General features: G+C 42.7%; 1 protein-coding gene across 1 annotated transcript; it reads left to right on the top strand.

Annotated features, from left to right (window-relative positions):
• The first annotated feature begins 43376 nt into the window (after positions 1 to 43376).
• Positions 43377 to 68614, top strand: OVOL2 (ovo like zinc finger 2). Its single transcript, XM_033094392.1, has 4 exons — positions 43377 to 44487; positions 45136 to 45359; positions 55393 to 55582; positions 67845 to 68614. Exons 1-4 carry the CDS (start codon positions 44388 to 44390, stop codon positions 68156 to 68158), a joined length of 828 nt encoding a protein of 275 aa, XP_032950283.1. The 5' UTR covers positions 43377 to 44387; the 3' UTR covers positions 68159 to 68614.
• The last annotated feature ends 3475 nt before the right edge of the window (positions 68615 to 72089 follow it).

The following is a 72089-nucleotide window of genomic DNA, read 5'->3' as shown; positions in this document are numbered from 1 at the left end:
TGAGTTGTTTTTTTCTTCCTTGGACATTGTGCCCATTTATTTTGTATATTCATACTTATTTTATTTCTGGAATATTTCATAAATTATATCTGTAAATATATTTTCTGTTCTATTACCTTAGTTTTCTTTTTCAGGGACACCAATTATGTGTATATAGGATTTTCTCTGCCTGCTTTTCACCGCTATCATTTTCTTTCTAATCCTTTTAGATTCTGGGTATTTCAATTACATTTTGCCTACTTTTCTTAACTCTATTCCTTAGTTCTCCCACTTTATTATCAGCAATGTCTATTTTACTCTGAGAGTAGTACTCAGAGTGCCTACTCTGGCAAATTTCATTTGGCATTGACTTCAAGGAGGCTCTTATGAAATTCCATTTCTTTTCTGAACCCTACTAGGTCATATTTCATCATTTTATTGTGGTAAACAATAATGACATTAAGTACATTCACGATGTTTTGCAACCATTGTCCCTATCTATTTCTAGGACTTTTTTATCATCTCAAACAGAAACTCTGTACCTATTAAATAATAATTCCCCATTTCCCACCAAAGCCCGTGCTAAATTCTATTATACTTTCTGTCTCTATAAGTTTGCCTATTCTAGGAACCTCATATAAATAGAGTCATACAATATTTAACCTTTTACACCTGGCTTTTTTCATGTACTATAATGTTTACACATTCATCCATATCGTAGCATGTATCAGAATATCACACCTGTTTAATACTGAATAATATTCCATTGTATGTATATATCACATTTTGTTTATTCATTCATCTGTCAATGAACTTTGGGTTGTTTCCACCTTCTGGCTATTGTAAAAAATGTTGCTAAAAACATTGATGTACAAGTATCTGTTTGACTCCCTGCTTTCAATTCTTTTGGGTATGTATCTAGAAGTGGTATTGCTGGATTATACAGTAATTCTATATTTAACTTTTTTTTTTTTTCACTCTTATCAATTTATTTTTTTGAAACATATGAATAGTTATTTTTTCTAAAAAGTATGTTATGCATGTTGACATGTAATAGGTTTAGTGTTTTTTTTTTTTTTTTAATTTATTGGGGTGACAATTGTTAGTAGAATTACATAGATTTCAGTTGTGCAATTCTGAATCACATCATCCATAAATCACACTGTGTGTTCACCACCCAGAGTCAGCTCCCCTTCCATCACCGTACATTTGATCCCCCTCACCCTCATCCCCCACCCCCCAACCCCCTTACGCTCTGGTAACCACCAAATTACGTTCCCCAGATTAATTTTCAAACCCCGTGGCCATCCTGTGGTCACCGACTGCCCTCCAATCCCCTCACCCTCCCCCCCACCCCCCACACCCCCCGCCCATCTAGCAACCCTCAGTTTTTCCTCATTGTCTCCCAAACAGTTTCTGATTAGTTCATTCACTTATTCTTTTCTTTAGAATCCGCAAATAAGTGAGATCATATGGAACTTATCTTTCTCTGTCTGACTTATTTCACTTAACATAATGTTCTCTAGATCCATCCATGTTGTTGCAAATGGTAAGATTTCTTTCTTCCTTATGGCTGCATAATACTCCATTGTATAAATGTACCACAGTTTCTTAATCCAGTCATCTACCGATGGGCATTTTGGTTGTTTCCATGTCTTAGCTATTGTGTATAGTGCTGCAATAAACATAGGAGTGCATAGAGATTTTGAATTGAAGTTCTGGATTTCTCCGGATAGATACCTAGGAGTGGAATTACTGGATCATAAGGTAGTTCCATTTTCAGAATTTTGAGATACCTCCATACTGTTTTCCATAGCGGCTGCACCAGTCTGCAATCCCACCAACAGTGCACAAGCGTTCCCTTTTCTCCACATCCGCGCCAGCACTTGTTGTTTGTTGATTTATTGATGATAGCCATTCTGACTGGGGTGAGGTGGTATCTCATTGTGGTTTTTATTTGCATTTCTCTGATGGTTAGTGAGGTTGAGCATTTCTTCATATGTCTGTTTGCCATCTGTATGTCCTTTTCAGAAAAATGTCTCTTCAAGTCCTCTGCCTATTTTTTAATTGGATCGTTTGTTTTTTTGGAGTTGGGTTGAGTAAGTTTTCCATAGATTTGTGATATTAATCCCTTATCAGATATATCACTGGCAAATATCTTTTCCCATTCAGTAGGATCCCTTCTTGTTTTATTGATGGTTTCCTTTGCTGTGAAAAAACTTTTTAGTTTGATATAATCCCACATGTTTATTCTTTCTCTTAGTTCCCTCGCGCGAGGGTGTATATCAGTAAAAATCTTACTCCGGGTAATGTCTGAGAAGTTTCTTCCTATATTTTCTTCTAGGTATTTTATGGTTTCAGACCTTACATTTAAGTCTTTAAGCCATTTTGAATTTATTTTTGTATATGGTGTAAGGAGGTGGTCCAACTTCATTTTTTTGCATGTGTCTGTCCAGGTTTCCCAGCACCATTTATTGAATAGACTGTCATTACTCCATCGTACATTCTTGCTTCCATTGTCGTAGATTAAATGGCCATATAGGCATGGATGTATTTCTGGACTCTCTATTCTGTTCCATTGATCTATGTGTCTGTTTTTATGCCAGTACCGTGCTGTTTTGATTACTGTAGCCTTGTAGTATAATTTGAAGTCAGGTATTGTTATACCTCCCACTTTGTTCTTATTTCTCAAGATTGCCTTTGCTATTCGGGGTCTTTTATGGTCCCATATAAATTTTAGGATTATATGTTCTATTTCTGTGAAAAACGATGTTGGCAGTTTGATAGGAATTGCATTGAATATGTATATTGCCTTAGGCAGTATGGACATTTTAACTATATTAATTCTTCCTATCCATGAACATGATATGTGTTTCCATCTATTTATATCTTCCTTCATTCCTTTCATCAGTGTCTTATAATTTTCTGAGTATAGATCTTTTACTTCTTTGGTTAAATTTATTCCCAGGTATTTTATAGTCTTTGGAGCGATTGTAAATGGGATTGTTTTTTTAATTTCTCCTTCTGATGTTTTATTATTGGTATATACAAATGCAACTGATTTCTGAATATTAATTTTGTATCCTGCCACTTTACTAAATTCATCTATCAGCTCTAATAGCTTCTTGGTGGAGTCTTTAGGGTTCTCTATATATAGTATCATATCATCTGCATACAATGATAACTTTACTTCCTCCTTACCAATCTGGATGCCTTTTATTTCTTTTTCTTGTCTGATTGCTGTGGCAAGAACTTCCAGAACTATGTTGAATAGAAGCGGAGATAATGGGCATCCTTGCCTTGTTCCTGATCTTAGGGGGAATGGTTTTAGCTTTTCCCCATTGAGTATGATGTTAGCTGTGGGTTTGTCATATATGGCCTTTATTATGTTGAGATAAGATCCCTCTATTCCCACTTTCTTAAGGGTTTTTATCATAAATGGCTGTTGGATTTTATCAAATGCTTTTTCTGCATCTATTGATATGATCATGTGATTTTTATTTTTCATTTTGTTAATGTGGTGTATCACATTAATAGATTTGCGGATGTTGAACCACCCCTGCATACCAGGAATGAATCCCACTTGATCGTGGTGAATGATCTTTTTAATGTATTGCTGAATTCTGTTTGCTAATATTTTGTTGAGGATTTTTGCATCTATGTTCATTAAAGATATCGGCCTGTAGTTTTCTTTTTTTGTGGTGTCTTTGTCTAATTTTGGGATCAGGGTGATAGTGGCTTCGTAAAAAGTGTTTGGGAGTCTTCCCTCCTTCTGGATTTTTTGGAAGAGCTTGAGGAGAATTGGTGATAATTCTTTTTTGAACGCTTTGTAAAATTCACCTGTAAAGCCATCTGGTCCAGGGCTTTTGTTTGTTGGGAGACTGTTGATTACTGATTCAATTTCCGTGGTGGTAATCAGTCTATTCAGGTTTTCTGTTTCTTCTTGAGTTAGCCTTGGAAGGTTGTACGCCTCTAGAAAATTGTCCATTTCTTCCAAATTGTCAAATTTGTTGGCATATAGTTGCTCATAGTAACTTCTTAAAACTCTTTGTATTTCTGCAGTGTCCGTTGTCACTTCTCCTCTTTCGTTTCTGATTTTATTAATTTGGGTCCTCTCTCTCTTTTTTTTAATGAGTCTGGCTAATGGTTTGTCGATTTTGTTTATCTTCTCTAAGAACCAACTCTTGGATTCATTGATCTTTTGTATTGTTTTTCTGGTTTCTATTTCATTTAATTCTGCTCTGATCTTTATTATCTCCTTCCTTGTGTTCCCTTTGGGCTTATTTTGCTGTTCTTTTTCCAGATCCCTTAAATGTGAAGATAAACTGTTGATTAGTGATGTTTCTTGTTTCTTTAGGTAGGCCTGCAAAGCTATGAATTTCCCTCTTAGGACTGCTTTCGCGGCATCCCAAAGATTTTGGGTCGTCGTGTTTTCATTTTCATTTATCTCAAAATATCTTTTGATTTCTTCCTTGATCTCCTGCTTGACCCATTCATTATTTAGTAATAAGTTATTCAGCCTCCATGAATTGGTGTGTCTTCCCGTTTTTTTTCCTGTAGTTCATTTCTAATTTCATAGCATTGTGATCAGAGAAGACAATTGGTATGATTTCAATTTTCTTAAATTTATCAAGACTTGTTTTGTGGCCTAACATATGGTCTATCTTGGAAAATGTTCCATGTGCGCTTGAGAAGAAGGTGTATTTTGCAGCATTGGGGTGAAATGTTCTGAAAATATCGATTAAATCCAAGTGGTCCAATGTATCATTTAAGGCTGTTGTTTCCATATTGATTTTCTGTCTGGAAGACCTGTCCCTTGTGGTCAGAGGTGTGTTGAAGTCCCCGACTATAATAGTGTTACTGTTGATCTCTGCCTTTATGTCAGTCAGTACCTGTTTTATATATTTAGGTGCTCCTATGTTGGGTGCATAGATGTTTACTAGGGTTATGTCCTCTTGTCGGATCGATCCCTTTATTATTATATAGTGCCCATCTTTATCTTTTAGTATGTTCTTCATTTTAAAGTCTATTTTGTCAGAAATAAGTATTGCAACTCCAGCTTTTTTCTCGTTTCCATTTGCATGAAATATCTTACTCCAACCCTTCACTTTCAGCCTGTGTGTGTCTTTTGTTCTGAGGTGAGTCTCTTGTATACAGCATATACAAGGGTCTTGCTGTCTTATCCAGTCAGCCACCCTATGTCTTTTGATTGGAGCATTTAATCCATTTACATTTAAAGTGATTATTGATAGGTACATAGATATTGCCATTTTTAAATTTGTAGTTAGGTTGTTTTGATCTTTCTTCTATTTACAGAAGACCTTTTAGTATTTCTTGCAATGCTGGCTTGGTGGTAATAAATTCCTTTAGCTTATTTTTTTCTGGAAAGCTCTTTATCTCTCCATCAACTTTAAATGATAGCCTTGCTGGATAAAGCAATCTAGGTTGTAGGCCTTTGTTTTCCATCACTTTAAGTATCTCCTGCCACTCCCTCCTGGCCTTCAATGTTTCTGTAGAAAAATCATTTGATAGTCTTATGGGAGTTCCCTTGTATGTAACCCTCCGTCTTTCTCTTGCTGCTTTTAGGATTCTCTCTTTGTCTTTAAGCTTTGCCATTTTAACTATAATGTGTCTTGGTGTGGACCTGTTTGGGTTAATCCTGGTTGGAACTCTCTGCACTTCCTGGACTTGTATGTTGGTTTCCTTCATCAGGTTGGGGAAGTTTTCAGACATTATTACTTCAAATATGTTCTCAATCCCTTGCTTGCTCTCTTCACCTTCTGGTATTCCTATGATGCGCATGTTGTTGCGCTTGATGTTATCCCAGAGGTCTCTTAGGCCATCTTCATTGTTTTTTATTCTTTTTTCTTTTTGTTGTTCCGTTTGGGTGATCTCTGCTACCTTGTCTTCTAAGTCGCTGATTCGATCCTCTGCTTCATCTAGCCTGCTGGTAATTCCTTCAAGTGAGTTCTTAATTTCGGTAATTGTGTTCTTTAGTTCCAACTGGTTTTTCGTTATGATTTCTACATCCTTCTTTATGTTTTCTCTAAGCTCGTTTGTTATGATTTCTACATCCTTCTTTATGTCTTCTCTAAGCTCCTTAAACATTCTTATCACCAGTGTTCTGAACTCTGTCTCTGAGAGGTTGGTTACGTCTGCTTCATTTGGTTCCAGTTGTGGAAGCTTCTTCTGTTCTTTTATTTGGGACGTGTATCTTTGTTTCCCCATTCTGGCTGACTGTGTTTATTTTGATATATTAGGTAGATCCCCTAGAGTTCTTAGTTCTTGCTAGGTTATCTTGTGTAGTATGTGTCCTTTATATTTGACTCGCACCACGTCGTCCTCCTCTGCGTGTGCTCCAAAGGTGAGTCTTGTGTTGTGTACACTGTCCCGTTCAAGAAGATCTTTAATTGCTTCCCGCTAATGAGCAGGTGGGGTCAACTCCTGGGCTGACCTGCCGTGAGACTTGGCTCTGCCCCCCGCAGGGCACTCTGCTGCGTGAGGGTTGACCACCACAATGTGATTTGGCCTCTATGGGCTCCAGAGCCTGCCGAGAACCCCCTCTAGGTATGTGACCTACAGGGCAACCCTGGCTGCACTCCGATTTGGTCTGGAGTTGGCCCCCAGATATGCCGAGTCCCGTGCCACCCAAGCTGGGCCCCGGCAGGGAAGTCCCAGAACAAGGCAAATCACCAAGCACAGCAGCAACGACAACAGCAAAGAGGAAAAAAAAAAAAAAAACAAAAAACAAAAAAAACAGCCGATAACCCCCGCTCTACACAGGCAAAGATATCAAAGATACAAGATAAAGCAAAACAAAACCAAGCAAAGCAAAACAAAGCAAAACAAAAAGCAGCGACCGTCTCGGCCTGAGCCCATCAAGCAATGACCAGGTTGTCCTCTGCTGTACCAAAGAGCCCCCTGCTTATTGCGCAGGCAGAGCCGGTCACCTGGTGCTCAGAGAGACTTTGGGACTGCAGACTTAAAAACGTGGGCCTGAGGGGTCTGGATGATAGTCTCCACAAAGTCAGTGCAGCTTCTGCCCTTGTCCGCACGTATGCACACCGAGAGGAGCACCACCAGTCCTTTGTCCAGAGCTCGTGAGTCCTAGGGCACTCCTTCAGTGTGTGTGTATGGGTGCGGGCGGGAGATTTCTGATCTGCTGACCGTGCCTCACAAGCTGGGCCCCGGCAGGGCAGTTTCAGAACAAAGCAAATCACCAAGCACAACAACAACAACAACAACAAAGAAAAATATCAAATACGTTCACATGCAAAAACCACCTGCTAACCCCACTCGACAGAGGCAAAGATATCAAAGATATAAAGACAAAGCAAAACAAGACAAAACAAAGCAATACAAAAAGCAGCGACAGTCTCGGCCTAAGCCCACCAAGCAATGTCCAGGTTGTTCTCTGCTGTACCAAGGAGCCCCCAGCTTATTGCGCAGGCAGAGCCGGTCACCTGGTGCCCAGAGAGACTTTGGGACTGCAGACTTAAAAGCGTGGGCCTGAGGGGTCTGGATGATAGTTTTTACAATATCAGTGCAGTTTCTGCCCTTGCCTGCACAAATGCACACTGAGAGTGGCACCACCAGATATGTGACCAAAACTCTTGAGTCTTAAGGCACCTCTTCAGTGTGTGTGTGTGAGTGCGGGCAGGAGATTTCTGATCTGCTGAAAGCCCAGAGCTGCGCCTGCCTCACTGCTGATCTCCGGGTGTGTCTCGGCCGCTGCACCCACCCCACCCTAGGCACGCCAGGAAGGGTGGGGGCTGGAGATGGAGGGGTCTTCACTCTCCCAGCCCAGCCGTGCGTCGCCCTCTTCCCGCAGGCCAGAAAAGGTGGTGGCTGGGGGTGGAGGCGTCTCTTCTCTCCTAGCGCAGCCAAAATCACGCACACTGCCCAGACTGCCTGGGTCAGGGCTGCCCGTCAGGCTTCCCAAAGCGTGAGCGTTAGATACCACTTCTCGGTTCAGGGGCCGGTTTAAGTCTCTGGAAGGGCGGGGTAAGATTGGAAGAGCGAGGCGGGGGAGGGGCCTAGGTATGGAGACTGCGCCCCCCGTCCGCCGCAGGGCGCGCCGCCTTCCCGGCTGGAGAAATCAGCCGCGGGACGCAGGGAAAGAGCCGCCTCCGGGTCTCTGCGCTCTCCGCTCCGCCTGGGCCTCTGTGCGCGCCCGGCACAGCGGGGCTGCACCGCGGTTTCCAGTCCCAGTCTCTGGAAGGGCGGGGTAGGATTGGGAGAGCAGGGGGGGGAGGGGCCCAGGTATGGAGACTGCGCCCCCGTCCGCCGCAGGGCGTGCAGCCTTCCCGGCGGGAGAAATCAGCCGTGGGAGCAGGGAAAGGGCCTACCCCCGGTCTCTGCGCTCTCCGCTCCGCCTGGGATCCCGCGCCTGCCCAGCTCCGTGGTTTTCGGTCCTCGCCCCCGCCAGCTGAGCTATATTTAACTTTTTGAGGAACCACCATATTGTTTTCCATAGTGGCTGCACCATTTCACATACCCACCATCAATGCACTAAGACTATATGAAGGTTCCAATTTCTATGAGGTGTAATAAAAAATTATGATGAATGTTTAAACAAAAAAAAATTATTACAGTAAAAGACACATTGCCATTAATCCCCTTCAAAATTCTCCCCCTCACTTCAAACACTCTTACCTCATCGTTCTTGCCACTTTGTGAAGCAGTTCTGGAAGTCCTCTTTCATGAGTGTCTTTAGTTGCCCTGTCATGGCTGCCTCAATATCCTGAATTGATTTAAAACGTTTACCTTTCATGGTCATTTTGACTTTGAAGAAGAGCCAGAAGTCCCACGGTGCCAGATCCAGTGAATAAGGTGAATGAGGACACACTGTAATGTTGTTATTGGATAGAAATTGCCATACCAGAAGCCATGTGTGACTCAGAGCCTTTCTGTTGTGATCACAAAATACAGTGAATGCTGTTGCATTCAATGGAAAGGCAAGGATCTTCAATAAAGGAAGTGGTGCGTCAAACCTTAGTAATTGTGTGACAAGTTTCAACTTGTTCAGTGCAGTCAGTCGTGTGTGAGCTATGGTTGAGAGAAGGTGTGTTTTAAAGTTTCCTTAAATCATCCTCCATCATGACAATACTCTGTGTCACACATCACCTCTGGTACGGCCATATCTGTCCAATAAAAATATTACGGTGTGTCCTCATCCACCTTATTCACCAGATCTGGCACCATGCAACTTCTGGTTCTTCCCCAAAGTCAAAATGACCATGAAAGGTAAATGTTTTGAATCGATTCAGGACATAGAAGCAGCCATGACAGTGCAACTAAAGACTCATGAAAGATAACTGCTTCAGAAAGTGGCAAGAATGATAGGATAAGTGTGTTCAAAGCGAGGGGGAGTATTTTGAGAGAGATCAATGGCAATGTGTCTTTTATTGTAATAAATTTTTTTATTTAAACATTCACCATATCCTTTGATGACACCTCGTACACATCCTCACCAACACTTCTTTTCTTTCTTTCTTTTTTTCCCCCCAAAGTAGCCACGCTAATAAGTTTGAAGTGGTAGCTCACTGTGGTTGTGATTTACGTTTTCCTAATAACTAGTGATGTTGGACATCATTTTATGGTGCATAAAAATTTTAATTTTGGTGACATCTAATTTATCTATTTTTCACTTTGTCGTCTGTGTTTTTGATATCATATCCAAGAGATCACTGACAAATCCAAAGTCAAGAAGATTTTCCCCTATATTTTTTCTAAGAATTTTTATAGTTTTAGTTCTTATACCTAGGTCTTTAATTCATTTTGGTTTAATTTTTGTATATGATATAAGATAATATTAAAACTTCATTTTTTTTGCATGCGTATATCCAATTTTCTCCGCAGCATTTTTTGAAAATATTGTCCTTTCCTCCAGTTTTCCCAACATCATTTGTTGTAAATTTGACACCTTGTCGAAAATCATTGACCCTATATGTGAGAGATTACTTCTGGGCTTTCTATTCTAGTCCACTGGTCTATATGTCTGTCCTTATGCCAGAAAGAACTGTACTGTTTTGATTACTGTAGGTTTATAGTAAGTTTTGAAATCAGAACATCTGAGTCCTCCAACTTTGTTCTTTTTCAAGATTGTTCTGGCTATTCTGGGTCCCTTGAGATTGCATGTGAATGTTAGGATTGTTCTTTCTATTTCTGCAAAGAATGCCGTTTAGATTTTGATAGGGATTACAGACTCTGTAGATCACTTAGGGTAATATTGTCAATTTAACAATAGTAAAGCTTTCAATTCATGAACAGGAGATGTTTTTCCCTTTATTTATGTCTTTTTTGGCAATGTTTTGAGTTTCCAGTGTACAAGTCAATCTCCTTCTTTGTTAAATTTATTCCTAAGTATTTTATTATTTTTGATGCTATTGTAAGTGGAATTTTTTTTCTTAATTCCTTTCTTGGATTGTTCATTGTTCATGTATAGAAATGCAACTGACTTTTGTACATTGATTTTGTATCCTGCAACTTTGCTAAATTTATTAGCTCTGCTTTATTGTGTGTAATCTTTAGAGATTTCTACATATAAAATCATGTTATTTGTGAATAGTGATAATTTTAATTCTTCCATTTCAATTTAGATGCCTTTTCTTTTTCCTGCCTAATTACTCTGGCTAAGACTATGTTGAATAGAAATGGAAAGGTGAGCATCCTTATCTTGTTCTGAATCTTATGAGAAATGCTTTCAGTCTTTCACCATCGAGTACAGGTTTTTCATATATGGCCTTCATCTGTTGAGGAAATTTCCTTCTACTCTTAGTTTCCGAAGCATTTTTTTTTAATTAATAAAGGGTGTTGAATTTTGTCAAATGCTTTTTCTGTATCAATTGAAGTAATCATGTAGGTTTTCCCTTCATTCTATTAGTGTGGTGTATTACATTGATTGATTTTCATATGTTGAACCAAACTTACATTCCAGGAACAAATCCAATTTGGTCAAAGTGTATAATCTTTTGTAATATGCCGCTGAATTCAGTTTGCTAGCATTTTATTGCAGATTTTCACATCAATATTCATTAGGGATATTGGTTTGTAAATTTTTCTTATAGTGTCTATCTGGTTTTTGGTAGTTTGGTAGTTCTGCCTCATAGAATAAGTTAAGAAGTACCAAATTTTGGCAGAGTTTGGGAAGGATTAGTGTTCATCCTTCTTTAAATATTTGGTAGAGTTCACTGGTGAATTCATCTAGTCCAGGGCATTTCTTTGTTGGGAGATTTTTTTTTTTTTAATTTATTAGGGTGACAATTGTTAGTAAAATTACATAGATTTCAGGTGTACAATTCTGTATTACATCATCTGTAAATCCCATTGTGTGTTCACCACCCAGAGTCAGTTCTCCTTCCATCACCATATATTTGATCCCCCTTACTCTCGTCTCCCACCCCCCACCCCCCTTACCCTCTGGTTACCACTAAACTATTGTCTGTGTCTATGAGTTTTTGTTTCTCATTTGTTTGTCTTGTTCTTTTGTTGTTTTTGGTTTATATACCACATATCAGTGAAATCATATGGTTCTCTGCTTTCTGTCTGACTTATTTCGCTTAGCATCATACTCTCAAGAGCCATCCATGTTGTCACAATGTTGGGAGATGTTTGATTACTGATTCAATCTCCTTAATTTATTCAAAATTTCTATTTCTTCATTATTTAGTTTTGTTACATTGTGTGTTGCTAGGAATTTGTCCATTTCATGTAGTTATCCAATCTATTGGCGTTTATAGTATTGTTTATTTTTAAAAATTTTTTTATATATTTAAGTGTGTTTTTCCAGGACCCATCAGCTCCAAGTCACGTAGTTGTTTCAATCTAGTTGTGGAAGGCGCAGCTCACAGTGGCCCATGTGGGGATCGAACCGGCAACCTTGTTGTTAAGAGCACTGTGCTCTAACCAACCGAGGTAACCGGCTGCCCCGATAGTGTTTTCCTATAATCATTTTTATTTCTGCAAAATTTGTAGTAATGTCATCACTTTCATTTCTGATTTTAATGATTTGAGTCTTCTGTCTTTTTTTTTCCTTAGTCAATTTAACTAAAGTTTTGCCTATTTTGTTGACTTTTATGAAAAAAAAACCCAACTTTTGGCTTTGTTGATTTTTTTCTCGTTTTTCTATTCTTCATTTGATTTATCTCTGCCCAAATCTTTATTATTTCCTTCTTTCTGTTAGGTTTAAGTTTATTTGCTCTTCTTTTCAGTGTAAGGTTAGGTTATTAATTTTAGATCTTTCTTCTTTTTTAACGTGTGCATTTACAGCTATAAATTTCCCTCTACTACTGCTCTCACTGAATTCCATGTTTTGGTATGTTGTATTTTTGTTTTCAATAGTCTCAAGGTATTTTTTAATTTCCCTTGTGACTTCTTCTTTTTTTTTTTTTTTAAGATTTTATTGGGGAGGGGAACAGGACTTTATTGGGGAACAGTGTGTACTTCCAGGCCTTTTTTTCCAAGTCAACTTGTTGTCCTTTCAGTCTTAGTTGTGGAGGGCGCTGTTCAGCTTCAAGTTGTTGTCCTTTCAGTCTTAGTTGTGCGTAGCTCAGCTCCAGGTCCAGTTGCCGTTGCTAGTTGCAGGGGGCGCAGCCCACCATCCCTTGTGGGAGTCGAACTGGCAACCTTGTGGTTGAGAGCCCACTGGCCCATGTGGGAATTGAACCGGCAGCCTTCGGAGTTAGGAGCATGGAGTTAGGTGGCTCAGGTGGAGCTCCAACCACCTGAGCCACCGAGCCAACCCATGATTTCTTTTTTTGTTTAATTTACATATATTTGAGGATTTTCTAGTTACCTTTTTGTTATTGATTTCTTGCTTCATTCCATTGTGATCATACAAATTCTGACAATTAAGTTCACGAACTTGTTGCTATGATGTTGCTAACTTTTTTTGATATCAGAGGGATTATTCATTATGAATTTATACCAACTGGACAAACAGTTAACCAAGCTTACTATTTGGAAGTGCTGAGAAGGTTGCCTGAAAAAGTTAGATGGCTTGAACTTTTCGCCAACAATTCATGGCTCTTGCAGCATGACAATGCACCAGCTTACACGGTACTGCCCGTGAGGGAGTTTTTAGCCAGTAAACAAATAACTGTATCGGAATACCCTCCTACTCACTTGATTTGGCCCCCAATGACTTCTTTCTTTACCTGAAGATAAAGGAAATATTGAAAGGAAGACATTTTGATGATATTCAGGACATCAAGGGTAATACAACAGCAGCTCTAATGGCCATTCCAGAAAGAGTTCCAAAATTGCTTTGAAGGGTGGACTAGGCACTGGTGTCGGTGCACAGCTTCCCAAGGGGAGTACTTCGAAGGTGACCATAGTGATATTCAGCAATGAGGTACGTAGCACTTTTTCTAGGATGAGTTCGCTAACTTAATTGTCAGAACTTTCATAAAAGATACTTTGTGTGATTTCAATCTTTTAAAATTTCTTATGACTTGTTTTGTAATCTAACATGTGATCTTCTAAGATAATGTTCAGGAAGTCACTTGAAAAAAATGTATATTATGCTGTTGTTGGGTGGAGTGTTCTGTATACGTCTATTAGGTCTGAGTAGTTTATAGTGTTGTTAATAGTGTTGTTAAAGTCCTCTATTTCCTGATTGATCTATCATTGTTGAAAGTGGTATGTTGAAGTCTCCTACTATGACATAAGGTTCATGGTTAATGAGTTATTTTAGTCTTTACCTCTCCTCACCCAACCAAGACTGCCACTGATCACAGTTGGGAGTCTCTCTTCATTTCCTCATCCCCCCAGTCTCACTGATAATAATTCTCTGATGATCTCTCATTCAGCCCTGCCTTCATTCTTCATTTGTTCATTCATTCGTTCAACAAATATTTACTTGGTGCCTACCATGTGTCAAAAGTACTATTTGGGTGCTTGGGATATATGTATTTGAGCAAAACAGACAAAAATCTTGCCTTAGGCAATTCTTAGGGAGAAAACAGATAATGCAAATAAACATAAACTGATAGCTTATATTGTGTGATAAGAAAAGCAGAGCAGGGTAGGAGGATTAAGAGTGTCAGTGGGAGAGGAAGTCAGATTATAATTACGAATATGATGGTCAGGGTAGGACTCTTGACCATGATATTTGAGCAAAGATGTGAAGGACCTGAGGGAGGAGCCTTGTGGGCTCTGGGAGAAGAATGTTCCAGACAGAAGGAACAGCAGGTGTAAAGGCTATGAGGGTCGTGCTTGATATAAAGGGTTGTGCCTGATATATTTGGAGCATAACAAGGGGGACAGTGAGGCTAGGATGGAGTGGTCAGGGTAGAGAATGGTAAGAGAGGAAATCAGAGTGGTAATTGTGGGGCCAAATTATTTAGTGCCCTGTAGAATGCAGGAAGGATTTTGGCTTTTACTCTAAGTGGAATGGGGACCATTTCAGGGCTTTCAGAAGAGAGCTGGCATGATCCTATTTACCATTTAAAATATCACTCTGCAAGGCTGGGTAGAACGTAGATTGTAGGGGGTCAGAAGGCTGTTTTAGTAATCCAGACAAGAAAAGGTGGTGGCTTGCTCCTGGATGGCAGCAGTGGAGATGATGAGAAGTGGGTGAATTCTAGATAAGTTTTAAAGATGCAAATAATAAGATTTGTGCATGGGTTGAGTGTAGTGTATAAGAGAAGGAAACCATTACGGATGAGTACAAGTCTTTTTTTGACTTGAGCAATTGGGAGAATGAAGTCACCATCCACTCAAATGGGAAAGGCTGTGGAAACAGGAACCTGTGGGCAAAGATCAATGGCTCAATGTAGACATAGTAAGTGTGAGTTGTGCACTAGATATCAAAAATGGCGATGCTGAGTAAGCATTTAGATACACAAGTCTGAAATTTGAGATTGAGGTCTGTTTGAATATATAAATTAGCGAGTTATTATATATGGTATTTGAAGTCATGCGATTGGGTGACATCACCAATGAAATAAGTATAAATAGAAGAGACCAAAGACAGAGTCCTGGAATACTCCAGCATGAAGTGGTGAAGATGAAGAACCAGCAAAGGCACCTGAGCAAGAATGACCAGTGAGGTAGAAAGAAAACCAAGAGATCCAGTTCCCAAGATTTGGTGAAGGAGAAGGGAGTGATCAACTATGTCAAATGCTAGTAGTTCAAGGAAGAGGATGACTAAGATTTTTTCCTAAAAATCCAGGAGGACTGGATTTCTCCATGTGGAGGTTATTGGTGATCATGAAAAGAACTGCTTCAGGATGTTTTTCCTGTGGGCATGAAAACCAGGTTGGAGTGGATTTCAGAGAGAATGTAGAAAGAAAGTAGAGATAGGAACACAGATAACCTTCATAGGATTTTGTCTGCAAAGTAAAAACAGGGTGATTGTTATGGTTATAGTGAAATTCAGAGAATTTTTTTTGTTTTATTTTGTTTTTTTAAGGTGTGAGCAACAACAGCATTCTTATGTCCAGGTGAGAATAACGCAGTAAAGAAGGAAACACTGAAGTGATTTCTTTGAATCAGCAAAAGAGGATAGGATCTGATGTACAAGGAGAAGACTTGACTTCATTTAGATAAGAGCATGAATAGTAATTGCAGTATCTATGGTAACAGAGTATGTGAGTGCAAATGGTAAAGGCACATTAGATATGACAGTGGGAGTGTTTAGAATCTATAAGCTATGATGCTAAGACACCTGAAGTAGGAAGTAAGTGAGAGTGAAGACAGAGAAGGAGGTATATCAGCCGTGTGAGAAGAAAGAAGAAGTTGTGAAATAGCTGTCTTGGAAAACAGGGAGTGAATGGACAAGGGAAGTAGAATGTGAATCCTGGGCAGCAACAGGGATGGATCCAACTAAAGCTCTTGACAGGTATTTAAAGTTTTTCTCCAGCTTGTTCAGTTCCATGGGCACAAATCCAGAACAGGTGGAGAGGTGAATTTAATCAGTTTTGAGGTTTGGCCCAGTGAGTATGATGAAGTGAAAGAGAAATAAGGAAGAGGAGGGTGTGATGATAATTACTGGTCATGGAAAGTAAGTTGGATGAGGATGAGACAAAGGGCAAGAAAGAGTGCAAAAGTGACAAAATTAATGGATTGGAGGTCCTGGTGGGTCAAACGACTGTTGGAGGTGCAATAAGGGACGGTCGTCAGAAGTGGATCTGGTGAAAGCAGAGATTATGTCACAGAAGCAGATACTGTTACTGACAATCTATGCAGGGCCTCTCAAGCCAGCTGTACTAATCGCCCAAGTCTTTTTCTTTCTTCCCCTCACCCAATCTGTCACAAACATTCACTCACCCCTACACAGACACTACTGAAACAAATGGAAAAAAAATTTAAAAGACATGTAAACACACTGATCAAAAAAGCACCGATCAAATGGTTGTATGTCACAGCAATGTCAACTTGCTATAAAAGTTTTTAAATATTTACTGCAGAATTTCTGTGCTTATCTCATGTGGACCACTAACAAGAATTTGCCCACTAACTGTAGCCCATGGTCCACACCAAATAGCGCTGGTCCTGGGTGTGACCATAGACGTGAATGGCTGAGGTGGGATAAAGACCAAACTCATTGGAAAATTTCAAGAAAATGAAAGGCTAGAGGTTGAAAAGATCGCCTACATGTCTATTGAAATCACTCAATATTATGATAGGAACAGTGTTAAAGAGTGTGATTTTTGAGCAAAGAGCTAAAATTGTCAAGAATAAGGGAGGGAGTGCATGGGGGGAGCAGATGACAGCAATAGTGGGGTAGTAGGTGATACAAACTCATAGATGATATTTCAAACTGAGGTTTGGAGAGGATAGAGGGAGAATGATCCGGAAGTAGCAATGCAGAGTAAGGAGGATGCCTACTACCTTACCTCCAGCCCAGGGTGGGAGAAAAAAAAAACAGCCACCCTTGGAGGATTGCAGGGGATGTTCTCAGAAGAAGGTCAGATTTCCACTGGAGCAGGAAGGGAGGGATTGTGCAGAGAAGTTGGGGGTACAGGGGACTTTGCTGTTGCACAGTAGAAGAAAGGTTTCATGAGTTGGCATTGGGAGGACAGAACAAGGAATGTGCAGGGCCTTTCTGGGATTGGAGTGCAGGAGGTGAGGGCTGAACTGGGCCTCCAGGGCTTCTTAAACATGAGTAAAGTGCATAATGATAAAAGTCCTGGATTCCAGGTAGGTAGTGAAAGCAGCGCTGAGAGTTGGGTATAGACAGATGGGGGCCTGGGGATCTCTCCTGCCCTCATCCATGGAGGTAAGGAGGTCTGAGTGAGGCAGGATAGGTAGGCCAGGAAATTGACAATCCCTGCCAGGGTACAGTGTGCCTCACTGGTTACATAAGTAACATGTGACTATACCCAGGACCTGCAGCTGGAGAAAAACAAGAACCAGTTTCATCCAGCAAGGCCCTTATGACCTGGGACCTGACCTGTAGCTAATTTTAATGTGACTGTAATGTCATTTGCATTGTGGTTACTACAACTCCCATCATGCATCTGACGCCATGACAGAATCAATTAAGGAAGAAAAAGTGGGAAATGGAGGGTCTGGCCTAGAAGGAGGAGATGAATGAACCACGTCAATGGGAGGTCACCAATTCCCCCGCTGGGAGGGATAAAAACACCTACATGACTTCCTCTGTGTGACTAGTTCTCTGAGTTCACTCGCATTTTCCTCTCTTGTGTGTACTTTCGTTTTCAAGAAATCCCTTTTGCTTTCTGCATCTGTCTCATTTTTGAATTCTTTCTTGTGCAGAGACAAGAACCCAGTCATCGCTGCTCGGGTTGAGTCCTCTCTTGGACATCCCTGTGAACCTCTAGCAACATGAGGAAGCTAGGTCCCATCTTGATCCCAATGATGGGAATAAATGACCTGAGGAAGAGTGTATCTCAAGACTTCTAGTGAAAGGGTTTAGCAGTCTATATAACCCTTTCCTGCTTTTGCCAAGAGGAAGATATTGGTTTTGGTATCTCAGGATGCAACACTTATCTTGGGCAAGTGTTCTATACTGTTTATTTTCTGATCTCTGCAATTGCAAGTATCCTCTATCCATACTTTTTCTGTAGTTGGGATTGGCCTCTGGCTGTTCTAAACCCAGATTCTGGTTTAAGGTTTCAGGGCAGTCTTAGCTTTCCTAATGATGAGTTTGCATTTCTGTTTCTTGATCTTGTTGATTTTGGATATTTCATATCAGAAAGAAGAAATGTTGACTCTGCTTCATTACTTTAGAATTTCCCTTTTTCATCTATGAACAACGTGTTTTTTTAAACTTTTTTTTATTATTAGTTTCAGGTGCACAAAACAATGTAATAATTAGACATTTATCATTTATATCCCTCACACAGTGACAACTCCCCTTCCCCCATCCACTACCCCTCTGACATCGCACAGAGCCATTACATTTCCACTGTTTCTATTCCTAATGCTGTACTCCACTTCTTGTAACTACATGTATATATATATAAAATTGTAGTTGACATTCATTATTGTTCAGCTTCAGCTTCAGGTGTACAGTGCAGTGATCAGGCATCTACATCATCCCTGAGGTGGTCTCCCTAATAAGATGAGTGTCCATCGGATACCCTACAAAATCTATAAAACATTATTGATTACATTCCCCAAATTGACTTTTGTATCTCCGTGGCATCTTGTGGTTACCGACTGTGCTTTCTAATCCCCTCACCTTCCCCCTTATCCCCCTGCCATCTAGCAACCCTCAGTTTTTCCTCTATGTCTCTGAGACTGTTACTGATTGGTTCATTCATTTATTCTTTCTTTAGATTTCACAAATAAGTGAGATTATATGGTATTTGTCTTTCTCTGTCTGACTTATTTATGAACAACCCCTTTTTAAATAATACCTCATTCTTGGGGAACTCTGAATATTTATACCTACAGGTCTTTTCTCATGTGTTGATAATTTCTCTAGAAAAGAATCATCTAATGTCCTGCCTTTGAGATAATAGTTCTGGCTGTCAATATCCTAGGAGCCCAGCAACCAAAGAACACCAGGAATCCTCCTCCCCCCCAATTAGTAGGCCAACTTTTGTTCAATCTCTCTTTGTAGTAAGGTCTCATCTATTCCTGGTGTTCCTGAGCAGAAAGATTCTCTGGTTCAGATTCTTCATTCCTGGGACTGGGCAGGAGTTGATGGACAGCAGGGCACAGGGGAGAGGCCTCGGGGTTTTAACTGCTCCTTTCGTATTTGGATATCCCTGTAATATGCCCCATCTCTTACCCCTGTGGCAAATATATTTTCCCAAATCACCACATCAATATATATCCCACCTCATAAACACTTTTTATAAACTGGTGTTGACACACCTTAATTGAGAGGTGGAGGTATATGTTCCCTCTTCTCGAATCTGGGGGGAACTTGATAACGGCTGCCATGGCCAACAGAAGGCAGCAAAAGTGGTGCTCTGTGGCTTCCGAGTTAGGTCATAGAAGTTGATATGACTTCACCGTACTCCTTTCTTCTCTTTTGGGATACTCATCACTGAACCTAGTTGTGAGGAAACCCAGGCCACATGGAGAAGCCACATGTGAGAGTTCTGTCCAATGGCCCCAGCTAAGGTCCCAGCCAAGAGTCCGCTTGTAAGTGAACTGCCAAACATGTAAGTGAACCCTCAGGTGACTCCAGCACTCACCTTTGAGTCTTCCGGGTGAACCCCAGACACAGTGGAGCAGAGACTAGGTGTCCTCACGGTGCCCTTTGTGATTTCCTGACCCACAGAAACAATGACAAATAATAAATAATTGTGTTTGTATTAAGCCATTAAACTTTTGGAGTAATTTTTTTACTCAACAGTAGATAACTAATACACCCCTGTCTTCAGCAGTCTTCTTATACCTCTAATTTGTGAGCTTTGCCAGTGTTCTGACGCAAAACTCATCTTCCTTCATTTTTATCCCCTTGCCTTCCCCCACAACCCTGCCCCCCACTGCAGCAATTGATTATACCTTTCTCTGGGTCCATTCTCACTGTCCGTCTACTTTTTATCTTTCAAAACTGTGTCGATATGTCTTGTCTGCATGTTGTCATTTCTCTTGTTCTCTGTGCCCTAATAAAATTTGCTTTTTAAATAAAAATCCTTATATGGTTATTTTAGTGGACTCAAGGATGAGTGGGGATAAATATGTGTTTAATCCCCATGTCTCCCCTCTCTGACCAGGTTGAACCCGAGATGATTCAATCCCTTTATGAATCCTCACAACATCCTATGATTTAATTTTGTGGCAAAAAGTAGAAATGAACTCCAGCTAGTTTAAACACCTCATCTATGAAGCATTATGAGGTTTTCAATAATTGACGGGAGAGTTCAGTGGCCAAGACATGAGGAGGGAAGAAGGGATGTGTGACGTTTGGCCGAGATGTGATAATGTTGGACTCAGCTCCCATATAAAGATGAGGCATCTGCCAAAACACAGCAGACAGGTTTCCACAGTCTCTTCATGTCCAAAGAGAAATGTGGTGTGGCCAGCTTCCTAGAGGATGCTTCTGTCCTGCTCTGAAAAATTCTAGGTGTACAGGCCACTGGACATGAGGTGTGAGCAGATGGCCTCTGAAGACCAGTCTTACTCCCGCTGTAGAAGAGCTCTGAGTGCCATGGATTGGGAAGAATTTGTGGTGCTACTTGACTCTGATTGAAATTGTAATTTCAAAAGTGAGTCACAGAGTATTTGGCACCAATACAATGGGTTATATGTATAAGGATGGTTTTTGATGTCCTGTATGTAGTGGCCAAAAATTGGTAACTGCCAGGATATCCATAAATAGGGGGATAGTTGAAGAAATTGTGATACTTGTACACCTATGGAATATTATGCAGCTCTGTTTAAAAGTAAATTAAACCTACGTCTTTTGACCTGGTGGGAGCTCTATGATGTGTTAAGAGAAAAAAATCAAGCTGCACCATTAATATACAGAGAATGATCCTATTTTTACAAAACAACAAAATCCCACCTAAGTGTATAAATATTAGTACATGTCCGTGTGGATAAGGAAAATGTATGGAACGATACACACCTGGAGAAGTGGAGCAGGAGCAGACTATTACCTTTTCCTTTTTATTTTATTTTTTATTCTGAAATAATTTCAAACTTACACAAAAGTGGAAAACTAAAAATAGAACACCTGCATACCCTTTACTCAGATTCACATAACTGCTAACATTTTACCCCTTTTAGGTTTAAGATTTGTGCATGCTTCACCCCCTCACTTATCCTTTCCCTTTCTTTCTCTCACTTGCTCCTAATCTCTACACACACACACACACACACACACACACACACACACACACTTTGTTTTCCTGATCCACTTGAGGATAACTTACATACATCCTGGGAATTTACCCCCTAAATACTTCTTCAGCCTGCATTTCCTAAGAATGGAGTTGTTCTGTTTGTTACACAACCAGAGCACAGTCACTGGCTTCAGAAATATATAACACTGATCTGAAGTAAGTTCTCTGATCACAAGAGAATTAAACTAGAAATCAGTAACAGAAAGATATACAAGTTCTGACAATTAAGTTTGCAAACTTTGTTGCAACAATGTTGCTAACCTTTTTTGATATCAGAGGGATTATTCATTATGAATTTGTACCAACTGGACAAACAGTTAACCAAGTTTACTATTTGGAAGTGCTGAAAAGGCTGCATGAAAAAGTTAGATGGCTTGAACTTTTCGCCAACAATTCATGGCTCTTGCATCACAACAATGCACCAGCTCACAGGGCAATGTCTGTGAGGGAGTTTTTAGCCAGTAAACAAATAACTGTAGTGGAACACCCTCCCTACTCACCTGATCTGGCCCCCAATGACTTCTTTCTTTACCCGAAGATAAAGGAAATATTGAAAGGAAGACATTTTGATGATATTCAGGACATCAAGGTTAAAAACAACAGCTCTGATGGCCATTCCAGAAAAAGAGTTCCCAAATTGCTTTGAAGGATGGATTAGGTGCTGGCTTTGGTGCATAGCTTCCCAAGGGGAGTACTTCGAAGGTGGCCGTAGTGATATTCAGCAATGAGGTATGTAGCACTTTTTCTAGGATGAGTTCGCAAACTTAATTGTCTGACCTCGTATAAGATGGGACTCGGTGAAAATTCTTCTTCCCATTTGCCCAGTTCTCCTCACTGCCCCAGGATAACTCCTGTCTTAGTTTTTCATGAACCTTTCTGGAGTTTAAGTATATATAAGCAAATACAAATATTTTCCCTCTCCCTCTTTTTTACCAAAAAGAGGGAGTGGTTTTTAATCGGCTCACGTCTACTGGTGTCACTTCTCCTATTCTTCATGTCCTTGTAGGAATTTTTAAAAATTCTTATATAATCATGTATAGTTTACTTAATTCTTGTATTGTTATTATTATTATTATCATTTAATTTGCCACACCCATAGATCTCTTCACTCCTATCATATTTTAAATTCCTAAAGGTGAAAGCAATGTCTTATTTATCTTTGACAGTGCTTCATCTATTAAGTGCTTCCCACATGGTCAGTAAAGGTGAACTAAATTGAAAGAGATGATGAATAGACCTTTGTGAAACAAGTGAGTTAATATAGGAAAATGTATTTACCACCTATCCTTTTCTAATAGTAACTGATTTCATAAACACTATGTTTTTAAAATAATTTAGAATGTATAATCTGTTTCTTTCTGTTTGAAATTATTATTTTTTTTTGTATTTTAAGGATAGGCTGATAGTATTTGTGATCTTGGAAAAAGATAAGTGTAAAAATCATATCAGAATATCATTCAAAACTAACATATGTAAATAATCTCCTCAAATAAATGAGTCAAGGTTTAATATTTTTCTTACAAGGAATTGACTTACATTTTTATTTGGAAACTTTCTGTGAAAAACATGAAGGCATAGGACAAAGCAAGCATAAATCAAACTAACATGGGGACAAGAAGAAAGAAAAATATTTTCCCAGGAAGCTTTATTAGAAGCTAAATGACACAAAGAAACCCTGCTCCTCTGATCATTCTTATATGAATTCTGATCCGTGCTTTTTCACAGTCCACGGCAAGTTTTTCCTTTAGAAGTGGTCTGTAATAAATAAGGGCTAATCCTTTCCCAATCTCACAGTGGTATTACAGGTCTTTTTAAAAACCTTTTTCCTCTTGTGGAAAACGGTCATTTGTTCTTACGCAGCTGCATTTTCACCACGCAGGACAAAACGTAATTAGGAATTTGGTGCATTCCAAATCTCATCATCCCCTTTAGCAAATATTTATCAAGGGCAGGGGCAGCGTCTTTTCTCCCATATGTTCCTAGAGCCTAGCACAGTGCCCTGTCTGTGTTTGTCAAGTGGAGATAAGAAACCCGCTCTCAAGGAACCAACAGTTGACAATGAAGTTTAACCTTTTGTACAACTCCACCTAGACAAACATAAAGCAGATTAAAATAATTTCTAAAAAATTTTAAGCATTTTAAAACCCTGGAGTAACAATACTTACACAGGTTGATGTGCAAATCTGAAGTATACATCTTAATGAACTTTTACAAATGCATATGTTCATGAAACCACACCCAGATAAAGATAGAGCACATTTCTAGCACCGCAAAATGCGCCCTTATGTACCTTTCCAGTCACGATCCTGCTTGTATTGTCTTAGATTCATCTTGCCAGTTTTTGAACATTATGAAAATAGAATCATACAATGTGGTCTCTTTTGTATCTGGCCTCTTCACTTAATATTCTGTGAGATTCATCTATGCTATTGCACATACCACTAGTTTGTTCTTTTTTAGCACTGAGCAGTGTTTCTGAGTATGAGTATATCTCAGTTTGCATACCCATTCCCCTGAATGGACATTTGGGAAGCTTCCAGTTTAGGCGGTCATAAATAAAGTGCTATGAACATTTGTATACATATCTTTTTAAAAAATTATTTTTGTTTATTTATTGACTTTTTTGGTGTACCATTTTATGAATCTTTATGTGTGTGTCATGTAGATTTATACAAGCACCAATTAAGATACAGTCCCATCATCCCAAAGAACTCCTGCTATTCCTCACCTCTAATCCCTGACAACACCAATCTAGTCTCTATCACTACAGCTTTGTCTTTTTAAGAATGTCATGTAGATGGACTTGTATAGTACGTAACCATTGGAGGCTGGCTTCTTCCACTCAGACAATTCCTTTGATATCCATCACTAGTACATTCCTTTTTCTTGCTGACATTATTACATGAACTTTGATAGACACAAGCACTCTCTTCTATTGGGTATATCTTCAGGAGGGGAATTGCTTGGTCATTGTTTCATCATATGTTTAAGTTTAGTAGATACGAATAAATATTTTTCCAAAGTGGTTGAGCCAGCAATGTAAGAGAACTCTAATTGCTCTGCTTTCACCAGCATTTTGGGAAACATACTGTGTGATTATACATTTTAGTCGTTCTTATAGGTGTGTACGTAAATTAGATTTTAAGGTTTGTCATTAATCATGGAAAGAATTAGTCATCTTCTGTAGCAGATGCTGTTGGTGCCCTGCCCAGATCCCCTGGGATCCCTTTTACTGTCCCACAGCTGCTGCAGGTGCTGTTGCTAATGGCTCACACCTGCAACTTTATCCAGCGAGGGCTCTCGGGCCATTAGAGCTGCCACACAGTTTTCATCCCCCACCCCCAAACACACTGGGGTGGTCGCAGGCAATGGCTGACTGTTGTGGGGTACAAAAGCCCAGTTCCTTTGCCTCAAGGCAGACAGACTCACAATGTTGCAATTTATACTTCCCAGCTCCCCGTGGGATCAGGCAGACAGTGACTTTACCTGAAACCCCGTTTGTGTTTGGTTTTTCCTCTTGCCTGCTTCTGCTCCCCTCACTCCCTCAGAAGGTTTTCCTGTGAGCACCTTCCCAATAAAAAAATTGGACAAGCACCCTCATTTTCTTCTGCTTCTGAGGAAACTGACCCCAGACAACTTTGCAGCATCCATTTCTCCATCCTTTGCTCCCTAAATCTCGCTTCCTATGTATGTATACAGTTAGAAAAATTGCAGAAAGACTGCAACTCACAAAAAACCTGATCAGCAGCGGCTTAAACAAACAAGTGTTTGTGTGTTTCCTCCAAGCGACTTTTGCCTCAATATGACAAGTGCCAGGTAAGTGGCAGGTTTCCAGGCAGAACTATGAGATGAATGAAATTACCTCTGACCATCCCAGTGGCTCTTCGAGACCTCTCCGCCTGTATCGGTTGCTCCTCCTACTTCCTTTCCCCGCCATGTATCCCAGTGACCTTGGTATGCTCACTCCAATCATTTTCAATAAAAAGCTGGAAATTTTCAGTTTCCTGGGTTTTCTGCACACATAAATTAATATTTTATGCCAAACAATAGAAAATTTTAATTCCTGAGATTTTTGTCATTAGGCAAATTAATAACTAGGCAGTTAATTTCATTCAACTTGTAAAGACATCCCTCTAGTTATTTATCTCCATAGGAAGTGATCATATAAACTCATCTGTGCTCAGGTGTTAATGACAGTCATCAATTCTTTGGTTTAATTAGTGATGCTAGAAGGCCTGACCCAGGCTCTAAATTAGGTGTAGGGATTACAAATATGAATAATATATTGACCTTTCTTTTAAAGACCCTGCATGTACACATTTGATTTTACCTTTCACTCTACTGTAATTGTCAGTTTGCTAATTTATCTTGTCCATTTAGATTGTAAAGTTCTTGAGGTCAGTACTATGTTTTAGCTCTTTGCTCCTATAATTAGCATAGTGATTGGAACATCCCATACGTGTTTGTGGAAAGCAGAGTGGCAGAGAGGGATGAAGGAAGATAAAGAGAGACAGGAAGGGAGGAAGGTGAAGTAGATTAAAGAGGCCACCAGTTCTTTGTGTTTTCCCCACTGAGAGGCAGAGTCTATTTCCACTCCCCTTGAATTGAGGCTTACCTTGTGACTTGCTTTGACTAGCAGAATGCAGCAGACGTAACATAGTTCCAGGCCTAAGCTTTAAGAAGGTCTGGCGGCTTCTGCTTTTGCTCTCTAGGGGAAGCCAGCCCCTTATAAGAAGTCTAACTATCCTGAGACTGCTGTGCTATGAGGAAGTCCAAGAGAACCTTGTGGAGAGGCCATGCAGGGGAGAACTGAGGAACCCAGCCAATAGCAAGGACTGAAGCCAGGAGGTATGACCCCAGTTGTTCCAACCAGACCTTAGTTATATGAGCCATTTCAACTGAGGCCCCAGAACCACAGAACAGAGATGAGCTATTACCTGTGCTCTGCTCAAGTTACTGACCCACAAAATCAGGTTCAAATGAAATGTTTTTTAAGCCCCTAAGTTTGGGGATGGTTTGTTACATAGCAAAAGATATCTGAGGTAATTATAACAGCTTAGAGGATGGCAGAGCCACAAAATGGAAAGAAAGCAGGTCTCTGAATGACCATGTGACTGAGAATCACCCTATCGTCCTAGATAAGCTAGAATGTTGACATGAGAGAAACAAACCTTTTTCTTATTTAAGTTGCTATATTTGGGGGTTTATTTGTTGCAACAGCTAAGCCTCTGCCCTTCCCCAAATGTTTCATAGTATGCTGTCATCATACAGCCACAAGCAGTGGGACTTGGGGCTCATGGACTGCAGCTGTGGAATTACCTAATGGGCTAAAGTCGGTCAGAATTATCATGTAGTCTGGGGCCTTCACAGCTGTAGCTGTCAAATAGAGCGTTGAAAGAAATGGCTTTATGTTAGGTATTATTAACCTAGTGAGGTTAGAACAGCGGTTCTCGAAGTGTGGCCTCCCAAACATCAGCATCAGCATTACTGGGAGTTCGTTAGGAGTGCAAATTTATTCTCAGATGGAATAAATCAGAGACTCTGCGGATGGGGCTCAACAATGTGTGTTCACCAGGCCTCCAGGGATTCTAACGCGCACTCACACTTGACCCCCGAAGCCTAACCACTGGCTTAGGGGGTCAGCAAACTTTTTCTGCAAAGGGCCAAATAGCATATTACATTTAGTCTTCATGTCTCCTTAAGCTCCTCTTGACTGTGACAGTTTCTCAGACTTTCCTTATTTTTGATGACATTGTCCTTTATGAGGAGTACAGGCAGGTGTTTTGTAGACTATCCCTCATTTGGAATTTATCTGAGGTTTTTCCTATGACTAGTTTGCTGTCATGGGTTTTGCGGAGGAAGACCACAGAGGTAAAGTGCCATTCTCATCGCATCTTATCAACAGTGTATATTATCCATGACTTGTCACTGTTGATGTTAATCTTGATCACCTGGCTGAGGTAGTATTTGTCAGGTTTCTCCACTGAAGTCACTCTTAGGTTTCCCCTTTCCATACTGTCCTATTTGGAAGGAAGTCACTATGCAACCCACACGCAAGGAGTGGGGAGTTATATTTCATCTTCTAGAAGATGGTGCAGTATGCAAAATAATACCCTCCCTAATGATGTCCCCGTCCTAATCCTCAGAACCCGTCAATATGTTACACAGCAAAGAGCAATTAGGAATGTGAATGGGGTGATGAGAGAAAGGAAGAATCAAAGATGACTTTCAAGGTTCTTGGTGGGGCTGCTGAGTAAGTGCCATTTATTGAGACGGGGGAGCCTGGAACAAGGACATGGGGAAGGAGAGATTTAGAGGGGAACATCAAGACTTTTTCAGACTTACTGGGATGTTCAGAAGACATTCAGATGGAGATACCATATAAACACCTGGATCCAGGGGAATCTGGAACTCTAAGGAAGGTATAGGTTGCACATATGACTTTGAAGGTCATGGAATTTAACACTAGGAATGAGTGAGACCTCTGTGGGAAAGAATGCAGATAGAGAAGGGTGAAAGGAGCCAGGACCAAGGGCTGAGGAAGAGTTGAAATCAAAAGCCAGACTGCTGGGAGTTCCATGGGAGGGATAGTGAACAGAAAGTAAAAGTGTAAGTACACATATTGTCATTCTCAAACCCAAATGATTATCAGAATCACCTGGAGGGCTTGTAAAACCTAGATTTCTGGGCCCAGAGTTTCTGACACTGTATCTAGGTCTAAGATGGTTCCTGGGAATTTGCATTTCTAACAACTTCCTGGGTGATGCTGATGCGTCTAGCCTGAGGACCTCACTTTGAGAACCACTGCCAGAAGGAACACTTTTGATATGCTTGGCTTTGAGTGGGCATCAGATAAGTGGAGGGGAGTGAGGATAAAGGATTTCTAAAGGTGAAAGATAACAGTTTATTTGCTTGCTGATGGGAGTGATCCAGTAGAGGGAGAGATGGATGATGCAGAAGGAAGGGGGATAAATGAAGAGACAAAGTCCTTGATAACTCAAAAGGGGGCTGGATTTGGAGCATCTTGGGGGCTTTGGCCTCTGATAGGAGAATGGACATTTACCCCATGGTAGCAAGTGTGCATAGGTTTAGAGGATTAGAGGTAGGATATTGCACAAGCTTGTATCAGGGAGTTTCATATTCTCAAAAAAGAATGGAGAGTTTATTTGGAAGCTTCTGTATTCTGTATTCTCAAGGAAAAATGAAGGAAGAATAGAGACAATGATGGAGGAGGTTTGAGGTGAGGGGAGAAGGTATGAACTAGTTATTTTGGAGAACAGGAAGCCAAGTTTACTAGACCAGAACAATTGGGAAAATGTTCTATATATAATCTGTGCTGTCCAATCTGGTAGCAACTAGCCACATGAGACAATGTATATTAATGTTAATTAAAATTAAATAGAAATAGAATTTACTTCCTTAGACCCACTAGTCACATCTCAAGTATCAATGGTATATTCTTAGAGAAACAGAGTTGGGCTGTGGAGCTGTGTTGAGGGTGTGCGAGACGTTAGTGAAACCAGCCAGCATGGCTTGTAATTTTTCTCCAGCAACGCTCACCAGCTCAGCAACAGGCCCAGAGAAAGGGAATGATGCAGGACTTGCAGGATGGGATTTTTTCCGAATGAGTCGTACAGAGAGCAGGCCAAAGCATCAAAGATATTGCGGATGGAGTGATTAGAATGTCCAGTGCAGGACACAGGACAAGAAAAGTAATGAAGCCAAGAGGACTCACAAATGTGTCCCCACTGTTAAAATGACCCTTTCAGAATAAAGCATTTATCTTACTTTTTCTATATAGTGCATCTCAAGAATAAATTGTTGACAAGGGGAAATTTCTCTTTATAAATATTCCACCTAATAAAGGAGTGATAGGATTAGAGCATCAATAATCTGTAAGTCCCTAATGAAATAATGGATATAGCCAATGCCCATAAATGGCTACTAAAACTACAAAAATAGAAGGACAAAATGTTTTGTGCCTCTTGATGGAAGAACTCAGCACTACCTGGTGTGTCTTTGCCAAAAAAATCACCCCTAAGTCTCATCAAGTTTCTAGATCCAACAACCAATTCACAGAGCATGTTATTGCCTAGGAGATAGAATCAGTAAAATCTACACTGTGAAAAATTCTACCAGATAAACAACTTGGTTTCTTCAACAAATTAATTGGAAGGGAAAAAAGAGATAGAGAGGGAATCTGAAAGAGATTTATGAGACACATCAATAATAATGATATTGTGGTTACGTATTTTAGGTGTCCTTATATTTTAGGAATACATATTGAAATATTAACAGGTGAAATTATATGTCTGGGATGTATTTCAAAATACTCTCAGTGGTGGGGGCATAAATGAAAGAAGAAAAGGCCGTTTGATGATTACTGTAGCTGGTGATACATATCTGGGTCTTGATTATACTATTCTTTCTTCTTTATGTATATTTGAAATTTTCCATAGTAAAAAGGTTAAATAAAAATAATCCTTCCTACTCTGGATGCTTTTCACAGATACAAACCTGCCTCTCTTCTTCCTTTCATAGCAAGTATCTTGAAGGAATTATCCCTTGTTGTTTCCCATCCCTACTTTCCATTCATGCCTTTAAACATACAGTCCTCCATCTATCCAGGTTCCTTCCCCAGTGCTTCTCAGGCTAAGTTCCCTAGGACCTCCACAGTCAGGGAATACCCTTCTGCCCTCAGCTCCCTTGACACTGTTGGCACATCCATCTTCTCACACTCTCTTCAAAACAGGACAACTAGAGTCAGGCAACAGGGACTCCCATCCAAGCTGGCCACAATTTGGCTTCATCTTACTGGAAAACAGCTCTCATGCTCCATCTCTCCGTCTCTAAAATGACGATAATGATAGCGTCTAACTTGTTCTGGGTACTTATTGCTGTGTAACAACTCACCCCAAAATTGAGGAGCTTGAAACACTATTTATTATTTTCTATGATTCTGAGAGGTTGATGGTCTCAGCTAGGCAGTTTTCCTTGAGGTCCCTTGAGTGGTTGCCGTCAGATGGTGTCCAAGGCTTAGGTTGCCTTCACTTACATGATGGGCCCTAGATTGGGGTTTCTGGAGCGTCTGGAGCTGGTCAGGCATATCTCTCTCTCTCTCTCTCTCTCTCTCTCTCTCTCTCTCTCTCTCTCTCTCTCTCTCTCTCTCTCTCTCTCTCTGTTTCCATGTGGCCTCTCCCCATCTTCCTCTCAGGATACATGGACTTTTTACATAACAGCTGGCTTCCCCCAGAGTGCGTATTCAATGAGACAGGAAGTGAAAATTTCTGATCTCTATAGCCTGGAACCTGGCACATCACTTCTACCATATTCTATTGGTCAACACTGTCACAGAGCCTGTCAGGATTCTAAAGGAGGGAACTTAGTGAAGTACCAGGGAGTTAAGTCTCAAAGTCATTCAGTTGTGAATAAACCCTATTCTTTATTATAAAAGTGATCTCTCTCTCTCCCTTTCTCTCCCTTCCTCTCTCCTTCCCCCCAATGCCAACATCTTCTAAGTCAGAATTCCTCAAAATATTAATGTGTTAGGTCCTATTTGTCTGCAAGAAACAGCAGTGGCTTAAACAATAGAAGGTAGTTTTCTCTCGTTATAAAGAATATGAAAATGGACACCTGCAGACATTGGTTCAACTGCTCAAGGATGCCTTCAAAGTCCCATGCTCTTGCTTTCTGCTCTGCCCACATTGGCATCTGGGCTTTCATCATGATGCTGGCATCCTCATGGTCACAGATGGCTGCCACACCTCCAGACCTCCGCAGAGCAGAGTTCTGTTTAGGACTCATTGGATGAAACTATGTCACATGGCTATAACTAGCTGAAAGGGAGGCTGGGAAGAGAGAATGGAACTTATTACATTACAATGCCATATAAAATTGGAAGTCTGTTATCAAGGAAAGAGTGGGAAATGGATATGTAGTAGGCAAAAATCTGTTTGCCACATGATGTCAGCACATTTATGTGTGCAGTACTTGGTAGGTAGTAGATACGCAACAGTGTTTGATGGATGGTGGTCATCGTGAATTGGGAAGTAGGACTCCATGCCACCTCCTCTAAGGAAGATTCCTTAGCACTCACCCTCTGATAGGATTAACAACTACTATATTCTCTGCACAACAATACCGAGGACAGACCTTTATTAAAGCATTTGAAAGATAGTAGGACTCTTAACTTGGCATTTCTGTCTCCTTCTTCTTAGTTGTGTCCCTTTGAGGTCAGTAACCAAGTTGTGCCCCTTTGAGGTCACCTTTGGGTCCCTATCACCTATCACTTTAGGGAAATGAATGTGATATAGGTTTGGGGAAAGCTTTGATCGTAGAAGGTCTACTTAGGAAAAATGAGGAGAGTTAGAAAAAGAGAAGACAAAATGACAGAAACATTCAGGAACAGTCACATAATTTTCTTGAAAAATAGAAATATAAGGGACGTTCATTAGCAAGTAAAGTTATTTTTGCTGATTCGTAAAAAGGAGAGTAAGAAAAAAATACAGACGGTAGTGAAATAGATTTGAAACAAAGAGGTTGGAGCAAAAAAGGAAGGGGGAAAAAAAAGAAGAGAGAGAAAAGAAGGAAGGTAAGGTGGATATGTTAGTTTCCTGTGGCTGCTGCAAGAAATTGCCACAAACATACTGGTTTACACAACAGAAATTTATTCTCTCACAGTTCTGAAGGCAAGAGCCAGAAATCAATGTCCCTGGGCTGAAATCAAGGTGTCAGCAGGGCCGTGCTCCTCTTGGGCACTCCAGAGGAGAATCTTTTCCTGCCTGTTGCAAGTTCTGGTGGCTTCTGGCATTCCTTGCCATGTGGCCACATCACTCTAGTCTCTACCTTCATGGCCACATGCCTCCTCTTCTGTCCATGTGATCTCCCTCTGTCCCACACTTGTCATGGCATTTAGCCCTCCTCCCCAGATAGTCTAGAATAATCTCCTCAATTTAATCACATCTGCAAAGACCCTTTGTCCAAATAATATCTCATTCCCAGTTCCCAGCAGTTAGGGCATACATATCTTCAGTGAAGGGGACATTTTTAAGCCTACCCCAATGGGGAAGAGGAAGGAGAAGAGAGGACATCAATGTGTCAGCCTTTCCCACTTGAAAGGCCACCTTCCTTTAGAACAGTATTGCCTCCAAATCATTCTTTCTGCCATCATCTGAAGGATTTTAGCTTTACTTATGCTCCACTTATTCCATCATATAGTGGCCATGAGAAAGTGACTCACATCTCTTGGCTACAGGGAGTGTGACTGACCCTGGGCCTCAGCCACTACACTCTGAAGTCCACCCCTGAGTTGGGGAGGAAACCACACTTCCCATGGGCTGCTCCAGCCAGTGACTGAGCACAGCAGGGATACTGAAGCAGGCCCACCCCAGGAAAAATTGGACTCCTCTGACAGGTGACTTTGGCTGAGGACTCCCAGAAAGCCTTGCTGAATATTCCTTAGAACTGCCAAGCAGTCTAAGATGTTAACAACAAACCTACTACCTCCCTTCCCAATCTCCTTCAGAAATTGGATCAGACATCTATCCAGGTCTGACAGCTCTCCAAACTCCTCCCAGTTCCCTCTCCATTTTCTCTCAGGCATATCCCCTAATAAATGTCCTGCGTGTTTAATCCCTTCCTGGTGTCTGCTTCTCAGACAGTCTAAAGTAGCACATATTACCTACTTAATACTCATCTTTAAATAAGTCATCATTAAATAAATGTATTTTAAAAGGAAATTTTGCATCACTACTAAAAATAGAAAGCCAGCGTCACTTGATATCAACAGAAGGCAAGTTGAAACTATATAGAGACATAGACCAGCAAAATGACGTTCTTACATTTCAGCCAGGTACCCATTGCTTGCCCGCCAGAAGATGAAAGTCTGGGGTTGGCTTGCTCATTAAAGGAAGTTTAGCAAGTGTTGGAAAGGTGTTAAAGACCTATTAGCACCAAGCTAGGACTTCCTCCTAGACCTAATCAGAAGGACCAAAAGAGAATTAAAAAGAGAATAACTTTCTCACTTGGGGCTTTCATGTTAATATTTACCATAGACCAATAAATATGCCTCAGTCACAGAGCCTTGCACATGATTGGCAGGCAACAATGATGGGTTCTTTGTTAGGAAGTCTTGTGGTAGGGAAATTATTGAGATATTAATTTGCGTTTTGTTCTAGCAGTAATTTTTCCTCTACCGGTACCAATCAGGTAGATGTTCCTTTAGGCTTTCTTGTCTTTGGGAAGGTCTGTGTTGAAAAATCAAAGTCTTTTGAAGACACCTCTCTTGCAGTCATTAAAGAAAACCTAAATTCATGAGTGTGGAAGAGAGAGATGTGGACGCAGCAGCATTGAGAATGAGCAGGGAGGTTACTTAAGCTGGGGAGTGGGACAGAGGCCCAGGATCCAGAGAGCAGGGAAGACCCTCATGCCCCTTGCTGGGGGAAGGATCTAAAGGGGACGGGGGTGAAGAAGGTGGTTGCATGACACATCCACCACATTGGGATGGGACCTTAGTGCCAGGTTAACAAAAATAAAATTATATTATGTCTACACACCTGAGTTTGTGGATCTGTATTCACATGTACCTACAATGCAAGCATCTCAAGAAGATTGGATCAGTAATTCAGAATGGTAATCAACTTATTCCCAATTTACATTGATTTTTTTACATTGATATTTATCTATTTATATCTATATTTACATCGATATTTTTATGGTTTCCCAGATTATGGAGATTTATTGTTCACATGTGTGTCCTTAATTTATGGAGCCATACCTTCTATCTCTTAGGAGTAAACTAACAAGTAATTGTGCCCTGGTGGCCCTTGGAGAACCAGCCTGTAGTTCACTGGGAAAGGACACAATGTCTTTTCCATGAGTCACAGGAGAGCAGAGAAGTGAGCAAGTGCCATTTTAATAGCTATTTAGTTAAAACTATTGGTAGCAAGTGAGACAGCACAACTTTAACAGAGAGAGAGAGGGAGAGAGAGAGAGACAGAGAGACAGAGAGAAAGAGAGAGAGAGATTTGACCACTTCAGGGCTAAACTTGCTTTGGGTAGTGCTAGATCCAGTACTGTCATGAGAACTCTGTTTTGTTCTTTTCATCTCCTGGTTTTCCTTCTTGTGCGTTGGCACTATTCTCAGGCAGCTGCCTGCCCCAGGCTTGTATCCCATCCTCTCTCAACCTAGGGGAAAATGGAAGTCTTAGCAACAGCTCCTCTCCAGTGCTGATTCAGTTTGGATCTCACATCCGCCCTTGGAGCAATCCTATGGCCAAGCTGAAAGCTCTAATCAGCTGGGTTAAATGCCCACCTCCCCCAGGAGGGGTGGAGTCAGCCTGTCCCGAACTGCATGTTCAGTTACTGGAAGATGGGGGAATGGATGCTAGAGGGCAGGTGAAACACCAGGTGTCTTCTACAGGTAGTCTTTTCACTTCCCCAGACACAGGTGCACCCAGGAGCAGGGAGAGCTCATTAATGTAGGGGAGACACTAATATCTTGTTCTTGGAAAATTCTGAGTGTGTTTACAGATTGAGTTAACCCTCAGGAGAGCGGGTTCCCCCACATGGCACATCCCAGGCAGACTGGGGGTCCTCATGGACACACTGCTGGTTTCTGCTTAGCTCACGATGCACATTCTTGGCAACCTGATGCAGCCCTAATGGGGGGCTTAACCTTTTCACTGCATTAATTGATTTCAAGTTTGTTCTCCAAAATGTGTCAAAAATCCACAGAAAATGATTACAGTATTTATATATTTAAGTAAATACAGTTAAAGTGCTACATTTTATTTAAATAAATGATTAAAATATAAAAATTTCCTATTGTTATTCATTCTTGAAAAACAGAAAAGTATAGAAAAATGTACATCTGCTTTCCTAAATTCCTTTCTGGAACACAGCTCGTGGGGTAAAGTCGAACACCGCAGTCAGCGGCATGGAAATATCATTTGAATATAGATGAAAGTCACAGCAAAAATGTTAAGATGGGTTCTTGACCTTTCTAAGCCTTTGTTTACTCATTTGTGATACGGATATAAAAAAAATATTTCTCTCCCCCAAAGGGTTACTTAGTGAAACAATCTGTTTACATCATAGAAGGCATTTGATTAACATTGGTCACTGTTATTTGAACAATAGGAAAATGTTTTCTATAATCAAATGATCTCATTTGATTCTCATAGTAACCCTGAGAGGTAGGTAAGAGACATATTATTGTCTCATTTTAGGGATGAAGACACTGAGGCTCAGAGAATTTTAATAATTTGGCCGTATCCCTAGATCTTGTCAGTGGCAGAGCCAGGTTTCAAAGCCAACTCATTGGCCCCTCAATGCTACTTTCCTGTTTCCCAAATCACAAAGCTGACAAGGAAATGCGAGGATACCTAAAGACAGCCTTTCAGAATGACGCAGGCTCTTTAAGTCAGTCATTACTAGTTTAGACCCGCACTGTCCAATAGAATGACAATGCAAACCACAGAGGTCATGTTAAAATTTCTAGTAGCTACATAAAAAAGTAAAAAATAAGTTCTGAAATCAATTTTAATAATATATTTTATTTAACCCAATATATCCAAAATATTATTTCAACATGTAAATCAACATACAAAACTATTAATGAAATATTTTGTAGCAAGTCTTCCCAATTCAGTGTGTGCTTTATTTACATTTATAGCACAACTCAGTTCAGACCAACCAACTTTCTGCTGCTCAGTCCTCACATATGATCACCTGGTGGTTCTTGTTTAGGACGGTACAGGACTGAAGGCAGATTAGGCGTACATTTAAGGCACCTGCAAAGCAGGAGCATGATAAACAGGGGCTGAGGGAAGAGATATTGCTTCGATGATTTTAACCAGAACCTTACAAATTAGTCTAGGAAGAAGAGATTTAAAATACGCATACATATTTTGTGGTTTAGTATTGATTTTATTTTGAGTTATAGTAGTATGGGGATGGTGAGACACCAAATCTTGTGCTTGAGTAGGAGACAACTGAAGATCCTAATGAGGTCCTGGGGACAATGCCAATTGCAGAATAAATGACCCAAGATGTGGCAACATAACCCACTCTAGCTAGTTTCATCAGAAAAGGAGTTTATTGGGCTGGCCCGGTGGCTCAGGCGGTTGGAGCTCCATGCTCCTAACTCCGAAGGCTGCCGGTTCGATTCCCACATGGGCCAGTGGGCTCTCAACCACAAGATTGCCAGTTCAATTCCTCAAGTCCCACAAGGGATGGTGGGCAGCGCCCCCTGCAACCAAAATTGAACACGGCACCTTGAGCTGAGCTGCCGCTGAGCTCCAGGGTGGCTCAGTTGGTTGGAGTGCGTCCTCTCAACCACAACCTTGCGGATTGGACTCCCGCAAGGGATGGTGGGCTGTGCCCCCTGCAACTAGCAATGGCAACTGGACCTGAAGCTGAGCTGCACCCTCTACAACTAAGATTGAAAGGAACAACGACTTGGAACAAAGTCCTGGAAGTACACACTGTTCCCCAATAAAGTCCTGTCACCCTCCCCAATAAAATAAAATTAAAAACTATATAAATTGCCATTAGAAAAAAAAAGAAAGGAATTTATTGAAGGATGTTAGGTAGCTCATAGACTCTCCAGGAGAGCCGAAGAATCAGCCTCTGAAGAGGTCAGCCAGAAAACGATGCTCAAGTTGCAGTTCCAGGCTTCTCCAGTAGGGGTTCTGTCGCTGCCATCTCCTGTCCAGGGCGTCTCAGCTCCTACCATCCTAGCTGAGCACAAGACCCTGACCACCAAAGCCTTCCTTCCTAACGGGAGTCTGTGGGTATACCCCAGTCGCTGAACCTGGGTCACATGCTTGCACCCAGCAGCAAAGAAATCTGGGAAAGCAATTTTCTGGCTCTCTTGAGAGGAGGTGAGACTCATAAGGGGAAATTGCCCCAAAATAAAGGTGTGGGAAAGGTATTGGGTTTCCTCAAGCATGCCCCTATCCACTACACCAACTGATTTGGTTTTCTCATTTAAAAATTATTGTGAAATATATAACATAGACAAGCGTGAATATAATATGTACATATGGTACAATAATTGTTCTTACCCTCCAGGTTAAGAAATTCAGAATTAACTGTACAATAGTCCCACAGGGGATACTTTCCAAGACCCCCAGTGGATGCCTGAAACTGAGGATAGTATTGAATTCTGTATATAGTATGTTTTTTCTTATACACACACATACATTTTCACTTAAAGGAAGAACTTTACCATTTCTCTTTGGCATATCCGAATTGTCAACATCAATACTCTTGCACTTTGAGGCCACTATTAAGTAAAATAAAGGTTACCTGAACACAATCACTGTGATACCCAGACAGTCGATCTGATAACCCAGATGGTTGCTACATGATTACTTGGCGGAGAGTGTCTACAGCGTGGAGACGGGGGACAAAGGGATGATTCAGGTCCCGGGCAGGATGAAGCAGGAAGGTGCAAGAGGAGCATTAAATCATAGGCAGTTTGTGTCTTTATCCTTTTAACATGAATAAATGAGTTTTCTGGAAAGGTTAAAAAAATTGAAATGCAGAATGGATGTCATGCACATTCTTAATTGACAGCTACCATGTTTCCCCGAAAATAAAACCTAGCCAAACAATCAGCTCTAATGTGTCTTTTGGAGCAAAAATTAATATAAGACCCGGTATTATATTATATTATGTTAGATAAGACCCGGTCTTATAGTAAAATAAGACCGGATCTTATATTAATTTTTGCTCCAAAAGATGCATTAGAGCTGATTGTCCGGCTAGGTCATATTTTCGGGGGAAACACGGTAGTTACTGGAGAAAGGTGACTCCAAAAGTGATAAGAAGGTAGTTCTGGATGAAAAAGTACTTGTGTCATTTGTTTACATTTCAAAAAAAAAAGATTTCATCACATTAGTCAGATTGGTGCTCAACTTATGAATTGTTTATTTTTGGAATTTTCCTTTAATATTTTTGGACTGACCACAGGTAACTGAAACCGTGCAAAGTGAAACCTCGGATGAGGAGGGAATACTTACTTTGAAACCTCCATTTGTCTCTCCCTAGTTTTACACCTGTTCCTCTCTCAAAGTGATCACCACTCTCCTTTTGTATCAATCACTTTGTTTTGCCTAGTTTTTTTTTATTATTTTTTTAATTGAGATACAATTGACATATAATATTGTATTAGTTTTAGATGTATAGCATAACAAGTTTATATATGTATATGTTATGAAATGATTACCACAAATTTTGTTAACATCCATCACCACATGTAGTTACATTTTTTTTTTTTTTTTGGTGAGAGACATTTTAGGATCTACTCTGTTAGCAATTTTCAATTTTTTTTAAAATTAAACCTTTCATTTTGAGACCATGCACATTCACATGCAGTTGTGTTCTCTTCATCTGGTTTTCCACAGTGATAAATTTTACAGAATTAGAGTACTGTTTCACCAGCAAGATATTGACATTGAGACAATCCACAGATCTTATTCAGATCTACATAGTTTTACTTGAACTCATTTGTGTGTGTGTGTGTGTGTGTGTGTGTATTTAGTTCTACAATTGTATCATGTGCAGGTTCATGTATCAACTACCACAAGTATTGAACAGTTCCATTACCACAAGAATTCCTCATGTTTCCTTTTTATAATTCTTAATTCCTGACAGCCGTAATCTTTTCTCCATTTTTATGATTTTGTCATTTCAATAATGTTATTTAAATGGAATCATACAATACACAACCTTTGGGATTACTTTTATTTATTCGGCATAACTGTCTAGACATTCTTCCAAGTTGTTGCGTGTTGCCTAATGGTTTTAATATATGGGTTTATATTCCTAAACAAGATATTGTTTACCATGATCTGTTTTTAAAAATAATTTGAATCTTATAGAACAATTCTTCTGTATCCTGATATTTTCGTTCAATAATATGTTTTTGAGATTACCTTTGTTAATGTATGTGTCTGTGAGCCATTCATTTTCACTGTATGGATTTATTACTATATTAATCCAATCAGTTATCGATGGACATTAGGATGGACATTTTTCAGGCTTAATTTTTTTTTAGTATGGTGAATGATACTACAATGAATATTGTGGTCCGTGACTCTTGGTGCAAAAGTGCAAGAAATTTTTTAGATTACAAAATGTGGAGTGGAATTTCTAGCTCATTTAATAATGTGTATGTCCAATTTTACTAGATAAAATCAAATTCCTTTCCAAAATGTTTGACTCAATCTACAAGCCCACTAGCAATATGTGAACAGTTTCATTGCTCCATATTTTCATCAACACTTAGTATTGTCAAATTTAAAAAATGTTCCAGTCTGGTAAACATGAAATAGTATTTCATTGTCATTTTAATTAGTATTTTCCTCTTTACTAATGAGATTGAACATCTTTTTATATGTTGATGAGCCATTCATGTTTTCTCTTCTGGGAAATGTCTGTTCATGTCTGTTGCCATTTTTCTATTGAGTTTGTCTCTTTCTTATTCATTCATAGAGTTCTTAATATAGTCTGGATTTTGATCATTTGTAAGATGAATGTGTTGCAAAAAGTCCTCTCAGTTTGTTGTTTAGCTTATCATTCTCCTTATTGTGTCTTTTGTGTCTTTAAGAATAGTCATTCTTAAGTTTTCTGCAGTCAGACTCAGCAAAATTTTTTATGGTTTGTTTTTTGTGTTTAAAACAATTATTCTCTATCTTATGGTCATAAAGATATTCTTCTGCATTATCTGTCTACCTCTCTATCTATCTATCCACATGTTTAAATGCTTAATCCACCAGAAATCGATATGTGTATGCATTATTCAATTTCATTTTTTCCCCAAATGGATAACCAAGCCTTTCAGTTTCACTTACTGAGTAGCACACCTTTCCCCACTGCTCTGCAGTGCCCTCTTATAAATCAAATGTCCACACGTATGTGGTCAGTTTCTGGGCTCACTGTTCTGTACACTGTTCTAGCTGTACATTAATGGCACACTATTTTAATTAGTATTGATATCTGATAGAGTCTCAACACCTTTTTCTTCTTCAGGAGTGTTTGGTTATTCTTTCATATACACTTTAGAACAAGTTTGTCAGGTCCCACAAAAATACTTATTTTCAAGTATTTTTAAGAGTTGTATTGGACATACATGTATTAAATGAGCTAGAAATTCCACTCCAAAGTTTGTAATCTAAAAAAAGTCTTGCATTTTGCACCAAGAGTCACAGACAAGAATATTCATAGTAGCATCATTCATCACACTAAAAAGACATTAAAACCTGAACACATCCAAATGTTCATCAAGAAGTGATTGGATTAAATATGGTAATAAATCCATATAGTGACTATGGATGGCTCACAGACGCACACATTAACAAAGGTAATCTCAATACTCATCTATAGATGAATTTGGGGATTTTTTTGCTTTTTTTTTTTTTTTAACTTTTATTTATTTTAAGTGTATTTTTCCAGAACACATCAGTTCCAAGTCAAGTAGTTGTTTCAATCTAGTTGTGGAGGGCACAATTCACAGTGGCTCATGTGAGGATCGAACGGGCAACCTTGTTAAGAGCACCGCACGCTAACCAACTGAGCTAACTGGCCGCCTTCACTTCTTTTTTATTCAGAGTCTTCTATTCGATTAGTATAGGAATTTTTTCCTTTGATTAGTGTCTTATTGAATGTCTTCCAATAAAAAGTTTTCTAATCTAATCCACAAAAAGCTTACGCAATATTTTTAAAAATTTATTTCAAGGCACTTTATATTTTGGCTGCAATTGTAGGTCAATGTTTTTTTATTAGACTTTAAACTTTTCTTACTGTTACTGACATGTAGAAATGCAATTGATACATAACTCCCACTCACACACACAGATTTCCTATGCATCAAACTTGCTAAACTCTGTTACTAATTCTAATAATTTGTCTGTAGATTCTGTTGGGTTTTCCACATAGAAAATCATGCTGACTACTAATACTGAGCATTTTGTGTTTTCCTTTATAATCCTTATGCATTTATTTCTTCTTTTTTGTCTTATCATACCTGCAAAGAAGCCAGTCTAATGGATTGGTGAGAGTAAGCATCCTTGTCTTGTTCTGGGTTGTTGTCTCCACAGGTAAATTCAGCTTGTGGAAATTTATTTAGTTGTGTACTTATGTTTTGTGCATTTATTCCCCCAACACTATGTTATATTTCAATAAAAAGTTTTAAAAAATTTTTTTGGGAATATTACCAACATCCTAACCTCTCCTTACAACTGTATGCTCTAAGGATGCCACTGAGCACGTTTCTATCTGTCTATTTTCAATCTGACTGTACATTACTGGAGAAAACAAGTTTTAAATGAGAACACTGATGGCTGCTTTCATGCATGTAAAGAGCTGCCAGGGAGCGGGGCTCAGGCATAGTCTCAGCAGTCCCTGAGGGTAGAATGGGGAGGGGAGATGGAAATGCAGGGGAACAGATTTCTATAAAGGAGAAGGAAAAGCTTTCTAACATCATTGTTGTCTAACCAGAGAATAGACTACTTTGTGAAAAAGTGAGCTCCCAGCACTGGAGTATTCAAGCAGGACTGGATACACATCTACTAAGGATACTATGCAGGGCCACTTCATTCCCCCAGTAGTGAATGGGGTGTGAACCATATCATGTCTTCTGTCTCTTCCAGCTTCAAACTTTGAGATTTTTAAAGAATTGAGTTCATCTATCATCCTACTTTTAGGGGTTGCTCTATGAACTCCTCTCATAATACTTAGAAAACTGACTTTACAATAGAGAAAAGTCAACAAAGGCAAAACTGGTTCTTTGAAAATGTTAATAATATTGATAAACCCCTCTCAAGTCTGATCAAGAAAAAGAGAGAAATATAAAACATTAGAATTTCTTTCACCCAAAGAAACACCAACAAATATAGTAGGTGTGTATCCAACAATCGTTGAATAAAAGTGTAGTTATCCGTGTTATTTTTCATCCTCAATCCCCTGAACGTTGCACTTTTTTTTAGGTTTCGAGACTTATATCCCATCATTCTATAATCTTTTCAAATAATGGACAAAGTGATCCCAGCACTCATTGCTTTGAAATCCAGTAAAAGAAAAAAAGCTCTGTCAATAGTGTTGACTGCCTCTTTTGTAAAATAAGGAATTTTGAATAAAGTGAAGTTTTAAAAGATTTTTATGAGATGCGATCATTCTGATTTATAGTTTTGCTTTATTTTTACTTTCATTCAACCAAGCTCCTTTCTAGCAAATCTCCAGTTTGTTGGCAGATAAAAATACATTCGCAGAAGTCTCCTGGAAGCTGAGCCGTCAACCTCATAGACTAGAAGGAAGTCTCGTTTCCTTAAACTGCTGTACAAATGTCTTCCTTCTCCACCCCCCTCACAAGTCCCCCACGCCCGAACCCGCCCCGGCTACCAAGATCAAAGTCTTTTTTTATTCTCAGTTGGTAGAGAAAATCTGGAGTCCAGACAGGAATGAGCCCAGAAAGGGCGACCCCTTGAGGGCAGACCCGGAGGCAATCCCACCACTATTCCCTCGGGAGTCCTTGGAGCGCTGCGCCCCCTCTCCGTGCGCAGGGAGCAGGTCAGTCGGGCCGAGAAATCCGTTACTGGGCTGCTGTGTCCCCAAGGGCCATTCCAGGGCGGAAGAGGACGGGGAAAACCGCTGTGTTGATTCCCCAGGCCTGTGGGCTGGGCGCGCAGCGACTCAGGTTACACACAGGTGAGTCTGGCGGATGGGCAGAGCTGCGGGAGCCAGGGACGCGCCCCCGCAGACCCCGGAGCTGGCGTACATCTGAACACCCCCTGGAGGGGGGTGCCCACCGCAGCGGTGGAGGTAGTGCGGTGCGTTGCTGGGCGCACCAGAGCCGCGGCCTTGGAAGGGCTGCGCGCCCCCCAACACGGGCACAGCTGTTCTTCCTTCTCTCCCACCCCCCCCCCACCCCAGGTATAAAGGTAGATAGAAAAAACTTAAACTCAAAATAAATACAAAGCTCTCCAGGTATCTCCCCTCTCGGGGCAGTTAGGGGATGCAGTACATCTTCACTTTACTGGCTTTCGGGAAAGGTATTTCCCAGCCTCAGAATTTGGGGAACGGGCGGTTACGAGAGGCAATAATGGGAGTGGGGGAGGATAAGAAATACGTTTCGAAGTTGCGTTTGCATAACATGCACTTGGCTTTTGTTTCCATTGTGTGTTAATTTGGGGTGAAGGTGCTCTTGGGGTGCGAGGCCTTGGGGTGGAAGCTGCTTTAGCGAATAAAGCCGACTTGCTTTCTCTTAAAATGTATTGTACAAAATAAGAATGCGTTCTAAATATGCTGAATTTTTAAATTTAATATTACTGTGTTTATTTGGAGGGACTGTTGTGGATGATAGGAGTTTAAACCCCTAAATTCCGCCTCTACCAGATTAGAGTCCTGGGACTCTCCCCCCACAGCCTCCCTCTTCCGCCCATCAAGATTTCAACAAGCCCCGGGAATGATCCACAAGGTCACAAGGAACTGAGCCATTTTCTGGTTTGCTTGTCGGAGACAAATGGTGGTGGTGGTGGGGGGTTAACTCTCAGAAGGCCTCAGTTGATTGTCAGGAGGGACGCCCCGGGAAGCGTACCTGAGGTTTACCTCAGAGTTCGCCACGAGGTGCCTATGATGGGGAATGGGGTTGGGGGTTCATTAAAAAACGTTCTTCCTTTTAAAAAGGAGAGGGGAAAGAATCAGACGTTAAATTCTTTTGCAAACATTCATGCCTAAGGAAGGGCTGGAACAGGCAATCCCGGCCGCCGGAACCGGTCGGACAGGTAGCGAGCTTGTTGACACCGTTATGTTGCAGGGCGCATGCTCACTCCCAAGTTTCCTGGTGCCTTTTCTATTCCACCTTATGAAACTTTTTCCTCGGCGTGGTCTCACCCGCGATTTAAGGCATAGGTGTCGCCGAGCCGGGAGGCTTGGACTCGTCGGGAGTGCGGGGGACAGGCCAGGGCCACGCTGCGGCAGGGGTCGGAGGGAGAAGGCCAGCTAGGCGGGAGGGTGGGCTCTGGCCGCCAGAGCCGGGGACCCAGAGGAGCCGGGGACCCAACCATCGCCGCCGCCTCTAGCGGGGAGCAGCCGGGAAGAGGGGGCCGCAGTCCAGGGAGGGGCCCTACCATGCCCAAAGTCTTCCTGGTAAAGAGGAGGAACCCGGGGGTCTCGGTCCGCAGCTGGGATGAGCTCCCGGACGAGGAAAGAGCAGACACCTACATCCCAGGTGAGCGCGCCGCTGGGGCCGGGCCTGGGCTCGGGACTCCCAGGGTGGGGGCAGGGATGACCAGATCCCCTTAGCTTATCCGCTGGGTCTGGACTCCCCACCCCATGCCCCCTTCTCCAGGGGGGTAGGAGGAGGTCTCTGAGGCGCGGGAGGACCGAGAGTGAGAGGCAGGGAAACCCAGAACATCGTGCTCCCCCTGCTCCCTAGTGAGCGCCTCTAATTGCCCGGCGGCGGGACCGTTGGCTGCAGTGCGGGCCGAGGTGGCCCAGGAAGAGGGGTTGAAAGCCAGTAGGGCTACCCCCAGTTCCACGTCGTCGTGGGGTTGCACAAGGATCGGTCAACCCCTCTGGGGCTGGATGGGTGGAGGACAGACTCCTCCACCTCCATTCCAGGGAGAGGAAACTTGGCGCGCTGGGTCTCTCAGTTCTCGTGGGCGCGGGGACCGGGACCGAGGAGCGGCCCCCAGAACCCGGAGCTCGCTCGGGAGGCCGAGCCGGGGACTTGCTCTTCCACCCCCTCAGCGTTGCCCACTTGGCGAGATGCCCAGGGGCGGGGCGGCGGCGGCACCGCCCGCAGGTCAAACTGCCGCGGGCACCCAGGCCTGACGCCGCGTGTCTGTGTGCCCCTGCACGGCCCCTCCCTCTGCAGTGGGTCTGGGCCGTCTGCTGCGCGATCCCCCCGAGGACTGCCGCAGCGACGGTGGCAGCAGCAGCGGCGGCGGCAGCAGCAGCAGCGCGGGGGATCCTGGAGGCGCCGAGAGCAATTCGTCCCCGCGCGCCCCCGAACGCGAAACCTCTGAGCCTGGAGACGCAGAGAGCCCCGATGGACACCTGGCGGTGAAGCAGCGCCCGGTCGCCAGGTCGAAAATCAAGGTACGGTTCCGACTCTGCCCCCGCCGCCACCTGCACCACGCCCTGGCGTCGGGCTCCCAGGGCCCGCGCCCCTCCCTGCCGCGCCCGCCCGCGCACCCGAGCACCGTTGCACCCAGCGCGCCCGCCGCGTGGCTCCTGCACCTGCCCCTGGGCGGCCGCCAGGGCGCCTCCGCGCGTCCTCCCGCGGGCTGGGGAGCTAGCCGCCTGCGCCACTGCGCCGCGGAGGCCGGCTTCCCCTGCGGGGACAGTACAGCCGGCAGCCTTTGGAACTGCCTAAAAGGATCAGGCGCAGCTTCCTCCCTCCAGCAGCCGGTTCTGTGCGCTAGAGCCAAAGAAAAACCAGGCCGTCGGGGTTCCAGTGGTCGGGAAAGAGGGACCCAGGCTCCGGAACTCCACTCGCTTGGGCGCAGTTTTTAGCGTATTTGAATTCTGAGTTTCACACCCTGCCTTGCTTTTTGGAGACAGTAGCTGCAGCTTGGCACACAGTGGGCTTCTCACAATAACAGCTGTTCCCAATGCCAATTATGGAGTTCCCGTTAGACACGAGGTCTGTGCTGGGCACTTTAAATTTGTGCTGTCTCTCAAGTTTTCTTAAGTTAAAACGATGGATAAATGAGTTCAATTGCAAATTGCCTCAGTGCCCCGCCCCCAGTGGGTTGGAGTGTTTGTTCCCCTCTGTCTTCGCGTTTCAGCTTCCCGCCCCCACCCCAGTCTTCTAGAATTGTAGGCGACATCTTATCGGGACGCCCATCTGCTCTTCCATGATTGCCTGCTCAAAGGTATACGCTACCCCCAAGATTAAGGAATCCCATTCCATGGACTCACAGACAGTGGGAGCCGGGGAGTGGTGTTTTAGGAATCACATGAACATAGTGCCTAGCCGGATGGGCCATAATGTGACCCTTTGCCGGTTCTAGGCCCTCGGTATAGGTGATAATTCTTGGTTGGTCTCGCAGTCCCATTGCCCAGGAGTGGGTGAGGAAGATAGGGTGGAGGAACCCTCGCGTTTGCTGTGGATTGGGAAAGCTTCCGTTACTTTTCCTGGGAGAGACCATCTCTCCCCTATGCATAGTACTGGCTCCTGGGGCTTGGCTGGGGTGGGGGGCTGGGGAGGAGGATCTCTAGCGTTTGCAGTGGATTGGGAAGGTCTCCGTTACTTTTTCTGGGAGAGACCACCCCTCCCCTATGCATATTCCCAGTTCCTGGCTCCTGGGGTTTGGCTGGGGGTGGGCTGGGGTGCATTTGGTTATGAATTGAGGCTAGAGGCCTGAGCTGGAATCCTTTGGAAAAACATCTTTAAAGGATGCTGCAGACTAGGGCTTGCTGCTTAGTGCTAAGGTTTTTCTGCTAAGGGTCAAAGTCAGCTAGCCTAAGGTTTTTCTGGGCCAGATGGGGTTAAGTGGGAGGGCTCAGTTTGCCTGAGGCTGGTAGCTCTGCCCTTCAGGAAATTCTACAATGTCCCACTTGCATATTTATCACCAGGCTGGAAGGACAATTGAAACGTTGTTTTGGGATGGATTGTAGACTGTTTGCCCCTCAATTGTCCAGATTACCCTCGAGACAAAGTGGCGGACAAAAAATATCCAGTCCCTTAACCAACGTTTTAGGAGATCTCTCTTTGCTCCCCCAGGCAAATAGCGCCCTTGGAGTCCTGACTTAAAGGAATGAATACACCAATTTTATTTTCAGGATGGCTGCCTTTGTGCTGCTCCAGGGATGGGGGGTGGGGTATAGAGTTTGCTCCTCAACCTTTAACATAGTTTCTGGAGGCTTGTTTGTTTGTTTGTTTATGGAGGACTCCAGTCTGGTTCCTTCTCCCTCTCAGCTTCCGCCCACAAATAAGAACACATCTTGGTTTTAAGATGCTCCAAGCCTCCAGAATTATCAGTCGTGATATTGGTCATTTTCAAATGACTGGCCAAATTGTCCATGATTTAGCACATTGTGTAACTCTAGAGTTCTATGCAAAGCAGGCTGAACTCTTTAAGAATTAGTTTCCTAACCAGGTGTGGAAAGCCATTCAAGTATGAGGCTCATACATGATGCATTATTTTAATGACTTAGTTTCAATGACTTGAAGACACTTGGCAGTTGGCTCTTAAGAGCAGAGGAAGGACACATGACCTGCAGAGAGGTAACATGCTATCTAACAGTATGAAGTGCCTGCTGTGTACCAGGCAGCCAGGAGTTAAAACTGCTCCCACCCTAGTGTTAGTGTTCCAGAATCTGACAGTAATGGTTAAGCCTCTAGGCTCTAGCTTTGCACTTCTTAGTTGTGTGACCTTGGGCAAATTGTTATCCTTCTGGACCTCAGTTTTCTTGTCTTTAAAATAGGGACAATGATGATACTTACAGAGTTGTGAGGATAAATGAGCTAAGAGAAGAACATGGTAGGTGCCCGATAACTCTAGCTAGAATTGTTTGGGTTGGTGGGGAGACTCAAATATTAATTGTTAACTCTACTACAGGAAAGGGAATGCTAAACTAGAGGCACAAGCAAAGATGTAATAAATTCTAAGCAGGGGAAGGTTTCTTGGTGTGGATTTGAGGCCTATGGAGAAGGAGAGAAGCAGGCTTTTGGATGATGTGGGCTCAGCCAGAAACTTGAGTAAGGAAAGGACTCAGCTATGGTGGATGGAGGATGGAAAACTGCTGGGGTCAGGGAAAGTGAAGGTGAGGAGCTGGAAATGTAGCTAGGACAAGGTGAGAGGGTAAAGGGGCCAAGCCGAGGAATGGGGATGCTCCCCTGAGGGTTAGGGAGGGGCTCTGGAAGATCTTTGAGAAGGAAAACCTCAGTTGGGTCCAACTTACCAGCTGTGATTGGGGATATATGACTTGTTCTGAGCCTCAGTTCCCTGACGTGTAAAATGGAGAAATAATAGAATCAGCCTCTCAGAAGCGTTGCGTAGATTGTAGATTAAATGAGATATAAGGGTGCAAAATGTTAAGTAATTTTGTGCCTGTGTAAATTGCCCAATAGGAAGTTAGCTGACAATGACTTATAGCAAGTTTTCTTGATGTCCAATATTATGTTGCCTACAGTAGGGACAAGGGATTTTCCAACCTGATTGGATCCGGAGAGGAGTTCTACAGTAGGTGTCAGTTAGGGAAAGTGTTCTTTCTCAGACTTGCTGTCTTTTGACTGTGTGCCTTAGGGCAGGTTACGAAAGGATTCTGTAATTTACAAAATAGATGGGGGTGGGGAAACGATGTCCCTCTGGGAAAGTGTTCATGCCCAGTTCCAGGTTGCTTTAAGTCCTGTTTGTACTACCACATTTGCAGGTCTGCAGCTGTGGGTTAGAGACGCCTTTCCTCCTGGAAATCTCCCCTCCTGTCACCACTGTCCTTCCCAGGCTTCTGAGAAACAAAGTTAATCATCTGAAGTAAATCAGTTCACTGATACCGTATATACGTTCCTGACTCAGAGTGGCTGGTGGGACCCAGGTGCAAGTACAGATTAACAAGTGAATTTGTCTTCTTCCCCTTTCCCGATCTTTTCTCTTCCTTTAACCTCTTCCAAGAATTCTTCAAAGGTATTGAGTTTAGAATTCCTTCAAAAGTATTCTTGGCCTTTTACCTGGCTCTGTAGTCCCCAGTCTTCCAGAAGTGACAGATGTGTAAATGTGGAATAGTCTTTCTTTTTCCATCATTTTTTTTTTTTTTTACAGGACTTTTATTGGGGAACAGTATGTACTTCCAGGACTTTTTTCCAAGTCAAGTTGTTGTCCTTTCAATCTTAGTTGTGGAGGGTGCCGTTCAAGTTGTTGTCCTTTCAGTCTTAGTTGTGGAGGGCACAGCTCAGCTCCAGGTCCAGTTGCCCTTGTTAGTTGCAGGGGACGCAGCCCGCCCACCATCCCTTGCGGGACTCGAGTTGAACCGGCAACCTGTGGTTCAGAGCCCACTGGCTCATGTGGGAATCCAGCTGGCAGCCTTCGGAGTTAGGAGCACGGAGCTCCAACCGCCTGAGCCATCGGGCCGGCCCCGCCATCATTTTTTTAATTTGGAGATTTTTCAAAGGCAGAGTCCCTGTCACTTGGCCCCAGCAGCTGTGAACCCATGGCCGGCCCCATCCATCCATTACCCATTCATTCCCCGACATGATTTTGAGGCAAATCTCAGACATTATAAATATTTTAGACTGCTCTAATAAAACCAAAATACATGATTAATTCACAAAATGGTGTTCACATTGCTAATTTTCTCATAAATTCATACTTTTTTTCAGTTTGCTGAATCGGATCTACATAATGTTTACACATTGTAATCGATTGATATGTCTTTCAAGTCTCTTTTAATTTATATATTTTCCCTCCTTCTCTTTTTCGGTTAATTGTTGAAGAGATGGCTAATTTTTGTAGAGTTTTGTAGAGTTTCCAGCAATCTGGATTTTGTGGAATGCATCACCGTGGTGTCTAATGTTCCTTTTTCACCTATGTTTTCTCTAAATGGTAGTTGGATCTGCAGCTGCCCTGTCCAAAATAGTAGCCACAGTCACATGTGACTACTTAAATTTAAATTAAATAAAATTAAGTAAAACTAAAAATCCCTCCGTCTCATGACCCATATCTCAAGTGCTCAGTAGCCATGGGTGATTAGTGGCTGCTGTATTGGACAATATAGATTAGGACATTTCTAACATTGAAAAAGTTGTGTTGGACAACACTGCTCTAGATGCTTGATCAAGTTTATTTTGTTTCAGCTAAAATCTGTCACAGTGAGGGGTGTCTATTTCCATCAAGAGGCATATGATGTTTAGTTGTCTCTTTGTGATGTTAGCAGCCGTTGATGCTCGAGATCTAAATATTTTAAGTTATTAGGGGTTACAGAACACTAATATTCTAATTCTGTCCCTTATCTATCAGCTGAAATTCTTCTATAGAGAGACACTCCCCCTCATCTGCTATTTGGTTTCTCAGTATGACAGTTTCTCAGTGTGACAGTTTATTTAGGAAAGGCAGAATAGGATTCCCTTTATTTACCAGTCTTCAAAATAATCAGTTGGTTTGCCAGAATTCTCTAGTGATGGCCAATTGGTTTATTTTTAAGTATTGTTGTGAATCATGAATTTAAGTAGCTTATAAAAACCTAAAAACCCATCCATTTGACATTTGGAAAGGAACGTAAGCTCCGTCCCTAACTCCTTGCCTCTACTGTCTCCTAAGACAGAATTGGATGCCCCTTTCCCTGCTCCCACTGTAACTTGCTGATCACCTCCGTGGCTGCACATTTAGCTGACCAGATTCTTCTTCTTGGTTCTCGACCCACTGTAGGCAAAGAACAAGCCCCTACTGGGCTTGTATTTCCAGCACCTGGTGCAGTAATGCCTGACTCATAGTAGGACATAAGTCAACACAGGACAGAAATACAGGCAGGGAAGGGGTCAACAGTCCCTAGACTTAAATGACAGCATTTGGAGGAAAACAGGAAGCAAGAAGAAAAGGGAGATCTTAGCGAATGCTTGGAACAGATGCTCAAAAACGTTTAAATTAATTTAAAAGGGGAATAGGAGGAATAGGAGAACAATGTAAGTGTTAACTGCATGAGCTTCTAATTTGAATATAGGTGAAGTGGTTTTTATTGTTGGGACTGCATGGGTTTAGTTATGGACAACAGAATCCACTATAGCTAGCTTAAGCAGAGAATGGTTAATTATAGGGAGCTAAATGGACTAAAGAAAGACCAGGCTGAGCTCTCAGGAATGACTCTGAGAGCCACACTGCAGAACTAGGCCATCTAGGGAGCTGCAGCTACTGCCTTTAGGGCTGGCTGCTTGTTCCTGCATCATGATGCTTCTGCTAATGCAGAGTGTAAAACAATTGCCATGTGCCTGCCTCTGTTCAAATTCAAACCCAGGTTCAAATTCAAATCTTCTGATAGTTCATGTAATTGGTGGAACCCAAGTCCCTACTGGGCTGTATCTTAAAACCTTAGCTGCAAGGGAGTCTGGGAAGTGTAGTTTCTAACTTCCTGGCTTCTGTAGTACAGGATTGCTTATCAGAAGGAGTAGAAATAGAGACTGAATGTCTATCCATAGGATCTACTACAAGGACCTGTAAAGCTTATCTGATCCAATCTCTTCGTTGTCAAGGGGAAAAAGGTAAAGCCCAGAGAGGTTTTGTTAAATTCCTCATAGTTGTTAGTGGCAAAGCCCAACACAAAGATCTTTATTCTTTTAATGCTGCTGTATTCCATTGTCGGGGAGGTATCTTTGACTCTTTAGCCATTAGCATTGACAGTCTGCCGTAAAGGAATCCGAAGCTATTTCTCTCCATGATATGAGACAAACAACAGGGTCCTTTTCTCCCTCTCCCCACATCATGCCCAGACTTGTAGGCCTGTCAGAGGGAACTGTAGACACAAGTTTTGCAGACAGGCCACATTCAAAGTCAGTGTGGGCACCTACAAGTCATGGGGCCACGGATAGTTTACAGCTCTTTGAGCCTCAGTTTTTTCTGGGTTATAAGGATATATTCCCTTCATCGTCTCTTCATTTGAGAAGGTTCTCCATTCTGCCATATTGCAGAGTTGTGAAGCCTAAGGAAATGGTACATGAGACCAGGAGAGGAATTTTTATCTCAAAGGATTTGGGGAAATATGCTTAGCATGTTTTGAGCACTCAAGCTTAGCAAACGTGTCTGGAACTCTTGTCCAAATGGCCATCAGAAGGTAGCCTGGATTCATAGTACCATCCCACAGGAAATAGGACCATTAATTTAATGAACTTGTCTGGTGGAAGCATCAACAAAAAATAAAGGATTTAAAAATTTTTGCTGTAGGAGTTTGACAGGTCAGTGACCTTAACTAGCTTTGAAGTTGGCCAGAGGGCCAGCTGAAGTCCCTACCTCCCCAGACGCTCCTAAAGTTTTCAGCAGCACTGATACAATGATTGGTTTGTTTCTGCTGCAGAGGCCTGTTGTTTAGAACTAGAGGGGAACTTTGTGTGTTTTTTAAAATGAAAGCTGAGATCCTGCAGAAAACAGGACAGCAAGTAAGATAGGGCCAAGCCATGAGGGTTGGAGAATTGCTTGTTCTTTCTTCATTTTTCTTGCCCTGAATTAATCTCCAGACTGATGTCATCTCCCACCATCTGTGGTAGCTTCCCCACTTCAATTAATAAGCCTTTTGCAAAGTGTTAATGTTGGATTAAGGGTGAAACTATCAAGTTTTTTCAGAAGATAGCACAGTGTAAATATCACTCCTGACAGGTCTGGAGCAGTACCCTGTCATTAAACACATTAATAATTTCCGTACCAAAATGTGAATATTGAGACAAAACAGATAAAGTCTGTGCACTTCTGCTTGGGTCAGGTTTTATTGCTAAGGGAGATGGGAGAGAAAGTTGGTTTTCAGAACTTTTTGGATTACAGAGCGTTGGTTGAAGGACTGGGGACTTGTGGCTCACACTGAAAGTTAGTCCCATTTTTCTTTCAGCAGAGAGAAAAATTCAAAAGCCAAATGGATTAACAAGGGTTTTGACCAACTAACTTTTATTTAGGATCACAGAGTTTTGGAGCTGGTCTAACTATAACAGTTAGTTAGGACTTATTGAGCACCAGGTTCTTTTTAGGTAGCTTTTCTTATTTTTAAAGAACTTTAATTTATTTAAGTGTGTTTTTCCAGGACCCATCAGCTTCAAGTCAAGTAGTTGTTTCAATCCAGTTGTGGAGGGCACAGCTCACAGTGGCGCACGTGGGGATCGAACGGGCAACCTTGTTGTTAAGAGCACCGCGCTCTAACCAACTGAGCTGACTGGCCGCCCCCTAGCTTTTCTTATTTAATTCATAATAATCCGAAGAGGCAAATGTCATTATTATCTACATTTTACAAGTGATTAAATTAAAGCTTAGAAAAGTTGAGTAACTTGCCTATATCCCACAGTCCATAAGTAGTGGAGCAGGATTTGAACTTAGAAGTTGGAAAACACTCTGCTCTTAGTTTCATATTCTGCTGAAGAGCTCATCTAATACTATTTTATTATTTTTACATGTGGGAACTTGTGGTCCAGGGATATTACATGACGTCACACAGCTAACCAGGTCTAGGTTTTCATTTGATCCTCAGCATGTCTGTTTCCCCACTCCACTCATTTTGTAACTAAGATGACTAAGGTATAACTAGTTTTGGTCTACTACTTACAGAGTAGAGTAACCAGGTAAAATCAGTTAACTCTTATTTTGAACTTTTAGGAGGTAGAGTGTTAGATATAAACCTGTGTAAACATAGTAAAGATGGCCTAGTGAGCAGATATGTGCCCTGGGAGGGATTGCTGGTTCTCTGGCTCATGGGACGTCATTCCAGGAGTCAGATGTATCTTCTGTCTTATGCAGCCCTCATGGGAGAGAACGTTCAGAAATATGGCAGGTCTGGTGTTCTGGAGAGGAGGTGACACATCTGTCACTGTTCCAGTTCATCTCTTGCTTCTTCACAAATAACCCCAAATTTAGTACCTTAACATAATGTATTATCATGTCTCCTAGTTCTGTGGAAAGATCGGGCTTAGTGGTGTGCATCTTCCCTGGCGCTTCTCTTGCTATTGCAATCAGAAGACAGCTGGGACTGGACTTTTCTGGGGGTTTGACTGGGCTGCACATCCAAGAGGATTCATTCATGTGGCTGGCAATTGATATTCTTTCCTTTTTCCAGATGCTGTGATTAAATAGTTCTGTTTTGTTAAACAAGTTGCTATTGACGGACATATAGAATAGTTTCAGTCTTTTGCAGGTCACATTATCACAGATCACATTTCAAGGCACAAGACATGTAAAATACACTCTGGGATAAATTTCACATTTAGGAATTTATCCTACAAACTTTCCTTCCTTTCTAAGGAATGAACTACTCAGGCGAAAACTGGCTTCATCAAACATGAACATTTGCCATTTAATTAACATGACCTCTTGCTTCAACAAGGCTCTTTTAAGGCTTTGAATATAACGTCTGATAGCTGGATTGGTCATAGATGTATATAAGTGGCAAATAGCGCTTCATGGATTGGAAGGTACACACCAGTGGAATTCCCTAAACGAGCCACTTTGTGCTGATTCAGTTTTCCATGCTGTGAAATGGGAATGTGTATGAAGGTGAAGAAATGGAAAAATTGCCTTTGCTGAGGCATACTTGGAGAACTTCTATTTTTGCTCCAAGAAAACTAGAGGAAACCTACCCTGGGAATGGGGTTCTCGCAGTCTCCATCCCCTCCCCCATTCTCTGCTTCTCCCCTGTGTTAAAAAGCTTTCTGTATCTTAGTCAGATGATCCATTAGCCCTGCACTCCCTTAAATATTTACTAATCTCTCTTCCCTCTGCCCTTCAACATTTTATTCTTTTCCGACAGAATAATGCCAATGATTTGAGATTTTTGTTTCATCCTGGCCTATATTAGAAGGTATCTATATTACATGCCTAGCATTTTAAAAATAGGAATTTAGCAAGAGCATTAAAATAAACAAGAGTTCAGGTTGGAACTGTAGTTGGCGAGTCCTCAGGCACATGCTGCAGGATTTTCAAAAGATAGTTCTAGTTTTCTACATGTTTTTAATCAGAATTACCAGGGTCAATTGTCTATGTTCCATTTTGTTAGCCCCTCCCTACCTTTATTCTGTGTAAACTTGGCCTTAAGAAGCTCAAAGTATTTGATTGCCAAGACTTGGGCCGTATTTAGCTTTTTCACATCTCTTCAAGGGAGGCAAGACCAGAATGGGGACTGCCGGACAAGGAGGAGACCATGCCCTCTGTTAGTGAAAGGAATACACAGCTGGGTCTCCCTCAAGGCCAAGTGCCAGGTCCTACCCCTTTGGGGAACTCATGGCAGAGTTGGGGTGTGAGGTCTATTCTAAGGAATAAGGGGAGAATAAATGTTGGGAGGACCTGCCAGTTGTTCCATCTTCCCCAAAGCCAAAACCTGCTTGGAATTTTTAGGAGGCAGAAGCCCCAGCCAGGCCAGTCCTAGAGACACAGGGAGGTGGGATCCTGGAGTAACCCCCAGGATGTGCCTGCCTGCACTGGGGTCCTCACAGCCTCTCTCTGTGTCCTAGTTCACTACAGGGACATGCAATGACTCGGCGGTTCACAGCTGTGACCTGTGTGGCAAGGGCTTCCGCCTACAGCGTATGCTCAACCGGCACCTCAAGTGCCACAACCAGGTTAAGAGGCACCTGTGCACCTTCTGTGGCAAGGGCTTCAACGACACCTTCGACTTGAAGAGGCATGTCCGCACGCATACAGGTGAGGAAGGGGCATGTGCTCAGCTTTTGGTTTTATTTTTCTGGCCAAGAGTTCCTGTTTCTTTCCCACCAAAGAACCAAGGCGGGAACATGGAGCAGTGTCACATTTCTGGAAAGATCACAGGGTGGCGCATTTGGAGCCAGCCCATCTGGGTTCACCTCCTGGCTGTGCCATCTGCCAGCTGTGTCACCTTGGACCAGGCAAGCCCCCTCTCTTAGCCTATTTGCCCCCCTTGTAAGGTGGGGCTGATGATACACATGCTGGCCCAGCTTAAGACAGATGCCTGGTTGGAGGTATTCTGAGAGCGGTGATGCCTGACGCAGTGCTGCGGGATTTCATGATTCAGCCCCTGCTCTGGGGGTTGTGGTCCCTGTAGTCCTACTGGTGGTATTTTATGCTCTGTTCTTGGGAAGTAAGCCTGTGTCCAAATAGCATCATGTTCTTCCTGAGATCTCAAAAAGAAGAAAGTGTGTGGCTCACTTAGAGCTGACTGAGCCTCCTACTTGAGGCTGGCAGGAAAGCATCTTCCTTTCCTTGGGTCTCCTTCAGTTTCTCTCATGACATATGGATCTGAGTCCTCCCAGCTCATTTCACAGAGAATCCTGGGGGTGCTCGTGAGCCTCTCTCCCCGCCCTTTTAATTGGTCGCAGCATCATTAGCTTTATCTTAGAAACATCTGGCCTCCAGTCTTCTTGAGGTCCACAGTCCACACCTTTGTCAGAGAGATCCATTGAGGAGAATGCTAAGGATGCTACTTCCCTGCTAAAAAGTCTCCAACTGTGGATGGGAGGGAATCTAAACTTGTCTTGATGAGCTTCGAGTCCCTCACAATCTGGGTTCCATCTTCAAGTCCCCATCCCATCCCATCCCATTTCATCTCATGTAAACCTGTCCCATCATAACTCATTCAACCCCATCCTGGTTGCTACCCACTCTCCCTACAGCCTCATAGAATTTACTGTGTCTAGTCCTCCTGATCCCTGAAGCCCTTTCAGAGTTTAGGGTTTCCCCTGGCATTTTGGTGGGGATGGGAAAATGTCTACTCCTCCCTCCAGATGGGCTTTTCAACTCCTGAACACCCCACAGGACCCTTCCCGGATCCTCTAATTCAGAATTCTTTTATAGCCTTTACGCTTCTTGTTCTTACAATACTGGCCATAAGCTGCCTCCCTGGCCTGAGGAGAGTGCCCTCCACCTCAGAGGGTGGACTGGCATACTAAAAGGTTTATTTTGTTTTCCTCTCAAAAACTTTTTCTAAAAGTAATTTTTCATTGAAATGTAACATCCATCTAGAAAAGTACACAAGTCTTCGGTGCATAACTCAACAAATTTAGGCATTGTTGTCAAGTGAACACATCCATATAACTAGCACCCTGACCAAGAAACAGAATATTTCCAGACCCTAGAAGTCATTGCCTACACCCTCATGCCGCCTCCAAATCACTATCTCCTTCCTTCCAAGAGGCACTGCTATTGCAGCTTCTAACAGTGTAAGTTACTGTTGCCTAGTTTTGAATGTGATAGAAGTGGAATCCTATAGTGTGTACTCTTTTGGGTGTGGCTGTAAGGCTTCTGTTTTAGTCCTGAGCAACAATGAATCAGTAAAAGTTTGACCTCTGTCAAACTGGCCTCCAGGCACTTCCAGGCCAGGCGGACACCTTAGGTTGGGGCAGGGAGAATGCTTAGGGAGTGTCAGGGTTGGGGATTGTCCTGTGGGATAATGGAGGGTCCTGGAGGTAGTGGTGGGTTTTATAGGTGGTAGGCTATCAATGGATCCATTAAGTGACTATAAATCTAGGCTCATAGACAACCGACCCAAGGGCTAGAGGAAATTGGGGATCACTCATGCAGTCATTTGTCATTGGTTGTCCTGGAGAGTTTCCAAGCTTTTCATCTCTGTCTGAGGATGTCCTTGAGGACATGGCCTATGTCTTCTGTTCCTTGTCTGGTAGGCTCTATGGTCACTACTTCCATCCTGTTTAAAAAAGCAAAGTGAAGAGGGCTCAGGGAGCACTGTTGGCTGTTGGTACCTTCAGTTGGAGTAAACATTGAACTGATGGAGCTGCTTCATCAGTACCTGAATTAATTCTCTGTTGATGGAGAATTAACTAGGAAATATTAGGGACTGACTGCTTCTCAGGGAGGAGTTTGCAAGTTGAGTTGGTGGCAGAGTAGTTCAGAACTCTGGGTCTGAGTTAGCTGACTGCTGAAGCAGTTTATTCGGGAGATGCTCCCAGGAGGCACAGTGAGGGGGTGGAGTGGGGAGATAAAGGAGAAGAGAGAGTTAACGAGCAGGTTACCACTGTGGGCAACTGGGGCTCAATCCCACTGGGGTCCCTCTGAAGAAATATATAGAATGCACCCCAGAATTGCCCCAGGGTTGAGGAAGCTAGGGTATTGATCTATCAACTCCTATCCCTCTTTGCTTGGGAGTCCATCCTGGGACCCTCATCTCCTAGGCAGTCCCTCACCCCCAACCCCTTACAGGCCTCTCATGTTTACTGGGGAACATCCTCAGGAGATGTGGGAACTGGCCTTATAGGAACTACCTGGGATGACCTGGCGGTAGGCTGAGGAGGTTTGGGTTGGGGGTGGATAGTGTCTGCTCAGGGAGTAGAAGGGTTAGCAAGTGAGGAGGGTGGCTTGGCAGAGAGTGGAGACTACAGAGGGCTACATAGTTTCCTCAGATGCAGCAAGCTGCGAAAGGGCACTTTCCTTAATGCCAGGCTCTCAGCATTTATCATCTTATCCCAAACTACCCTGAGGAGTCAGTGCTGTTGTTACCCTCACTTCACAGATGAGGAGACCAGGCTCAGGGAGGTAAACAACAAAGGTGGTAGAGCTGGGAACCAGACTGGCTGGTCCTGAAGTTCATGGTCTTCTGTCTTCTACAGAGTCCCGTTCTCTGCCTCCTTTGCCTTCCAGTGCCTTCCTCATTCAGTGTTCTCCCTGGGGCTGGGGCTTCAGCAGCCTGCCCCATTTCGGTTTATAGAAATCTGTCTGCTCTGTAAGAAGGAGAGAAAAAGGTAAACTCAGAGCTAGCACAAACTGCACGCTGCAGCCTGGGCTTTAGCAGGTTGCACAGGAGCCTGAGAGTGTGTGTTCAGTGGTGTCTAAATGTCCTTTGCCCACAGAGTGAGCAAGAAAAGGGATGGCATGCATCCCTCAGACTCCTGGGCTCCTCCATCTTCTGTTCCTCAAAGGTGATACTTCTAGTGACTTTTAGAGGAAGGGCTGAAATCATTGAGGTCCCATGAAGGGAGAGTCTAATATTGAGGAGACGTCTAGGAATGGAAAAACCTGCAGCTGCACTGGCCGCCGCCGCACCCACTGGCCACGTGTGGCTGCTGAGTCCCTGTAACGAGGCATACTGTAAATGTCAGACACTAGATTTTGAAGACTTAATGCAAAATAAGTATGTAAAATATCTCAATTTTTAATGTTGCTTTCATGTTGAAGTGGTAATATTTTGAATATATTGGGTTAGATAAAAATCTATCAGTAAAATTAATTTCACCTGTTTTTTACTTATTTTAATGAGGCTACTAGGCATTTTAAAATTCCAAAGTGGTTCAAAATGGTTTGCATTTTAATTTCTATTGGACACACTCAGATCATGGAAATCTACAGAAAACCATTAAAAATGTTTTAATCATAATCTTGACTCTTAAAGTGACCAACAAATGGGATTATAGAAATGTCTTGACCCTGTTTTCCCTGTGCTGGTTTATTTTCTAATGGAAACATGCCTCGAAATAATAATGAACCAGAAAAAGGAGCCAGGGGCTTACTGACAAAGTAGCCGGTAGCAAACTGAAAAAGGAGGCCCAGCTCTGGGGGTGCTGCTATGCCAGCCGGGGCAGGGGGAGCAGGCCTGGCCTCCTGGTGTGAGACACCTGACTTGCTATCTCTTGAGCTCTGTGCCAACGGGATAACCAGTGAATAGGGCAAAAATTTGGGGTTTTCAGATATTTTTTAAGTTCGTGTGAACAACCTCACTCTTTTCAAAAGATCTCACCAGAATCCTGTGAATTCAGTCTTGCCTTTGAGTGAGACATGAATGTTGGATTTTTGCTATTGACTATTCAGTAAATGTTGTATTTAGACCAGAAGCAAAGATATGGCCAGTGTTAACACAAATACATTTAGACAGTTGAGTGAAGGGTATGTTTGCTCACAGTCCGACTAGACCAGGCCATGACTAATTTAAAGACATCTCTTGGATTCCAGGACCCTTCTGAGATTGTAGCTATAATATTGGTGAGGTGGGCAAAGACAATGGGATAGAGAATCAGGATTCACCCCCCCTGTCCCTCATGTCTCCTCCTGTCCCCTGCAACTACTGAGAAGACAGGGCACCTAAGGAAAGACTCAAAACACAAGGATGCATCTTGGAAAAGATCCAGGGAAACCAGAGCCTGAAAATGTCTTGCCTTAATATCCAAGCAGATGAAAGAAAAGATTAAGATGTCTTTTTTGGATATGACTTTACCAAGAAGAGAGTAAATCAGAGCACTGTGTGTGAGATGGAGAGAGGGATGTCAGGTACATGATGTCTGATTCAAAATTGGAAGACAGAAGCTAGTGCAGAAAAAAACACAACATTTTGTGAAACTATTTCAGCAAGCAAGCATCTATTTTCGATCCAAATTGTCTTAGGTCAGGTTCCCTAGAAGCAGATTCCAAGATGATGATTCTTATAAAATGATTTGTTGAGGGAGGGCTCTCAGGAGAAACCTGTAAGGGAGGGGGAAGCAGGAGGGTAGAGGAGGGAGCTGAGCAGGGTGTGCCCTCAGCTGGAGTCCAGCCCTGGCCTGATCCCACAGAGTTCCGGAGTGTGGATGGCACCACAGCCTTTCCCTGGCTATACGCAAGCGGGGGATATTTCTGCGCCATGTCAGTCAGATATTGGCTGAAGGCTGCCTCTCTCCTGGGCAGGGAGGTCAATTCCTCGGTGCCCATTCCTTGGAGAAGGGGGCAACCCGGAGTGGTTAGCTGCCAATACACATGACAGCTGGGGAACAATGCACTGGCTCAGAAACTGGGTCTGGAGAGAGGACCAACAGCATCCACTACATACATAATGGAGGTACTTGTTCTGTTCAAGTGAGGTTGACAGGACCTTGGAGGCCAAGGTGGGAAATTATGGCTGTTGATCCACCGCAGGTCCAAATGGGAGTGGGGGGCATGAGCTTTAAAGAAACCAACGTATATTTAGTTCACAGTCCGTGAAGAACATCATGGGTCTGTTTTTAGAGAATTTTCTTTTGGATTTAAGTGTTGAACCAGCTGGGCTGCATCCTAAGAATGGCCATCTGTTGAGGCAGTGATTTGATTTTGGTCGGGGAAGATCCGTATTTCAGAGTGAAAAATAACCACCACTCACATGTGCCAGACTCTGCACTCAGTGTCTACAGCCTCGATACTCAAAGTGTAGTCCGTACACCAGCAGCATTCGCAGCACCTGGGAGCATGATGGAAACTCAGAATCACATTTACTGAGGGTGGTGTTTACTGGTATGACCAGATGTGCCAGCCTCATCAGACAAGCACAGCTTTTATTGAAAGGATTTTATTTTTCTCATTTGTAAAATGACTGCTTATTCTGTAAAAGACTTCAGCCAATATAAAAGTTATAGAGAAGAAAATGTAAGCCACAACAAACAGTTGAAAAGGCACACACATCTGTAAGGTCCCCAGCTCCGTCTTCACAACTCTGACTTACGTAAAGGAATCAGTTTAATTAAGATGCTTGCCATTCCTGTGGAAGCTTCTGAGTTCCATAGAGAGAAGCTGAGAAATTCAGATTTGAGGTCAGGGAAGTAGGGAGGGGGCACTGGCCAAAACCACAGCATCTGCCCCTGGGTTGCCTCTGGCCTTATCTTCCATCGCCACATTGAGAGGGACTGAAGGCAAACAAATCCCATCTTGATTGATGAAGAGGAAACAATGGTGTCTTTGTTTGGAGCCTAAAGGGAAGGATTGACTGGATTGGGGAAAATGCAGATTGGGATAAATTTGGAGTGGGGCAGGAGGAGAAAGAATAAAATGCCCACTACCTCTAGTGAGTTCAATGCTGTCTTGTGTGATTGTCTCCTTCACACATCAAACTGTGTCTCCATTATTTTATTTTTACTTACATTTTTAGCTAAAAAAATAATATGAGAGGGGGAAAAAATGACAGAAAAACAAAGTAAGCCTCTTTCCTCATATCCCTGTTCCACTCCTGTTCTACCATTTAATTTTTAAAGATGACTTTCCAGAAGTTTTTAATACACATTGCTCTCCTTGGAGATTGTTTCATAGCTGTACAGGTAGACAAACTCACTCTTTTTAATAATTGTCAGAGTATTTCTTAAATATGAGATTATGACATATTTCAAATATGGAGGCATAATCATTTCTCCTTGCCCCAGTTGATGACACTAAGTTCCAGTTTCGGGGTTTTCTCCTTTTAGTTATTTCTTCTTCTTTTTCTACACTTGATCTTAGCCAAAAGGCCGAGAAGCGATGTCTTCTTCTTTTTCTTTTTTTAATTTCAGGCAGTACTACCATGAATATTCTTTGCCTACCTGTGTGAGTCTTTCTGTCAATAATTTGCCTGAAGTGGGCCAAAGGATAGACACATTATGAGTTTTTATGGGCGTTGCCACGTTGCCTTCCAAGGAGGTCACCTTAAATATACACTCCAACAAGGAGGTCTGCAAAAAGCTTCTTGCTGAAATTCATGTTTGGACAAAGTTCGATAAATGGAGCACTTAGCTATAGCAAGGAAAACAAGCAGAGAATGCCAATAATGGAGAATTTCTTTGGGTGATATGAAGCTTGATTTTGGTAGTCAGAATAGCAGAATTGAAAAGAGGAAACCTTTTTTGATTACCCCAGCACACAATACTTTTTGGACTAGGTAATACAGGCCTATGACACAAAATTCAAAAGGGTAGACAGTGAAGGAAGTCTCTTCTCTCTCCATCAGCCACCTGATGACCACATTTCAAAAATTACCTTTTTTTTTTCTCTGTCAAATAATATATCCAAAAGTGCGTACAAATACAAAAAGTGTACACATAGGTACAATTTAAAGACAAATACTAAATATTCACGTCCCCACGAGCCAGCGTATGAGTGGAGCATATTTGTGTCATGTTGAGCTGGATTGTAAACTCTTGCTGTTATGTCCCATTGAGTACTTAGTATATACTGGCCTTTTGCATGTGATGTGTTGGTTAATCCTCAGAGCAGCCTTACAAGGGCGTATGGATATTATCCCCATTTTACAGGTAAGAAAACTGAGGTTTAGGGGGGTGTTCAGCAATCTGACCATGGACTCGGTTAATGAGTAGTAGATGTGTAATGCCTGGGTTTTCAGTGGACTTGCATTCTGTTACTGTCTAGGTGTCAGTAAATTAATGGTGTCTGGCTCAGGGATGGTGTTTTCTGGTATCTCACTCCAGACATGGATAGGATTGGCCTTTGCTCAAGAGCACTGAGGTGGGTGAGGCCCCAATGTTGGGGAGGCCTTGATGTCATTCCCCCTTGTCCAGGGCTCCTCTCTGGCCACCTTTATCACCCACCCCTGAGACATGGGGGGTGGGGGGGCTCCAGAAGGGAGGGGCTTATTCCCAAACCCAGAAAGGGTCGCCAAGGGGCAGCTACATGGCAATGTCTGCCTGTACCACTGAGTGAAGGATGAATGTGGTATTTACAGAGAGGGGAAGGGAAGCAGGCTTATAAATGTCAGAATTGCCATACCTAGAGTTTTTAGGGCCTCCTGTCTCCTTTCTATCGCTGTGTCTGTGAGACATCCATCCTGTAAGCCAGGCTCATTCCAACCCCTCCCAGGAAAAAAGACCCCATGCTGTAGTCACCCCCATTATCTCCATTGTCCGGACAAGGCAGGGCTCTGACATCTTCTAGCCTTTGCTGTCCAGGCCTTGTGGGATGCTCTGTCTATAGAAGATGCTCTGCTGGCCTGCTGAATGAAGAGAGGAAGGAGGCGTGACCCTGTGTGCACCAGACTCAGTCCTGGCACGCTTGCCTCTCCAAGGGGACAGGGGTCAGACAAAGCAGTGCAGCCACATCCACATCACCTTTTCAGGTCACTAATGGGGTGTGGAAACTTTCGTGAGTAGGCTTGGAAGCATCCATTTCCAGGAATCCAGAGTTTGTTACAGCCTGCTGTAAGTGTGCTGGTTTCCCCACATGTTTAGTTTAAATGTTTTAAAACAGGTATTTCCATGAACTATTGAAAGGAGCAACTGGTCTCTGGGTGAATTTCTGTTTTGATGAGCTGCGGGTTTGAAATAGGTTTGTTGCTTGATCTGCCAGAGGTAGGGGGCAGCCAGCTGCCATGTAGGCATATTCGTTTGGACAGGTCTCATAGACCTTAAATTTGTAGAAAACTAACCCCAAAGATGTTAGTTCTCATTCATTCATTCACTTAAAAATTATTATTGAACACCTATTATGTGCCAAGTGCTGAGGATTGTAAAGGAGTTTCTTAACTTTTGGTAGTTTTTCTAGAATGTGTGAAATATAGGCCTGCATTCTGCTTGAGTAGGTTGGAATAACATCTCACCATAACATTGATCCAACACAATTTTTTTTCACAAGAGACTTAGAGGAAACGATATATGCTTCTCGATGTAGACTGGAAGAAAAAGGAGTGATTTGATTTGTTCACATGGTTGGATGGAGGTGGGGGAATTTTTTTTCCATTTTGACATCCTTTATCATCTGTATATACTTTAAAAAATCCTTATCAACAGAAATGGCCCCGCTTGATCCCCCCTCCACAGCCACCATTAAGGAACTGGGGACATTGAACCTTGAAGAGAAGACATTGGGTGGGGGCAGCATGGCTGCCTTCAGACACTGGAAGTGCTGTCCTTACGATTTTTAATTTGGCATCATTTTAGATCTGTGACTCTCAAAGACCTGGTACAAGCATCCTCAGCATCCCCTGGGAAAGTGTTAGAAATGTAGTCTCAGCCCCGCCCCAGAATCGGGTAGGGCCAGGAACCTGTGTTTTGACAAGCCTCCTGGGTTGGAGACCTGCAGCTTTCGCATTCAATTCAGCATGCAGGTGGGGCCTGGGACTCCAGTTCCAACAAGCTTGCAGGTGACGCAATTTGTCTGTTGGTCCATGGACCACACATTAGCATTAGTACCAGGTTGTATAAGCCAGTATGATATGTAAGGGTGTGGGCTGGGGCAGTACTTCCTCAATCTGTATAGTTTTTTTTTTTTTTTTTTAATAAATTTTATTAGGGAACAGTGTGTTTTTCCAGGGCCCATCAGCTCCAAATCAAGTCATTGTTTTCAATTTAGTTGTGGAGGGAGCAGCTCACTGGCCCATATGGGAATCGCACCAGCGACCATGGTGTTATGAGCACTGCGCTCTAACCAACTGAGCCAACCAGCCACCCCCACCCTCTATAGTTTTTAAAAGATGGGATTTGGGTAGAGTAGTACCAAAAAACGCCATGGTGCTATTAAAGAGGAATGAAATCAAGCTGTAAGCACCAAGATGGAAAAATCGCCAGCAATAGTGTTAAGTGAAAAATGTAGATTTTGAAAATATCTTTTGATAAATATGCTTCTATTGAAGCCAGCATAGTAAAATCATAATAAATTCCATTATTATATAAATATAATATTTAAACATTTTAAAATGTAATTTTTAATACCCCTACTTTCCAATTTTTCAGTATTTATTCAACAGTCAAACATTCTGGGGGAAAAAATAACTATTAAAAAATATGTAAAACCGTATGATTTCACTCATGTGGAATATGAAACGAAAAGTAACAAACGAACTAACAAAATGAACAAAAATAAACTCAAAAATACAGTAGAATGGTAGTAACCAGTGTGGAAAAGGGGTGAGGGGAGGGAGAAGTGGGTAAAGGGGGTCAAATATATAGTAATGGAAGGAAACTAGAGTTCAGGTGGGGAGCATGCAATAGAGTACACAGATGTCTAACGCTGTACAACTGAAAGGTATATTATTAACTAAGGTTACCTAATAAATGTAATTAAAAACATATGTATATAAAAACATCTACGTAGGGAAACACATTTTTCCTTTCACCTCAAGCTCCAGTGTGGCTCCACACGGCACTGTCAGATTCTGTCCTCATTTAAAATTATAACTTGTTCATCATGGATTTTTTTTTATGTACTTTGATTTTTAAATATTATTAGTATTTATCTTAATTGATGAGTTTTGGGGGTACCCTTAAATTTTATTCCAGAGACTTTGGGGATTCTTCCAGGCAGTGGCCCTCCTGGTCTCTGGGCTCTGAGATGGTCTGACTGTGGTGGCAAACCTCTTTTTTGCAATCCATACCCCCAGCACAATATTCGCCCTCTCCCAGGCTTCCATGCTTATGTGACATGGTGCTTCCTTTACAGCCAGGACCCCGCCTTTAGACCTTAAGTTAGACCTTGCTTAAGTCTTTGTCTGACATTCCGACCTCCCACAGTCAGGGTGAGTACTACTGATGGGGGAAATAGGAATGACTGCATTTTTATAAGGCTGAGCTCCCTGGTATATGAGTATATGGCACATGTGAACTCTCCATCTAAAAGGCAAGCCCCACTAATATTATCCCTGTTCTAAAGTCACTGTGAAGTCTGGTTTGGAAATGTGTTCATAACTGTAGCAGATGCCATCAGTGTCCTGCCCCCGCCCCCAGCCCCTGCCATTTCTGGGTGTACCCATCCACTCAGCAACTGCCCACACCTGCAACCTTGTTCTTGTGTTCTTGCTGGAGGCCCCCTACCCGAAGCAGGCCAGAAGTACTGGGGAGGTAGAATCAGTGCCACCCAGGGGCAGCCCTCAACAGTGCTGCCGGGGCAGGTGGGTAAAGACCCAGCTCCCAGTGGGTAGGTGACTCTGAGGTTAGTGTTCACTGTTTCCCAAGTAGCTCAGCCGACTGGACTCTGGTTGCCTATAGCAATTACTGGCTCGATAACCCCACCTGATAGGGGCTCTTTCCCATGTCCCTGTCTCACTTCTTTACTCCCCTAGAAGTACTTCTTGGGGTCCCCTCCCAAATAACTCCTTATACTGGAATATTTGTCACAAGATCTGTTTCCTCAAAATTCCAAACTAAAGTAAAAACAAGGTTTGCTTTGCCCACCCTAAAATCAAAACATTAAGCCACACAAGTGGAAAGAATAAAACTGCATCCATTTTTGTTTGTTCATGTGGATTCTGTGAACCTTTGTGGACAGTTTTGTATCTTGCTCTAACCATTTTCCTCCTGTTGAATCCTTGGTCATCATGATTGGTTTTTCTTCCTACTTCTCCCACCGTCAGCACCTAGCAACCATTTTTCTATGAGTTTGACTTTTCCACCAGTGCAGTATTTGTCTTTCTCTGGCTTATTTCACTTAGCATAATGCCCTCAAGGTCTATCCATGTTGTTGCAAATGACAGGATTTCCTTCTTTCTCGTGGCAGAATAATATTTCATTGTACAAATATACCGCCTCTTTTTTATCCATTCATTCGTTGATGGGCACCTAGGTTGTTTCCATGTCCTGGCTATTGTGAAGAATGCTGCTATGGACATGGAGTGCAGCTATCTCTTTGAGAGCTTGTTTTCATTTCCCTTGGGTATTTATCCTAGAAGTGGGATAGCTGGATCATAAGGTAGTTCTATTTTTAATTTTTTCGAGGAACTTCCATACTGTTTTCCATAGTGGCTGCACCAGTTTACATTCCCACCAACAGTGCACAGGATTCCCTTTTCTCCACATCCTTGCCAACACTTTGTTATCATGCCTTTTTGATAATAACCATTCTGAAAGGTGTGAGATGATATCATTGTTTGTGATTTGCATTTTCCTGATGATTTAGTGATGTTGAGCACGTTTTCATGTACCCATTGGCCATTTGGGGAAATGTGTCTTTAGTTCCTCTGCCCCTTTTTGAATTGGGTAGTTTGCTTTTTTGCTGTTGGGTTGTACGTGATGACTTTTTTTTTTAATTTTTAATTTTTTATTGGGGAACAGTATGTTTTTCCAGGACCTAGCAGCTCCAAGTAAGGTCGTTGTTTTCAATCTAGCTGTGGAGGGCACAGTTCACTGGCCCATGTGGGAATCGAACCGGTGACCTTGGTGTTATGAGCACTGTGCTCTAACCAACTGAACCAATTGGCCGCCCCACATAATGATTTTTGATGTCTTCCTACTCGGGAGGCTTTGGCTTGGCTGTGACCAACCAGTGATGCATCTGCCCCTCGCCCTTGCAGGCATTCGTCCCTACAAATGTAACGTCTGCAACAAAGCCTTCACCCAGCGCTGCTCCTTGGAGTCCCACCTGAAGAAGATCCACGGAGTGCAGCAGCAGTATGCCTACAAGCAACGCCGGGATAAGCTCTACGTCTGCGAGGATTGTGGCTACACAGGCCCCACCCAGGAGGACCTGTACCTGCACGTGAACAGTGCCCACCCAGGCAGCGCGTTTCTCAAAAAGACATCCAAAAAACTAGCAGCCCTTTTGCAAAACAAGCTGACCTCCACACTCCAGGAAAATGCCAACCTGAGCGAGGAGGAGGAGAAATGAGGAGGAAGAGGGGAGAGATTCCAACGCTGCCACATTTACATGGATTTTTGGTTTGGAGGGTCCCCCACCCCACTGGCTCTTTCTAATTACAAGTGTTCAGTTCATCTCTCTGTCCTTTTGGGGCCTCAGTAGGGGATCTGTTCCAAGGCTGCCACTTGTAATTGTGGCATCAGGTCCCCTGTCACCCATGTCCTATTGAACACAGTAAAGTTAAGGAAAGTTTATGGATGGCTGTGATCACTGTGCGGGACATTTTTTTTTCTTTTCTTTTTTTTAGGCTTTTCACACATGGAGGCAGAGGTGTTCTTAGAGAGACCATCATTTTATGGTGCCTTGCAATAAAGTATTTCCACTTGAAATGCTACTCAAGCAAGAAAAATGAACTTTGTTATCCTGAAAGAGTTTACAGGAATTATTTTAATAAATGAAATGTCCTCATGAAACTTTATAATAAAACAGGGGAGTGTGAAGCTATGTAGCTCCTTGTTTAGGGCTTACTGTGTGACGTTCAACTTCAGGTTATGTGGGGGTTGATTATTTTGTGTCAGTGAGTGGGTTTGAAGAGGCAAATCTCGAGTGTTGGGTAGGAGCACAGACAGCTGATGAAGAGACAACATAGAACAGCTAACTCATGCACTCATATGCCTGGGGTCAACGCAACAGGTAACTCACGAATGCTCTGGCCACTTTTTGTGGCAGTGAGATGACTGCAGAGATGCCTCTGGCTTTCTGAGTCTGGGACTTGCTGGCTGAAGGCACTTCTCCCTTCCTGGAGTCCAGCACTGGGATCAATGTGTGGTGAATGCTGGAGTGTGAGGAATTCTCACTGCATACACAGTGCACTTGGGGGAGGGAGTCTCCTTCAAGGCATGTGACTGCCGAGCACATTGACCTTTGTCCACCTGCATCTCTTCACCTGGGTTGCCTGGGAGATTCACAATAAAGCTGACTTGAGACCATAATAGGGCAAAAGGGAGGCAGCAGACAGTGGGGAGAGGGGCTGGTGAGGTGGTTTCAGGGTCCGTCCATACCTGGAAGGGCAGCCATAAGGGTCCGGAACCCTCAGGAAACCACAGTGGCCCATGGCTGGGAAAAGTATTTATCGCAGCCCCTTGAACGGAGTGAAGGCCCGTGAATTGCCCCACGTTGTCCTGCCCCACCTTCCTTGGGCACTGCCTGGGCTGAGTGCTTCCGGTCCATTTCCACCTTGGAAGATCAAGAAAATCTTGCTTTCGGACCAGGTCAGTTCCTGGCCTAGGGAAACATTTGGATGATGAGGCCATTTTCTTATTTCCTTCCTCTTCCATCATCCCCCTTCCTCCACTCTTCCCTTGCTTTTCTCTCCCTCATTTCCGTTCATCTTCTCTTTCTCCTTCTTTTCTCCTCTCTCACCCTGTGGGCCAGGCATTATGCCAAGAGCTGGACAGTGTGAGTAGCATATCCCATAACTTAACACCTCTGTTCAAAATCAGCACTTTTCTTTCAGATGGAAGGAAATCAACCCTTTTGCAGGGCACATACAACCTGTGGGGCGCTGCACACGTTCTCTGGAGCCATTCTTGGAGTTCTCCTGGGGAGTCAGCTCCCTGTGCCCATGAGCGAATGAGGTGACAGCAGAGGTCAGCAGTTGGCAGCCAGAGGAAGAGGCCAGGAATCCTAAATCTGCTCAAAACCCCTTTTACTTTCTGTTCCCACTCTCCCTTCAAAAAGGAAAGAAAAGGCTTCAAGTTCAACTTGGACCTACACAAGAGGCTGGCCTGAGTCCATGGCAGGATTTGGGGGATCCTCACCCCTCTGGCTTCTCTGAATGGCAAGGCTCTGCCAAAGGGCTCAAGGATTACCCTCACCTGAAGGGCCGATGTGCATCCTGCTCAGACTCACCTGAAGCCCCGGGTGCTTTGGTAAGGCCACATGGTCTAAACAGCCATGTTTGAGCATCTGCAGTGGCAGGGATTGCACTTGGAACCCACAGCAGCACAGTGGGATGAAGTTCATCCTCAGGACAGAACCAGTACTGAAGGTTCAACACTGGCTCCAGTTGGCAAATTGCTGACATCGTGTTGCGTCTCCTAGCACTCGACACAGAGGAGAGAGAGGCTAGAAGGTGATTAATTTGCTTTCCTCAGTTATCTGGGTCATTTAGACATTAATGAGCATTCCTATAAAGGAGTATCTAGTTGACTGGCACAGCTGGCCTGTGGCCTGTTTTGCCCAGGGGATTGTAAACTAGCTGACGTGATGTTCTCTTTAGGGTCAGATTTTTATTGAACAGAATTCTTGGTTGCAAGTGACGGAAACTCAGATTAAAATGACTTTAACAGAAAAGGGAATGTACTGGCTAATACATCTAGGGTTGTTCCCATTTCATGGTTGTCTGGATAGGTGTTCAAATCATGTCATCAACCCTCATCTTTCTTTTATCTGGTTTCCCCCCCTGGTGGCTTCTTTCTCAGGCAGGACCAAGTGGAAGCTGGATAGCCACCCACCCGTGGACTTCTATCCCGCAGTGCAGCAACCCATCAGCAGGAGGGTTTGTCCTTTAGCCAGAGATTTTGGGCTGATGCTTCTTGTCTCCTATTGGCCCAATTTGAATTGGCCCGCCCCTGAGCCAATTACTGTGCTCTGGGAGATATAGGGCTCTCTTAGCTCAGGCCTGTGTCATGTCTTCCTGCTTCCCCCGAAGTAGGGATAGAGAAGGGAGGTCAGCTATACCTCTGGACTGAAAGTAGTGGGAAACTGGTTCCCTGGCAGAAAAACAGCGTGCTGTGACAGGAAATGGATGTTGGGCAGGTGTATTAGCTAAGGCAAGTTGCAGCTGCTGTAACAAAGATTCCCAACAAACACAGTGACTTAAAGAAGAGAGGTTATTTTTTTCTCATCTGGGTTGGTAGGTGGCTCTCCTCCATGACATCACTTGGGGACACAGACTTCTTTCCTTTCTTGCTCTGCCATGCCCTAGGATATTGTCAACATGGCCATAGTTGAAGCTAGGTCTCTGTGGGTGGGTTTCAGCTGATAGGCGAGTTGTCTTGGTTTGAGTTCCTCCAGAAGCAGATTCTGAGGCAAGGATTCAAGTTAACTTTTTTGGCAAGTGATCCCAGAAAGCATCTGTAAGGAAGTGTGACAGGGAAGGGAAGAAAGCCAACAAAGGGAATATAGTCAAGGAAGTTACTGCTGTGGACAGCTGGAGCTTAATCCCCACGAAGATCTCAGGGAGACAATATAGATGCGCCTCAGAGCTACCCTGAGGTGCATAGGAAACCATTTGTCCACTGCCTCCCCTGGGGATTTAGTTGAGGTGCTGGCATTGGGACATTCATTTCTGGGCCCTTCCAACTTGCCCTGTGCACTGGCAAATCATGCTTCTTGTTTCAGGAAAGGCCCTCAGGCAGAGTAACGGGTTGGCCATAAGCTACATTCAGCACATAGAGCCAAATGCTGAGGAGACCTGGGTAGGGCAGTACTGATTCTGGTACGAGTGTGGAAAGGTCACACCCACTGTGAAGCTGCTGGCTTGGACACAACACATGGCCCTTCCACTCATATTCCAGGGCAAGGATTTCGCCACATTACTCGGGATGTGGGAAAACGCAGCCTTCTCAGCCACAACACTCTTAAGCTGAATGAGGAAATGGGTTCTGGTGGATACCTCACCGTCTCTGCCATTGCAGGCCAGACCTATGACATCCACCTTAGTTTTGACCCCCTCCTCCTCCCAACCCTGTTTGCTTGTCCTGCTCGCAGTTGTCAGGAAATCCAGCTAGAGTGTATAGGGTCATGACTTAGGGCACTGGTTCTCAAGATGGCGTCCCTGGAACCTTAGGTTTGTTGGTGGTAGGGATGTGAATGGATGAGCCATTGTCAATATTTTATATCCCTCATTAGAAATCATTTATTAACCTTTACAAAATCCACCCAGCAGTATCTTTGC

The sequence above is a fragment of the Rhinolophus ferrumequinum genome, chromosome 23, assembly GCF_004115265.2.
Source record: "Rhinolophus ferrumequinum isolate MPI-CBG mRhiFer1 chromosome 23, mRhiFer1_v1.p, whole genome shotgun sequence".
NCBI lineage: Eukaryota > Metazoa > Chordata > Mammalia > Chiroptera > Rhinolophidae > Rhinolophus > Rhinolophus ferrumequinum.
Note: the sequence above shows the minus strand (reverse complement) of the source record. Positions and strands in the feature narration are given on the sequence as shown.

Excerpts from the sequence above, each read along its gene's own strand:
- OVOL2 (XM_033094392.1), top strand. The coding sequence starts at position 44,388 with ATGCCCAAAGTCTTCCTGGTAAAGAGGAGGAACCCGGGGGTCTCGGTC. Across the intron at positions 44,488-45,135 it reads AGCAGACACCTACATCCCAG|TGGGTCTGGGCCGTCTGCTG; the intron begins GTGAGCGCGCCG and ends CTCCCTCTGCAG. Across the intron at positions 45,360-55,392 it reads TCGCCAGGTCGAAAATCAAG|TTCACTACAGGGACATGCAA; the intron begins GTACGGTTCCGA and ends TCTGTGTCCTAG.